Raw genomic sequence first — 72,089 nt, 5'->3', positions numbered from 1 at the left:
AATTGTTTTTATTTTTTAATAATTTAAGAAATATTGATGTTTATTTATAGGCCTAATGAAACCAGTTTTATCTACTGTTATGAGGGGAAAAATTCAGATTCACAATTTAAAAAAATGTGGCTTTTGGTTTTTAATAGGACAAAACCTCCTTTTTCAGGCCCTCTTTGCCAGAGCTAGCTGGACCCCATAAAGCATGACTGAGCTTAATTGTTTTATGCGCCTTTATCCTCAAGACTAGAAAATTACTGGAAGCACCCTAAAGGTGGAGAGGTCTGGGAACTTTTATGAAACAGAACATACGAGATCACAACTACTGAACCACCTGACTCTTTGCACCCAAAGATAACATCACAACAAGCTGCAGCTCAACTGAAACATGCTGCTCTACAACCACCTCATTACCCAATAAAAGCCCAAAGCCTTGACCCCTTGGGGCTGGGGTTGGTGCTGATGCATTTCTCCACACCTAGCACCTTCTCTCTTTAGGAAAAATAAAAAATAAAAACTTTTATGCTCTGCACTTTTCTTTGTAAATTCTTTCACAGCCCACATCACCAGCCACCCTAACACTTTTTACCAACTTATTTATTCGACAGCTAGATTACTTTTTTTCTCATAGTGGTTTACTTAAAGATAACATGGGGACAAAGTTTGAGCACATAAACACAGCAGTTTGTTTTATGTATACACAAAATGAAAGAAAGACAAGTGATAACAAACACCGAATTGATTATAGTATAAGTCTTTCCATTTACAAGTCTTGCTTCTTAGAATTTCTCAGAGACCTTGTGATTTTTTTTGTTCTGGAACATATTAATTATTACAAATGAGAGGGTAGAGAAGCTGGAATCTATGCAGAAAGAAATGAAGAAAGGGTAAAAAGAACGTTATGAAAGTTCTGTAAGTTCAGAAAAAAATTTGGATGTAAGATTTTCAGTTGCATGCTAATTTTGTCCAAATTCTTTGTACAGCACTCTATATTAAGTTAGGTGTATGTGTATATGTGTAAGATAAGACCTCTGAATGTACAGTCTTTTCTATCCTAAGTATTACTTAGTTCCTACCAGACCAAATTTATGAGGTACTGAATTTCAGAGACAAACACATCTAAAAATACCTCCATCTCAAGTGAATTCTATCACTGAGAAAATAGTCTCTATAACTGCATTTGAATCATCCAAAATGAGTGAATACAAATGGGGTCAGTTCCAGTCACCAATTATAAGCCTTTTATTTTAAATATAGTATATAACAAGAACTCATTTTCTCTCCAGAAATGTGATGCTAAATATTGACCATTTACAACCTAATAAGATACTGACTGGAGTAAATTAATCAATCAAAGTCATTAACATTGCAAATGCCTTTAAATTTTACAGGTTACCATCACAGTGCTGATTTTATTTGACTCCATGGCACCATTATACAACCTTCTGCTCTAAATTTAGCTCACTGAATGCCTGATGAAATGTCATGTACTGCGAGTCCCTCTGCAATTTGCAAGTTTAGACAGTGATTCTTTGAAAGAACTTCTAACTGGCTTTAGCATTTGATAAATTGCGAACTATTTCACCTAAGACAATGTTCCCCCGGTGAAAACAGGTACATTTCCTCTTCTAATTGAAAGATTACAACAAATTCAAATAAACCAGTGTTAGAGTTGTATATTTATTGTATATTTATAAGCATCTCAGGTAGAGAATCCATAAAAAGATAAGGTCTATGCTATTTATTTAAAAAATAAAAACACAAAACTATAAGCATTTACCTTAAGATCAGGAACAAGACAGGGATGCCTGCTTTCACCTCTCTTATTCAGCATAGTGCTGGATGTCCTAGCCACAGCAGTCAGATAAGAAATAACAGAATCAAGACAGTGGAGGAGTGAGTGGGAGTCACACTGACCTCTGCTCAGGACCAACCTGAAATTACAACTAATTTGTGGAGAAATCACCTGGAACAAACAACTGAACAAGAGTGAGAGAGGAGGCTTATAACCTCGGATAGACAGAAGAATCAGCTTTAGGACAACCTAACTGGTAAGAAGTGTAGTAGAGACTTGAGAAGGTAGGGGTGGTGCCCACGGGTGGCAGTAGCACCAGAAGGAAATTGAAACAGCCAGTTGGATCCCCCTGAGAAGGATGGGGTCTAAACAATAAGTGAGGATCTCCAACCTACAGCACCAGAGCCCAAAAAGTACACAGATAATAGCCAACTACAAAAAGCAGCAGGGTTGCTCTCTGCCAAGACAGGCAGCTGGAGAGGCAAAGAGCCAATTAAAGGACCAACACATACATTTTTATTTGCAGCCACTTACCCTGGACTCTGACAAAGGTGGGTGCAGAGTGGGCTAGAGATGCCATAGGAGAGACTAGGGAAGGAGGCTTTAGGGAGAGAACTGAGAGAGTAGGCAGTGGGATCCCAGTGCTGACTCATCCCCCATGTGGCAGCAACCATTTTGCTCAGGCAGACCACTCCCCTGAGCAGCAGCAGCGTGAGAGGACACAATAGCCCTGCTCCAGGAGGGACTCTGCCCCACTGTGTGGTGTCTCTAAGCTAGCCTACTGAGTGCAGACTGACTAGATTAACTGCTGAAGGAGAGAGCCGCAGACAATAGATTCCTGAAAGTCTCGAACAGACTGCCTAAGGAAAGACAGGGTCAACAGCTGACATCATCAGAGGCAGAGCTAGAAAGAAAAAAAAAAAAAAAGTGGTTGCCTACCATAGAAGTTCACACTGCAAAGTCAGGAGATCAAGACAGATGAATTTAAGAAGCAGAAGCAAAAAAGAAGAGTCTCACAAATAATGAGAAGACAAAGAAACACCCTGCAGTTAAAGGAAAAGGAGGAATCCCCACAAAGAGAACTAAATGAAATGGAGGAAACTCAATTATCAGATATTGAGTTCAAAACAATGGTTATAAGGTAGCTCAATGAACTCAGTGAGCTCAGAGAGAATTACCAAAAACTACAGGGAAACTATGAGGAACTTACTGCAAACAATATCAGCATGAAAAAGGACATAGAAAGTGTCAACAAGAGGCAAGAAGAAATGGAGAATACAATTTCTGAGTTGAAGAACACAGTAGAAGGAATGAAAAACAGGCCAAATGAAGCTGAAGATTGAATCAGTGAGCTGGAGGACAAGATAGAAAAAAGCTCGCAGAAAGAGCAAGAAAATGAAAAAAACACTAAAAAAGAATGAAGAAACGTTGAGGGAAATGCAGGACAACCTGAAATATAATAATATCCGTGTAATAAGGATATCAGAAGGAGAAGAAGAAGAGAAAGGAATAGAGAATCTGCTTGAAAAAGTAATGCTGGAAAATCTTCTCTAATTTTAGGAGAGAAAAAGTCACACAAGTCCAGGAAGCACAGAGGATACCATTCAAGAGGAACCCAATGAGGCCCACTCCAAGACACATCATCATTAAAATGGCAAATACTAAAGACAAGCAGAGTCCTAAAGGAAGCAAGGGAGAAAGAGGTAGTAACATATAAGGGAGCCCCAATACGGCTAGCAGCCGACTTCTCAACAGAAACACCACACACCAGAAGGGAATGGCAAGAAATATTCCAAGTCATATAAAGCAAGAGTCTGCAACCAAGACTGATCTACCCAGCAAGGCTCTCAATTAAAATGAAAGGTGAAATAAAGAGTTTCCCAGAGAAAAGAAGGCTAAAAGAATAAACCTCCACCAAACCAACATTGCAAAATATGCTAAAGGGACTGCTTTAAGAAGATGAAGAAAAAGAGTCTATGAATACCTAGTTCCTTGCACAGTCACCAATACTTGATATTACTAATAGCTTAATATTTATTAATCTGAATGTTACAATGATTTGCTATTGTAATTGTTACTTTACCATTTGTTGAAGCTAAACCCATTTATTATTTTGTGCCTATTTCTATTATTTTTTAAAAAAAGATTTAAAAGACTTTTTGGTATTCTTTATCCATTTATTGATTAAATGTTTGTAGACCTTTTTCCCTAAAAAAAATAAGAAAAAGAAACTATTAACTATTTTTTAGATGTGTTGCAAATACTTTCCTATTCTATTACTTGTCCTTTACCCTTTTTTATATGTATATTACTATATATCTTCAATGTTTAACATAGTCGTATTGTCAATATTTTACTTTATAGCTTCTGGGTTTGAATGTTTTACTTCAGGGTTAGAAGAATATTATTTTGAAATTTCTCCTAAAACTCCTTTGATTTTACATACTGATTTTTAACTCACCTGAATATTGTTTGTATAATGTGTGAAAAAGTTCTCTATATTTGTTTTATTTCAAGTAATAGTGGCCCATGCACCTTATTTGTTGAATCAGCCTTATTTCTCCCATTGATTTGAAATAACAATTTCATTATACAGTACATTGTTAGACAGATATATATGTTTGTTTCTAGAATGCTCATTTTACTCCATTGATCTACTTGATTATTTCTGTGCTGGTGTCATATTATTTTAATTGCTGAGACTTTATAATAGAATTAAATTTTTTAAATATTTTATAATGGATCTTTACATTTAAAAAAATAAAATCATCTGCATTTTAAGAAAGAAAGAAAGAAAGAAAGAAAGAAAGAAAGAAAGAAAGAAAGAAAGAAAGAAAGAAAGAAAGAAAGAAACTCCTACCTTTTGCAACATCATGGATGGAACTGGAGAGTATTATGTTATGTGGGATAAACCAGTTGGTGAAAGACAAATACTATATGACCTCACCTATAAGTGGAAGCTAGTCAACAAAATAAAGGAACAAACAAAATAAACCACAGGCTAGGAAACATGGAGTAGACTGAAAGTGACCAGAGGGGGTGAGGAAGGAGGACAATGGTGGAAAAAAGGAGAAGGAACTAAACAAAGAACATGTATGAAAGAACCATGGACATAGATAACATAGTGAGAATTGATTGTGGGAGAAGGGGGCAGGGTGGGATGAGTGGAAGGAGGGCAAAGGGAGGAAAATTGAGAAAATTGTAATAGAATAAACATGACTTAAAAATAAAACTGAAAAAAAAAGAAGAAATGAAAGGCATCTATATTGGAAAGGAAGAAGTAAAACTGTATTTATTTGCAGAGTACATGATCCTGTTCATAGAAAACCCCAAAGATTCCACAGTGAACTACCAGAACTGATAAATTAATTCAGCAAAATAGCACAATACAAAATAATATCCAGAAATCAGTTGCATTTTTATGCCAATAACAAACAGGGAAATTAAGAAATTGCTTCAAAATTGCTTCAAAAATAATAAAATACCTAAGAATAACTTAACCAAGGATACAAGAAGTCTATAATCTAAAAATTATAAGACTGAAGAAAGAAGTTGAAGAAGACACAAATAAGTGGAAGCACGTGCCATGTTCATGGATCGGAAGAATTGACATCATCAAAATGTCCATACTACCCAAAAGAAGTTATAGATTCAATGAAATTCCAATGACGTTTTCACAGAACTATAACATATATTTCAAAAATTTATATGGAATCACAAAAGGCCCCACATAGCAACAGTAATCTTGAGAAAAAAGAACAAGTTTGAGGAATCATGCTACCTAATATGAAACTATACTTACAGCCATAATCATCATAACAGCCTGGTACTGGTGTAAAAACAGATACATAGATCAATGGAACAGAATAGAGACCCCACAAATAAATCCACACCTTTATAGTCAATTAATATTTGACAGAAGAAGCAAGCACATAAAGTGAGTTAAAGATAGTTTATTCAATAAATGGTGTTGGGAAAAAATTGGATAGATACATGCAGAAAAAAATGAAAATAGGCCACCTTCTTACACCACATACAAGAATAAATTCAAAATGGATTAAAGACTTAATTGTTAGATCCAAAACCATAAGATAGAAGAAAATATAGGCAGCAAAATCTCGGACGCTGCTCATAGTAATATTTTATCAGATATATCTCCCCAGGCAAGGGAAACAAAAGAAAAAAAAATGGGACCACATCAAAGTAAAAAGCTTTTGCATAGCAAAGGAAATCATCGACAACATAATAATACAACCTTCATATTGAGAGAATATATTTGCTGATATATCTGATAAGAGTTTATATCCAAAAATTATAAAGAATTTATAAACATCACCAAAAAGACCCAACAACCCAATTAAAAATAGGCAAATGATCAGAAGGGGCACTTCTCCAAGGTGGACATATAGATGACCAATAGAGATATGAAAAGATGCTTAACATCACTAATCATAAGAGAATACAAATTGAAACCACAATAAGATATCATCTCACACTTGTCAGAATAGCTATCATCGATAAATCAACAAACAATAAGTTCTAGTAACAATGTGAAGAAAGGAGAACCCTTTTGTACTGTTGGTGGGAGTGCAAATTGGTACAGCCACTGTGGAAAGCAGTATGGAGTTATCTCAAAAAATTAAAAATGGAACAGCCTTTTGAAATTTGTGCAGCATTATACACAGTCACCAAGATTTGAAATAGTGATTCCACTATTGGGAGATTATCTGAAGAAACCCGAAACAGTAATTTGAAAGATTATAAGCATGCTTATGTTCATTGCAGCATTATACACAGTCACCAAGATTTGAAAGCAAGCCAAGTGTCCATCAGTAGATGAGTGGATGAAACATCTTTGGGACATTTACATAATGGAATACTATTTGGCCATAAAGAAGACTATTTTAACCATTTGCAACAGTATGGGTGAACATGGAGAACATTATGCTAAGTGAAGTAAGTCAGCTAGAGAAATACAAATACCATATGATTTCATGCATATGTAGAATCTAATGAACAAACTGAACTAACAAGCAAAATAAAACAAACTCATAGAGAGCAGGATGGCAGCTAAGGAGAGGAGGGTTAGGGAGTGGAGATATTGAGCCAAAAGGAAAAAGGACTCATGGACATGGACAACAGTGTGGTGATAGCAGGAGAAGTATAAGGGGACTAAATGTTAATTGAAAAAATACAATTAAAATATTTTAAAAAGAAAATAAATATTAAAATTATACAGTAATAAAAAGTTAAAAAATAGAAAAAACTCTAATAATAAACAATAATGGTAACAGATTTCTTTATGAAATGCTTAGGTTAAATTAAGAACTGCTATACATAATGATATGAAACCTCACAACAACTCTTCATGTAGGTGTTATTTTCCTTTTTTGCAATTGAAGACACAGAATTTCAGAGACATTAATTATTTTTGCCAAACACAGAGTTAATGAAATCAAATTCTCATTTGGAGTCTTGAAATAAGTATTACCAAAGTCCTTCTAAATGAAAGTCATTCTAAAAGAAATACATAGTTATTCTTTTATACTCTCCTAACCTCAGGTTTCATCTGTTGTAGTCCATAATTTAGGCTGTGAAAATAACATTTGATTTAGGTAAGACTGCCAGCTTTGCATTAATTACTGCCTTGATGTGTTGACACCATGAACATGATCATGTGGTAACTTCCCATAGTACAGCAGCTCCACACTCAGGAAAATGGTTTGTTATGCTAAAGGAAGAGTGAGAGAAAATAAAGAAACACAGATTTTAACCTATTGTTTTGCTCTCAGTTCATTCTCATGGAGGTAGTTTCCCAAGGGAAATTGGTTCATTTATGCTATCAATTGCCAAAATAATGAAGTGTGTTCAATAACTTACTAAATTAACATAACCTCCTAATCAGTGCAAGCTCTATTTTATGATACATTAACTCTAAAAACCATATAGTTAATTATAACTAAATTTCAGATTTAATCTTTAGATCCAATTCTTTGGTACTTTGAGACCACGTGTTCATGTGTTCTGTTAGTTATAAATATCTGGAATGCACGGCCAAGTTTTCCTTCTTCATTTAACCAAATAAATGTGAATGATTTGACCATCAGTCTATGCCCTCAAGTTGAAGATTTTATAATATATCTTTGGCATATTAACTCTTTTTTGGGGGGGTAGGCCCAAGAAAGCATATCTGGGCAGATTTAAGCAGAGGCAGATGTTCCCCTATCCTAGGCACCACAAAGGGTGAGCTTTTTCACCATTCTCCCTGATCTTCCCTGTGAATACTTGGTGTAAAATCTGCAAGAGGGTTCTAACCTCCCTAGGTCAGCAGTCTTCATTTGCTTCATCCTCTCTTACTAGCTCATAGTTGGCTTTTGCAATAGATTATAAATATCTAGCTGAATCTTACCAGCTTTTGTAGTGGTTCAGGAATCTCTTTCTGAGATAAACAAATGCTCAGATTCTGTTTCTTCCTAAAAGAACATGTCTCTCCGAATTTGGGGATATTTGATTGCCCTGAGCTCTTCATTCTTTGTTGGTTCTAAGGTAAGTTTCTGACTTACAGTTTGTCATCCATTTTTTGTTGTTGCTCTTGTTATTGTAAGAAGAGAAGCAATACATTTCTGCTCTTTACATAGTCAAACTTTCTGGTTGTGGCAAGAAAAGGTACATCATTGCAATATAATGTTTTAATAGCCATAACAGACTTAATGTGATGTTAACACAAACAAGGAGCACTTACCTCAGTCTCTAGCAGTAAGAGAAAACTCTCTAGAACTTTATTTTAAAAGGGAATAATTGGGATTCTAGGACAAGGGGAATTCCTAGGAAAATGATAGAATATGGGAGAAAGTCTGCCCATGAAAACAGTATTTTGTGACCAAGGTAATCAAAAACAGGATTATTAACAGCTTAAAATCTGAGAGAAAAAGTGCAAGAAATAATACTTAAGGGAGGTAGTTTCAAATACCACATGCCATCCTAAGAATCTTAAGCTATGTTCTCTTGATTATGAGAAGTTGTAGAAAGGATATCCAGGCAAGTAATGTGGTAAGATTTATAGTTTACATAGATCTTGCATATATGTGCAAGTGGTTAACGAGACTTCTCAAGGAATGTGGGATGGCCTTTTATCACTTCATAATAGTAACACTGAAATAAAATAATAAGAGAGTATGCTACAGCTACCACTAATAAGGACAGAAAATAAGGCCAATTCATTAGACCTCAGGAAGCAATAGAAAATTCAGATTTTGACTGGATTTGGGAGGTAAAATGATACATGCTTTCATGTTCTTGACTGGATATAGGTGGAGAAAAAGTCGGTTTACAGTTGTTAGGATATAAAATAATACAATAATAAATAAAATAATAAACTGTGTTATACATACTCATAACTGTAAACCTTCTTTTGCCCCATGCTGTATATGAGACACACAAAAAAGAAGAGGAGCAGGTTTATCCATAAAGAGAATGCGTTTTGATTTTGATATATGAAACCTGAAGTGTTAATGACTAAGTTCAGCAGGAAGCTGGGTTCATGATTCAGAAACATGCACAAGATTCTAGGGCTTGGAGACAGAGCTCTATCAGCCTTTAGTACAAATGCAGTGGCTTGGTGCATGTAAATAGGTGGGATGATCTAGGGATAGCAGGTCAAAGGGGAAAAGTGTAAGACGGAGGACACCACCTTGTAAATTCATAAAAGAACTAAGTGGGAAGAACTCAGGAATGAACCTGGGGGAAATGGCTATAATGCCTTAAACATTGCCAGAATGCTTTTACACACAAGTTTACAAAACTGAAAAAAATGATGACAGGGAAGTTCAGCAAGGGGTAGAGAAACAAGAAAGAAAAAGAGAAGAAATAAAGGAAGAAAGAAAGAAAGGAAGGAAGGAAGGAAGGAAGGAAGGAAAAGGGGAAAGAAGGAAGGAAAGAAGGAAGGAAAGAAGGAAAGAAGGAAGGGCTTTTGTACGTAATAATTAGGGGACCACATTACAAAGGGCAGTTTCAGTAGCATACTGTGGGCAGAAATCACATTTCAAAGTGTAGAATAAAAACAGAAAATATATTTTAAAAATGCACAGAAGAAAGTGAGCACGTAGGGATAGACTATATTTATGAGAAATTTTGAATAAGATGATGAGACTAGAAAAGAAACCCTACTGTTCTAACAGAATATTGCAAATGATGATGTGATAAAGAATCCAAGTTAGAAGTGTCAAAGACTAAAATTTCACTTGTCTCCACATGCATAAAGATGCCATCTTGAATTAGATCCTGGATTAATCTGAAAGCAAGATGATGTCTCTATCCTATAATTTATCTCTTCCCATAAGTCCTTCTCTTTATGATTCATTTTTCTTCTCTCTTTCTCCGTTTTCTTTTCTATCCTCCTTCCTGCCTACATTTTTATTATTTTTTTCTTAAATTTTATTATTGTTTTACCTTTTTCCATTATCTACATGTAAAATTGACATAAATTTAATGATAAATTCTAAAAATATGAGAAAACTCAAGGCAAAGAAAGACTAATTAAGGGAATTGGTTAGTAAAATAGTTAATTGTAAAACAGGGAGCTAAGGAACTGAGAAAGTGCTCTTTGAGGCCAAGGGATATCAATCATGTGTAATGTTTCCTTCTCTTGGAAACATATGGGTTTGATAAATTATCATTTTTTCTTGAAGGTCAGTAGTGCAAGACTCTAATATTCAATCCTCATATACCCAAAGGTATCCAGCAATGTAATATTAAAAACAGAAACATTTATTGAAGAAAATACAAGACACGGAAACACTTTATACAGGACAGTGACACCTTAGTCCCCTTCAAATTAGGCATCTTGGAGCCTCACACAGTTCTGTCTATTGTCATCAGATGTCCTGCCATATCATCCTGAATCTCATTGAAGAGCTAAAATATTTTTCTTTTCAAAGGTGATTTTAGTTTTGGGAAAAGCCAGAAGTTGAGGGACATCATATCTGGGCTGTAGAGGGGCTAAGTCACCTGGGTGATTTGATGTTTCACCAAAATCTCTGCAGGAGATGTGATTCATGAGCAAGCATATTCTCGTGACAAAGCTGCTTATCACCAGTTGCCCATAGCTGTGGCCACTTTTGTCATATTGCATCTCTCAACTGATGAAGAACATTGAGGTAGTACTCATTATTAATTGTTTGGCTTGGAGTGGCGTACTTGTAATGGACAACACCTTCCCAATCAAAAAATACAATTAACATGGTCTTGATATTGCCATGACTTTGCCACACCTTCTTTAGGTGTGGAGAACCAGGTAACTCCTTTTGGGATGACCAAGCCTTCATTTGTGGGTCATTGCCATAGACCCATAATTCAACTCCAGTTATGGTATGCTTGAAAAAATCTGGTTCATTGCTAGTGATTTGAATCAAATCATTTGCAACTGCAGCGCAATGTTCCTTCTGCTCTGGTAGCAGAAGCCATGGAATGAATTTTGCCATGACACACTTCATGCCAAGATCTTGCATGAAAAACTCAGACACAGTAATTTTTATAATCCTCAGATAAGCTTCTAGTTCTCGTACTATCAGTCACCAATATTTGTTGATAGCAACCTGTACATGTTCAGCATTCTCAGGTGTTCTGCTTATTGCAGGCCTTTCAAAACATGGATCACTTTTAACAGATCCTCAACCATCTTTGAAGCATTTGTCCACACTTTTACTCTCTCTGTATTCATTGCATCATCCCCAAAAGCCTTCTGAATCACCTAAATAGTTTCCACTGAGGAATGTTCAGGCTTAACACAAACTTTGATGCAGATTCATTGGTCTACTTGCTCAGTCAATTTGAATGTGGTGACCACACGGTACACATGCTCACTCAGGCTTCTACTGCCCCCACTGACTAGTATACAGTGAAGTCATCATTGTTCATGTATGTGCATTCCAGTGCACTCTCCTTGTCTGACAAGTTATATTGATGTTGCACAAACCATTCTCATTATATTAAGAAAAGCTGGACTTTTTCCAGACAGACCTTGTACATCTAAATAAAGTTGTCTAGAAGTTACTTGTATAATCAGATCAGGAGCTCATTATCCAATTTAGGAAAAAAATATATTTTGAATTATAATATAGGGTAATTGTTAAAAATGTAAGAAAGGGTTAAAAGTACATATGAATAGAATGTAGAGTAAGAAGAGAAGAGAACAGGGTATTGTGGATTGGCACTGGAGGAAAAGTAAAGAAAAAAATCCTATAAGGAGAATTGTAGATATATTCAGAGAATAGAAGTAGAACTCAGAAAGAAAGAAAAGTGAATAAATGGGAGGGACGATTTAGAAGAGTTGGTCTGTGACCTATTCATTTTTTTATCAGAGAGTAAAATCTAGAAAAAGAAAAGGAGACAAATGGGCAGGTGGCCTGGCCCAAACTTTTTGTCACCTGGTTGTCTGATATTTGCCATGAGAAAAATAATTTATCTTTGAATTATTCTTAGCAAGATATCTCTAGTTAAGGAAAACCTATACAAAATTGGATCTAATATCCATGAGGAATGGTTCCCTGGAGAATGTCATATAACCTATACAACTCTTTACTGGGTATAAAATACAGATATTCATAATTTAACCCTACTCTTTTAAGTGAACATAAACCTCATTAGAGACCTCTTCTATTTTTATGAACCAGAGGTGTATGAATGATGCAGGAAGACATGACCCTGAGGAGCAATCCTTGATGTCCCAGACCTCTCTTTACTTCAACTGGGCACTGAAATTATTAATAAAAAATAGCAACTAGATGTTGTACATACATACAATGGAATACTACTCAGCCATAAAAAATGAATTACTGCCATTTGCAACAACATGGATGGACCATGAGAATATTATGTTAAGAGATAAAAGTCAAAACAAGCTAAGAACCATCTGATTTCGCTCATATGTGGGATATAAAACTGAAACTCATAGACACAGCCAACAGTATTGTGGTTGCCAGAGAGAAAGGGGATGTGGGGGTAGTAAAGTGAAAAGTGCTCCTAATATATGGTGACTAAAGATGATTTGACTTCAGGTGGTGGGTACACAATGCAATATACAGATCATGCATCATAGAAATGCACACCTGAAACCAATATGATCATATTAATCAGTGTCACCTCAGTTAATTTAATAAAAATAAATAAAGATTAAAAATAACAAACATTTTCTGTCTCTAAACTTCTGGCATGTCAGTTCTCATGGTGCCTCTTCAAAGCCTTATTTTCAATAATGTCTGAACTCTGTTTTTCTGTGACTGGCTTAAAGTATCTAAAAAATATTTTATTAATTGCACTGTTACATCCTGGGAGTTTTTATTATTTTGTATTTTAGATTAAAAAAGTGACATTTGTATTTTATATGAAATAGAAGAAACAAAACCCTGTTCTTTTTGCCACATTTTACAATATCCACTTCCATTACCAATGAAAGTTCCTTTTCCCATTCTCCACAACCAAGAATATAGAACATCATATAAAGAGATACAAAAGCAGGCAACCATCTGTAAGGAACCCTGAAACATTGCACCAATGAATTGGTGAAATATAAGTCAACTCCAAATAAAAACACTCAACTCTCATATACAAATTTAAATCTTGGAAATACTTTTCCATAAACATAATGGAGTCTCAATGGTTTAAAATTCTGAAACAGAGGAACACAGAGACTAATGATATTTTCACAGAATAATTTATATTTAATTTAAATTTCAAATGCTTCATATATCTCACAATAAGTTGCCTATTTTAATGAAAAAAATCAGAAGGAAACTGAAAAGAGAATTACAACTAGATAAAAATAAAGGAAGTTTTATCAGTTTTTTAATAATTTTTTGTTGTCAGTAAAATAAATTGGCAAAGGGTTTTGTTTCTATTTTGTAATAAGATAGAACATATTATGTAATAAGTCATATATAAATAGAAAATAATATAATGATTGAGATATAAAGCAGAAAATATATGTATTAGTATATAATGAATTTCTTTTCATTACCCTTATTGATTTTAAAAAAGAACAATTTATTAGACTATCTCTGTGCTTTAAGGTGTCAGATATTTATCTTAGGATATTTCTTCAATTTCTCTAAGTGTTTGCTCACCTTTATGAAATATCCACTTTAGCTAAATATTTAGGACTTAGATTTCATCCACCTCTGAAAACTACCAAACCTTCCCCCAAGACCATCATTAATTGCACAGAAGAATACCAATTTATATTCATTCCTCCTGCAAAATGGTAGAAGAGGAGATAAATCATTGTAAAAAAAATAGGATCACAAAGTATTATCTTATAATTCTGTTTGGTGGATAGAAGAAAATATAGAAGAGAAATATTATACTAGAATTGGGAACAATAGATAATAATAGTACATTGATTTTAGACCTTGTAAAGTAAAAAGATAACTGAAGTTTTCCGACCAATGTTGGTAGCCCTATTTACACTGTTCAGTTTTATTGACCCCTCAAATGCACCACAGTGTCTGAATAAGAACATTTTCAATGTGTAGCAATGCAATCCAACATGCAGTTTTTCCACTTATTTTAGGCAGCCCTATGTTATTGATAATCCAGGATCAATATTAAACATAATCCTTACTCTCCATGACATTCTTTTTATATTATGAATGTGCCTATGAAGGCCATGGAAATGAATCTCTTATAATCTCTTTGCATGTTTAATCTCTTCTTGGTGTGGTCTTCTCACAGAACCTAAACACAGGTGATACAAAGATTGAGAAGGTAGGAAATAAATGTGATTTGGTGACTGGCACACTCATCACTTTGTCACATAGACAGCAGGACAATATGTTGAGTGATATGCAAGAAGAGATATTCCTTAGCACAGATGGCAGCCTTATTAATAAAGATCTCTCTGGTAGTGACCTAGGAAATACTCTGGTGGAAATAAGTACATAATTTCAGGCCTTTGAAATATACGCAGAAAAAAATGTGCATCAAAAATTGTCTGGTTACTGAAAAATTGCATTTACTTCCTATCTTAGTCAGCTTGATCTTCCATTACAAAGTACCATAGACTGGGTGGCATAAACAACAGAAATTTATATCTCACAGTTTTAGATGCTGGAAAGTCAAGATTGAGGTGCCAGCTGACATTGTTCCTGATGAAAATTCTCTTTCTGTCTTGCAAATGACCATCTTCTTGCCGTATCTTCACAGGGTAGAGAAAGCAGTCAGGTGTTTCTTCTGCTTCTTAGAAGGGCACCAGCCCTATTAAACAGGGTCCCACTGTTATGACCTCACTTAGAATTTATCATTTCCTCATAGATCTTTTTTGCCAAAAATTAGAGCTTCAACATATGAATTTGGAAGGGATACAGTCCATTACACTCTCTAAACAGAAATGATGAAAAACAGAGTGTCATTATCAAGTACTTAAGACTAATAGACAGAGAGCAGGGTGACAGTTATGGAAGTTGGAGGGTTTAGGGTTGGAGGGGTCAAGCAAAAAAGAAAAAGGACTCATGGGCATGGATAACAATGTGGTGATTGTTGAGGGGGACAGGGGGTTATATGGAAGATAAACTGTAATGGGAAAATACAATAATAATAATTTTAAAAACTCTAACCATGAAAACTACAAGTCCTCTGGAAGTTTATTATGAAGCCCTTATCTCTTATAGTGAGACAGAGAGGAAGCTGAAGAGAAGACTCAGAACCTGAGAGTTATCTCCAGAGATGTTTAAATATTCAACCAAAGACAGTGTTTTAGGCTAAGTTTAGGATCCTGCTTAGACAAATCAGATGACTTAGAACTTGGAGTTGTACATGTGGATGGATGTCAAAATGGATTTTGTCTTTGCAGACCATAATCCATGAGTTGAGCACTCATTGCTTACAGAAGTTGCCCACCCTCCTTAATAAAGATAAACTTTTCCTTATAATAAAAGATAATGCACAAGGTCTAATAACTATGGTTTTAGGATAGTGTAACCTGGCTAGAGATCTTCAGGGACTGATAAAGGAGAAATAAGATTATATAATAAAGGAGCTATAAGAATTAAGAGTATAGTGGTAGGATCTCAGGAAATATTCCTAGATGTACATTTTGAGTGTGCCTGGTAAAGAGGGCTGGAATTAAAAATTGGGTAAGCAAGAATCCTTGACTGGTAGTACTTTCTAAGGACACAGGGATTTACACTCTGACAAAGAAGGATAAGACAAATACATTGGTATTATGGCTGTTAGCTTGGGGAGAGTATAAGGCAATGCTCTGTGGAGTAAACTTACCAGAGTTGCTATAGTAGGTAGTACAGAAAAGCATAAAAAGGATGATGGAGGTGAACATCCTAGAATAGCTATAACATGTTATACTAGAGGCCCTACTCAAGAATTATGTTCCTAGGACCACACAGAGAGTGCACCATTCATTAAGGCCATCAGCAATGCTCTGGTGAGAGAGCTACTTAATTTCAGAGACTGTCTTTCTTTGTAAGCTATGGCTAATGTTAAAATGCTTTTAAAATGATAGGATCAAAATTCTTGTTAAGATATGTTTGAATAATTGTTATAGATTTTGATTTTGCAAATTAGTAAAATTTAAAATATATAGGACAGTGGTAATTGGGTTGGCAATATTTATTTATTTATTTATTTATAATATAAAAACACCAGAGCAAAATTAGATCCTATAGTCCAGAGTAGAATTTTTCATCACTGTCATTTCATGAAGGGAAAGATATTTCAATACCAAAAATTAGAAAAAAATAATAATCTCAACTCTTAAAGTCAATAAATAATTTGGCCTTTGGGAATTTTTTCCTGAAATCACCTTGCTTTTTTATTTTTGTTTTCCCAATTTGACATGGACCAATAAAACACTATTATGGAAAGACATTGGTTTGCTGATCAGCACTTAAAAATAACTAAATTAGATTTGGTTCCAAAACAAACCTTATGTACCAGGGATAGAGAGCAGCTCAGTGCCAAGTGCTTAGATCTGGTTGAGAAGATTCAAATTAGAAGGTCTGAAACTTAATAATAATGTATTTATTCCCTATTAAGAACTCTCTTACATCTGTTGGGGGAAAGCTGCCTCTCAGCCCTTACTTGAGCTGGTTAAGCAAAATTTCACTGGGCACAAGTGACTGGAAATTCAAATCGGATTAGCTGACAACAGATCAAACTAAAGACAAGTTAAATTGTCAGTAGATCTTGAGGACATAATCTGACTCTTCCTCATATGTAAATCCAGGGTTTCTTTTTCATTGCTAATTACAGTAGTATGCTGAAGGAATAACACTGTACTATTTATAGGGGAATAGACTGTTACTCATCAACATCAATTAAATATAGGTTACTCATGAAAAAGGGAAAGACAATAAGATAGTGATAGGATGGATTAGGTGGAATTAAGCCTGGTACAGGACTCATCTGTTAGAATTTCCTGTGGTCAAGGAAATCTAAAGAATTTTTTAGCCATATTCTTTTTCTATTATTCTGTACATTACATTCCCTTGGAATTCCTAATTTTTATATACGCATTTGTATTTTATGTGCTTTAGAAACTTCAGCCCTGTAGATGTGTTCGGAATTTATGTTCCAGTTCATTAATCTGAGGTTTAGCTCTGATCCTCTTCCATTAATTTGCTCTCTTGGCTCCTTCAATATCTGTGGTTTTCAGTAATTATAGTAGCAAATGCCATACACTTGCATGGAGTGTATGTGTATCAGGAAGGTATAATATGATGAATCCCATTTCTGCTTGCTAGAATTACAGAACCTTTTGTGGCAAGGCCAAAATTGGGGTTCAAGAACAAGGATGCTATGGTGAGATAAGAAAAAAATCTTGACTCCATGCTAATAAGTTTGAATTTTATCTAGTAATGAGCCAACAAGGGAATATGGTGATTAAATTAATTTAAAACAGCAACCTTGGTGACAAGGTAGGTGATAAATTGGAATGAATTAAAATATGTGCGAAGTCAGAAAAATAGTAGTCCTTAAGTAAGGGATTCAGAAAGACTGAGATAGAAAAATTTAATTGAGGATAAAGAGGAAAGAATGTACTAAAGAGATATTTTGAGGTAGAATGGACTTACTATAGAAAGTGACAAAGATGGTTGGGGGAGAATATTGGCTAAACTAAATGACAGCCATCATGAAGGTAACCAGAAAATATAATAAAAGATATTAGGTGAAACAACATTAGAAATAAAATATCATGTTTTGGATGGATAAGGTATCAATAGGATATTTAGGTTCATTTAAAATGAACACCAGGTCATCATACTTCAGAAAAACCATTGGTAATCTTTCCATTGTTCTAAGAGTAAAGTCCAGCTTTTAATATGCTTTACCATATCCTCTGAAACACGATTCTTCTCCCTTATCTCTCTGTGAGCATTGACCAGCTACCTTCATGAATCTCCGTTAATGATATCTAAAGGCTATGCTTCTCCAAACACACCTATTGTTTATTCCATATCTTCTTTCCACAGTTGCTTCATCTGAAAGAAAAGTACTCACTTCAGTTAGGATGAATTCTAATGTATCAAGACTTCCCCCAATACAGTCACTCTGTCTTTGAAGATATTTTTTCCTTTCCTTTGATTTCTCCCTATGTCAAATTTTCAAATTACTTTTACATGCCCTGAATGTATTCTGCAAATATTTTTTTCTCATAACAGACTTCATTAAATTCAATGTTTATAAACATTTCCTTCAATACAGGACAAATACTCTATTGTATTTGGTTTTCTAGTCAAATAGCCAATGTAAAGGGCAGATTAATGTTTGTTGAATGAATGAATACATGATTAATTAAACCAGCATTGCCCATTAGGTACTTGTTATTATAAATCAAGTGCCCCCAAAATAAGTTGCTTATTAAAGAGATATCTGAGTAACACCCAGATAATCAGAAGATAATTTCAGCGGGAAAGGAATTGGTTAAGGACTGCAGAAGTTAAGAAGAGATTTAGAGGATGAAGACTGAGAAGAAACTGTTTGTAATTAAAGAAACAAGAACAGAAATCATTGTTGGGAGATAATAATTAGCATAAGCATAATACTGGATAGTTCTGTAACAAGAATACAAAATCACAAAATTTTGCTCTTTATCTACTATCATCTATATATTTATCTTCCTATTATCTATCTAGTTAGTTTTGTGCTCCTTGCTTTTTTTAATGAAGTGATAATAAAATATACACATAGACAAAGCCAATTACAATAAACAAAACTACTGAGAATAAATGTTGTTTGCAGTTAAGGTTCTGAGAAAGAAAAATAATCACATCATATACACTTTGGACATTTGTGAAGACATATTAGACAGACTAGTTCCTCAATTACATATCTTAATTAAATATATTATTTGCAAAAGGTATTAATATATCATTTCCCCTAAGTTTTTGCATTACACTTACACTTTCACATAGTCCATATCAGAACTACTTGAGTAAGGATTGATGTTGCTATGGAAAGAGTTAGAACAATGAAGATATTTTAGTGCAATAAAAATATTGTTTACAAATAAATCGGTTTACTTATGGTTTAAATTTTGAACAGCTCAATTAATCTATATAATAAGACTAACCTTTTATTTATTACTTAAAACCAAAACCAACATATAGCCTCATGCAATGTAATATGATACAGATATCTACATGAAATAACTACATTTAAAAAGTTCATATAAACTGATTATGAATTATTGAAATGTTAAATTTAATGCATTACGTTAATTGACCTATTCAATTGTATTTCTCTTAACATTTATATTCATTAAAAGAGAATACTCTTTTCTCTTTTTAGTATTAATTTTCTAATTTTAGTATTAAGCAGATTCACCATTATAAATCCTCTTTTCTTATAATTAATTTCATTTATAATATAAAAAAGTCAACTTTCTAAGCATAAATATGATATAACATACAACAGTTGAATTTTTTAAAAAATACTTTAGATGACCTGTTATTCACACTGCAAAAAACTTAAAGAATTTACACAGTAGGTCAGATCATTATGGTAATATTAAAATTTTCAACTGAGAATAATTAGATTTCATTTCCAGTGTTTACTGACTTAGCTTGCAATTTAATGTAATATGATACAAGAATAGATTAGCTACGTTTGGCCTTATTTAGCAGCAAGTTCATTAATCTGTCCTATTAAAATTATCATCTATGAAACTTTGATCACATCTGCATTGTCAACATTTTGCCACAACTTAAAAATCTGAAGTGATCATTGACCAAATAAAAGAAAGTTATTGTTATTTTCTCCAAAATAAAAGTTGACTATTAAATTATTTTAGCTTCAGTGCCATGGTACATCGTGTTACCGTTTCTGTAAGAAACTGACTTCAAAATAATCATGGTAGCATTGAGCATTGTTGCATTATAAACTCTAGTTTAATATTTCATGCAATATTAAGAAAAATAAACAAGTTTTCTTAGGCTGATTTCTATTTTATTAGATGATATAAGAAAAAAAGATATATCAGTTCAAATAAATTCTTTTTATATATAAGGACATGTTAGATGCAGTTAAACTATATGCCACAATAGTTACTGCAGCAATGTACCATCTGTTTTCATTCTGAATATGTTTTCATAGGTGTGAAGGCAGCCTGCTACCTCATGTCAGCATCCATTAGAAGGCACCATGCAACATGACATGATACAATATGACAGATGCAACCCAACTCAATATGGCAGCCGTTAAGTTGCCACAGACCACGGACTGCAGTGCTTGTGCCTTCACATCTTAGCGGAGAAATAAGGGAGAAATGCTCAGGTGGTTTGTTTTCATTATCCCTATTAACCTAATTTTTGGAAAGAAACAAAATAGGTTCAATTAATTTTCCTCAAAATTTGCAAAGCAGAATTTGTATGGTTAAGAAGAACAAGAAATCTTAATTTAGACTGCCATTTCTTCCCATAAAATGTTTTAAAGGGAAATGATAAAATTATTCAAAATAAAATGATAATAAAATCACATGTTTTTATATTCTGAAGATGTTTACAAGTAAATGCATTTTTTTTACTACATTTAAACCTCTTAAATAGCATGAAGTACAACACCCTCAACATTTAAACATGCTCTGTGGTGAGAGTTTTGCTATTTATGTATAAAACTTTGTAGTGGTTCTTTTTTTGTACTATATGTGCACTTTCTTTTTCTAAATATGCTGTAATCTTATTGAAGAGATCTGTTACGACTTACACCTTTCAGTGAGAGAGAGAGAATTAAAAAACCTACATTAACTAAGATATAGAACTTAATGTACTTATGAAGGTATTTTCAACCTCATGATAATAAATGTCAGTATTTATAAATCTTGACAAGGTGAAATAATGCAAAAAGATTCAAAAATAAATAAAAGCTCAAATTCATTATGCAGTACAATATTTTTAAGAAAATGTAAAATTTAAATTGGTCTTTCAAAAATATATTTTAATAGTTTGGTTAACATAATGTAAAAAAGCATTTTGTAAAAGATTTTGATTTCAAAGTCACAAAGTAATATCTTATTTTTATGTATCAATGACACAATAAACAATAGAATATGGTATTTTCATTTTTAGGAATACATATATAAATGGGTTAATATTTTTGGCCATTATAAAGCAGAAAGATATCTCATCTGAAAATCAGAATACCTAGATCTTGTCCCCATACCTCTCTAATGATATGGTTTTTGGCAAGTTACTTAGACTCTTGGTCATCTACTGGCTTCCTGATTTTTATCACATCTTTGTACAAGGAGAATTTATGAATTTATTTAATTTCTAAGTAAATGCTATAAACAATTGTATCAATACCACATGAGAATCTTAAAGCATTTCCACATATACAAATGAAAATATTTCTCTCTTTTCTCCAGAAACTATTTCTCTGTCTCTCTGTCTCACTCTCTCTAAATGCATACATGGATATACTTGCTTATGCATACACATGTACTTGGATAAGATATTTGGGAGAAAGAAAAAAATTAAATATGATTTAAATATAATCAATGTAATATTTTCAAACTTGTTATGGGATCATTCCCTAGACATTCACTCCTTATATGCATTGATTAACCCTTAAATAATTAAATATCTATGTCGTTAATATATACATGTACAGATACTGCACATATTTGGGTATGTTTTTTGGGGTGGTGATCAATGTGTTTTGTGTCAGTAATATAAATGTGAGCATATGCACAACTGATGAAGAAATATCCACCTTCCCCTTGACAATTGTTGAAATGGATATAGATAAATGAAATCTTCGCAACTCTCCACTCTTCCTAAATTAAATTTTTAATATTACTACAGTACTATCTATGGCATTATTGTCCTTTTAATGTGCCAAGCAGGCTGAGTTACATTTTATTTCCCTTTATTTTTTTTGATGTTAATACTTAGTCTTGTACAGAATCAACTATTTTCCCCTGGATTTCTACCATTTCTAGACTAGCCTCATCATGATGTAATGAAATGTAATGGAACAACTTCTCTCGAATCTGCCTGTCTCAAGCACTTAATCTTTCTATAAGAAAATAAGGTTAAACATAATTTTCATCCTATCTCTCCCTTGTTCCAAAGAAGAAAAATGTTCACATTTTTTAGTTTCATCCAAACTGTTAGAATAAAGTTTCATATTCTCTGTTGAATAATGCTCAAGTAATACAATTTTTTCTGTTGCTGAGATTTCGTGGTCATAGTCCTAGGAGATCAGACTATATGCTAATCTTACAAAGTTAGAGCTCATTCATGCTAAATTTGGCTCTTTATCAGAATGTTTCATATTATGTATATAGTTTCAGTATTCAGGTCATTTATGCTTCTTTAAATAACTTTCAAGAAGTGAAGGGATTTGCCAAAGATTTCACCCAGCTAGAAAAAGACAGCCAGGCATTTCAGATTCTCCATTAACAAAGTGTCTCTCATACTCTTTATTTAAATATAACTTACTACACAAATAAATTTATTGACATTTAGAAAGGTTTTACTTTTTCTTTTTGTATTTGGTTCTTGGCTACTAAGAAACAACCTTTTATATCTTGTTTCTTTTTGAAAGGAAATGTGATGGTTTATATTATGGATCTATGTTTACATTAATAAGTAAGTTTATTTTCTCAAGTAACTTTAGTAAGTTCAGCAATACCTCATCTTCTGTTATCCTATCAGTAAAATAAAAGTGATTAAGCCTAAATCTTTTTTCATATTTGAATATGACGCTATTCATGAAGAATAGCTCAGTGAGTGAAATATAGTAGATTTTCAAAAAATTAACAATTATTAAATAACAAAAGTATTTCATTGACAAATGACATTAAGAACTACAATAATACTTAATAAAGCAAACCAATAAATATTGAATAGAAATGAAATAAAAAACAAATTCTAATTAATACTTTATGAAATACTATAATTGATAGAAAAAGGCTAATTCTTTCATCCGTTCCTGCTTTCCTCTTCCTCTTGTCAATCTCTTCTTAATTCTCCTCCTTCGATTCCTTTTCTACTTTCTTTTCCTTCACTTTCCTTTCAATTTACAAATGCTTCTAGGCTTCAGATATTTGTATTCAAATTGTTAATTTGCATACATCTTATGGCTATTTAAATTTTCATAGTTTCAAAATATTTTTCACTTTATAGTATATACTTATGTTTGATGAGGAGTTAAAATACTTGATTATCTCTTCTCAGTCAGTCATCAGGATCAGTATGTATCAGCCCACATTACGCATCACAGTAATAATCAAGTCTTATCATTCTGACTTCACAGAACAGTCAATAGATGCAGCTTAGTAGGTGATGGGAAAAGGATCCAGTTTTGTCAAACCCCAAAGCCAATATATTTTTCCTATCAGCATTTTTAATAAAATCTCCAAATAGTTTAGGTCAGGTAACCACAGGTTTTCAAAAATATGTATTTTAATATTTAAAAGGGAAATTTAGATTTTAAATGCCATGTGTAATAAAGGTTTTTATGAGAAAAATTAATAAAAATGTCTTTCCTTAAATTTTGAGGTGATAAAGTACTCAAATCTAAAGCTATATATATTAATGTCAGAAATATAAAAATTTATCTCGGTGTTTATTTCTACAATCTTCATACAAATGTTTTTCTAAATGCAGTGCTTAATAACATAAATGTTGTGTCTATAGTTTTAATAGTTTTCAATAAGCAATTCAATTTTAAAACTATATTACTCTCAAATAGTCACTCATAAATTTAGGTGTTCAGATCAGGTAGTAGGCCATTTTCACCTGCTTATGAGCACATACAAATTGTCAACAAAAGACTAAAGAACTATAGACTATTCTGACCCATTGCATTATGAACTTAATTTAATCTATAAAGTATCACTTAACATGATTTTGTAGCATTAATTAATCAGGCTACACAGAGTTATGTAGTTTTTCATGAACTATTGTGAAATAATACAAGTCCCTATGCTTGCATTCTCCATCAATTAGTTTTTAATCTTTTGGAGAACAAATATTTATGTATAATAATTTATAACTAATAAGGTAAATTAAAGATGTTATTAACTAACTATTAGAATTTTTAAAACAGAAAATTAGTAATGAAAACCCAGGCCACGTATCATGCAGTACACCTTTACATGGTCAATTTCTTAATAAATATCTTACTAATGTCACTGAAGTTCCAGGATGGAAAGCCTAGGTGGATAGGAGTGCTAGATGGTTCATTCTTTTGAGTAGACAAATTAAATGGCTTTAGGAATACATTTTCTTCCCTAAGCACTGCATTTCATCTAAACTAGAAACACATGTCCCATCAATTTATCAGCTGTAAAATCAAGACACACCTAAAAATTGATGGTATGATGGTATCTTTCAATCTCTGTAGAAAAATTTTAGCCAGTTGGGGAATGACTGCAATTCTATTTTCTCGCAGAGCAAAAGCAAGGTGTTTTATTCTGCCTAATAATTTTTAAAAAACCAACAAATAGGTCACATGGTGTTATACTTTGCAGCTGAGATATGTGCAAAATGATTGTTTATCACCTACAAACAATGTAAGGGAAAAAAGAGACATGTCGCCAGTAATATACTAAATACATTTCAAAATCTCCAAAAGCTAGTGTGAACATTAAACCTTCTGTGTAATTTGTTCTTAAGCATTCATTAAAACTTACATTTTTTTTTATTTCTGAGTGGTGCATAAACAATGGTATATTTAGTAATCAAAAATTTTCTAGATTTAAAAGAAAATATTATCTCCTTTACATCTATAGCAGAGCCTACAATTCCATTATTGAGATTTTTAAGCTTTGTTTAAATGCACCTTAAAGAGATAACACTTTAAATTTTATTAGACACTACTTCACTAGATTGATAAAATGGCATCTAAGAGCAAGGTTCTGTAGGTAGTACACACATGTAATTCTTGGAACATCAGAAGGAAGAGGCATAAATACTAAGAGCAAATAACCCAGAGGTCACTGCAAAAAAAAAAAAAAAAAGGAAGGAAAGTCCAACAATTTTGACTGATGTATCAGTAAATTGAAATAAGACATTTATGCCACAAGCAAGCAAATTTATGTCAATATGTTTATTTAAAATTAATTTTAATTAATAAATCTTTGCCATTTATCCACAATATTGAAGATAAAAAAACTAATATAATTATTTGTAAAGGTTATTTTTTAAGAAGTGTTAATACATACTATGTACTTCATGATGAATTGAAGAGATTAAAACATTTTCATCACCTAGGTGCTTCTGAAACATTTTAAGCTAATGACTTTATTCATCTATTTTTCTCATCAGCTTTTTCCAGCATGTATATTATTCTACAATATTTAAGTAATTTTAAGAGGCTTAGTAAATCTTCCAGGAAACTACGATACTGTTTAACAAATTATTCCAGCCAGAGTAGTAACATGGTAATACACTTCCCATATTATACTGTTTTGTTTTGTTTTGTTTTTCAGAAAATATGAATGAATGCAGAGCATGCAAATAGAAACACACACTTGGGCTAGCTTTCCCATTAATGATTTCATTAAATCAAACAGTCCTGCTTCATTCTTCATAAACCTTCACCTGGGGAGGTGATTTTGTAAGTCATAACTTGCTCCTAAAGTTATGTTTACCAGAAAACATTTCACAATATTCCTAGACCTGTGGGGATAACACTACAAGTAACCATCACACCCTCCTTGAGTGGACATATGTATCACTCCTCTTAGTCACTACTATTTGTAGACATGTTTATCAATTTCTGTTTGCCAAATTCTTACAATAAACCATCCATTCCTCAGACTCCACTCACTTAATATTCTGCTTACAATTATTCTTGTATTAGACAGCAAACTTTTTGTCTGTTTTCTCCTTCCATAACTTAGATTTTCAATTCCTTTTACTGAAGTCAACACACCAGATTTAAAGCACATTCAAAGATAAGACATTAGCTCTCCCTATGGGAAATGTTTATTTTAGGGTTGTGACTAATTTGGCCATATATATTTATATATGTGTTGCTGGTATCTTTTATCAAAAAAAACTTTAATTTTTAAGCCCAGAACACTAGGATTTTTTGATAGCTCCTTCATATCTTCATTTATATTATTTTTGCAGCATTTTACTTAATCAGGTGAATAATTAGTGTTACCAGGGCCTCCCTTAACACCCACACATACTTGCTGACATAATAACACTGACAAGGATATAAATGCTAAAAAAACTGCAGTCTGGGAGTGAACTTTATATGCCCTTAACCATTTAGCTAGACTTAAGTAGCAAAGCACTGAAAAGCAAATCTGTCAGTTAGGCTTTGTAAGTGAAACAGAAATAATGCAACAATGCTTAGTTCAACTTGTTAGCTATAGAAGTATAACTCATTCAGAATAAAGATTATTTTTTCCCTGAAGGACAAGATGAAAATCTGATGTTTTGTTTAGAATTGTGGCTTCCAAAAGTTAGCTAAATGTTGCTATTGGCATGCATCTTTTTCCAATATCCCTTCACAGTGAAGAGATTCATTTCAGTTGCAAATAAATATACTACATTCCAACAGTTGGCTTTATAACCCATTGTCCTGAACTTGACATTTTCCTATGGAAAGAGTTGGAAGTATGGGTTGGTTTCTGAGTCAAATCCATAAAAGCAACTTAATGCATAATGAACACGAGTATGGTTTCAAATCCATGAAGATATCAACCCCCTTTCCCTTGTATCAGTATTGTTTCCATGGGAAAACTTCTTAAGTAGAGAGTGCAGAAGCACATTCAAATATAGGAAATAAAAGCTTCTCTTTCCTGCTCTTCTTATGACTCTGAGGGGGAAGCACGTCTTTATCAAAGGGATCAGCCCTGTGACTCTAAGAACAGGACTATACCAATATTGTAGGTCAGGATTGATTTTCTCAGACCGTTTCTCAAGGATCAAAGCCTCTCATCAGACCTTCTTTAGAAACAAGATTTGGTTGGTTACCTAATCACCACCTTTATTACTTATCACATGAACCCTATGTCTCACCAGCTCTTTTTCCCTGTTACCACCATTTATAACTTCTGCTCTGATTTTCTAGCTTTTAATTTCTGCCTGTCCCTTAAATGGGTCCCCCATCTTCAGAAAAATGATAAGCCATATTAACAGTGGCAATGATGGTAGAATTGAGCAGGAGTAAAGCACTCTGCTGCCCAATTCTATTTTGACTAAATGAGAAACTAAATACAAATTTCATAATTCAACAGAATATTGAATGGCTCCAGACTGAATATTTCTATCTTCCTCATTTTCATATGTGGACATTGTAACCCCAAAATGATGGTATGAGGAGGCAAGGCTTCTGAGGGATGATTAGGTCATGATGGTGGAACCCTCATGAATAATATATGTTATCTTATATATAAAAAAAAGGTTTTGGACAATGTTTTCATCCTTTCCACCATGTGAGGACACATTTACAAATGTCCATCTATGAACCAGGAAACAAGTCCTCACCATGTGCTGGATCTGTTAGTGTCTCTACTTAAACTTTCAGCATCCAGAAATATGAAATTTCTCTTGTTCATAAGTCACCCAACCTATGATGTTTATTTAATAGAAATCCAAATGGACCGATTCAGAAACTTCTGGTTATTTTGATAGCCTTGGAGGGGTTAGTAATGCTCTAAGGGACTTTCAGAATAGGGCCTCTGGGAAACACATTGGAGATGCAGACAAAAGGGGACTTCTGGGTAAGCACTGAAAGCAAAACAAAGAGCATTAAAGTTAGCCCTTTTCTTCCTTTCATCTATAAGCTTATCAGGAAAGAACACAACTGCACTGACTTAAGGTGAAAAACAAGGGTACAAAGAAGGTCAAAGTCTCAGGAGGCAGATAATAGCAGGGGAAGAGATCATAAAAAGCAGAAAAATTCAAAGCTATACCTCTTGAGTAGAAATGAATTCATTTATTTAGTACCTAACATGCGCTATATGACAAGGCAATGTTCATTTGTAAGACAAGTGGAAAGTAAAGAGACTGCATGTACGTCATGCAGCAAGGATCTATGGACAATTTTTGAGTGAATTGAATTAAAAAATAAAAAAAATAAACATAGGAGAACACACATATTAAACTATTTGTGTTAATAAGAATATGAAATCTTATGATAACTAAATTAAGAAACAAAAAAAAAATCAAAATAAATTGAGTGCTCAAAGGATGGTTCACTCTATCTAAACTTGTTCAGCTCCCAGGATTAGGAGAGAGTGAGGTGAGTTTGTGTAGTGTAGGTGGAGGTTGCCTGGCTCCTTCACCCAGATGCATGGGTAACTGGAGGAAGCAGCTCCTCACAAACTTGAAGGAGTCCAATAAAACAGTGTCCCCACAGCCTTGAGCTCGGGTCTCATGGCCTTGAGCCCAGATGCAATAAACTGCCCCATAGCCTTGAGTAGGCTCTCATGCTCAGCTCATGATAGTTACTTCACTTTATGGCCTATAGTCTACTTTGTTTAGAGCTAGTATTTAAGGGATAGGAGCTTTGGATGAGGTGGAGAGTTGGGCGCCAACTTGGACAAGGGCTTTGAGATTTGTGTTACTCCTTCCACTGACTTGTGGTCTGTGTGAGGTGCAAACATGGGCTCTGTGGCCTGTGTGATTTCCCCTGACACAGGATTGTGCCTGTGTGACTCTCCCGAATAAAAACATGTCAAGCATCCCCAGGGCTCCACGCATCTTCTTCTATCTACCTGAGCCCTGAGTGAACCTGCCCAGCCTAGAGAGGCCACAACACAGTCTGCCTTTAATTGACAATTTTATTAATTTATTTGTTAATATTTTCCACACTAAATCAATTCAGAAGTATTATTTCACCCTCTAAAAGTTTATAGTAAAAATCTGGTCAAAAATCAGACCCAACAGAAAAAGAGATCATCAAGATGGCAGAGGAGTGAATGGAAGTCACACTGACCTCCACTTAGGACCAATCTGGAATTACAGCTAAATTGTGGAGAAATCACCTGGAACAAATAACTGAACAATAGTGAGAGAGGAGCCTTATAATCTCGGACAGATAGAAGAATCAGCTGTAGCACAACCTACCTGATAAGGAGTTCGATAGAGACTCGAGAAGGCGGGCAGGGCACCCACTGTCAGCAGCACCAGAAGGATATTGAAAGGGCCAGTTGGAACCCCCTGAGAAGAGTGAGGTCTAAACTAAAAGCGGGGATCTCCAGCCTAAAGCACTAGAGCCCAAAAAGTACACAGATAAAAAAAGCTGTGGAAAGTGGCACAGTTGCTCTCTGCCAGAGACAGGTGGCTGGAGACGCAAAGAGCCATTAAAAGGGCCAACACATAAATTTTTATTTGTAGCCATTTGCCCTGGTCTCCAGCAAAGGTGGGAGCAGAGTGGGCTAGAGATGCCTGAAGAGAGATTGGGGAAAGAGGCTTTGGAGAGAAAACAGAGAGAGTAGCCTGTGGGATCTCAGTGCTAACTCCTCTCTTATATGGCAGCAGCTATCTGGCTCAGGCAGACCACTCCCCTCAGTGGCAGCAGTGTTAGTGGACACAATAGCCTCACCCCCAGGAGGGACTCAGCCCTGGCCCAGTGGTGCTAAAGCCTGACTGCTGAACACAGAGCAGCAGCCACAGAACAGTGGATCTCTGGCTAAAGGGGATGCAGAGTGGTCTAGGGACACTCGAGGAAAGCCTGGAGATGGAGGTTTTGGGGAGAGAACTTGAGAGAGCAGCCAGAGGGATCCCAGTGCTGACTCCTCCTCCATACAGCAACAGTCAGCCTGCTCAGGTAGACCATTCCCCTGAGCAGCAGCAGCATGAGAGGACACAATAACCATGCACACAGGAGAGACTCTGCCCCACCCTGTGGTGCCTAAGCCTGGCTGTAGAGTGACTAGATTACCAAATGAAAGAGACAGCCACAGCCAGCTGATTCCTGGAAGTCTCGAACAGACTGCTTAGGTTGAGACAAAGTCAACATCTGACATCATCACAGATAGTAAAAACAACAGTCTCCTACAAAAGAAGTTCACACCACAAAGTTAGGAAATCCAGACAGATCAATTTTAGAAGCAGAAGCCAAAAAGAAGAGTCTCACAAATAATGGGAAGACAAAGAAACACCCCTCAATCAAAAAGAAAGGAGGAATCTCTAGAAAGAGTGCTAAATGAAATAGAGTCAAGTAATCTATCAGATATTGAGTTCAAAACAATTGTTCTAAGGAAGTTCAATGAGTTCAGTGAGCTCAGAGAAAATTACAAAAAACAGTAAGGAAACTACAAAGAACAGAGGGCCCAGAAACATATGAAAGGATGCTCAGCATCACTAACCATCAGAGAACTGCAAATTAAAACCACAATGAGATACTACTTCACACCAGTCAGAATGGCCATCATAAACAAATCAACAAACAAGTGCTGGCGAGGTTGCAGAGAAATGGGAACCCTAGTATACTGTTGGTGGGAATGCAGACTGGTACAGCCACTGTGGAAAACAGTTTGGAATTCCCTCAAAAAGTGAAAAATGGAACTATCTTTTGACCCAGTAATTCCACTGCTGGGATTATACCCTAAAAATTCCAAAACACCAGTTCAAAAGAAGCTTTGCACCCCTTTGTTCATAGCACAACAATTCACAATAGCCAAGTGCTAGAAGCAACCTACGTGCCCATCAGTAAATGAGTGGATCCAAAAATTATGGTACATTTACACAACGGGGTACTACGTAGCAAAAAAAAAGAAAGAGCTACTACCCTTCATGACAGCATGGATGGAATTGGAGGGCATTATGCTAAGTGGAATAAGCCAGGGGGTGAAAGACAAATACCATATGATCTACCTATAAGTGGAATATAATCAACAAAATGGACAAGCATGGAAATTATATTCAGTAACATTGAAAGTAAAAAGAAACCGACAATAATGAGAGGGAAGGAGGGATGGGGGTAACGGGGAAAGGAAGGGGAATTGTCAAATCAAGGAAAATGTATAAAAGATCCATGGACAAAGCCAAAGTGGGGAAGGATTGAGGGTTGGAGGTAGGTGTGGGTGGGTCAGGCGAACTTGGTGGCAGGAAAAAGGAGACAAATGTAATTGAACAATTAGAAAAAAAAAACAGTCAGATCCATATTATTCAGGGTAGTGGAGATCCATGCAGATTTTCCAGACTCCTAAAATTTACTCCTGGTCATAGCAACTGTCTCCTAACTTTGCATTTCTTCTGTGTGTGTGCATGAATTTTGACTTCTTTTTGATTAACTGGCCTATCCTTGTTTATGTATACTTATATTTTATCTTCCTGAAGTTAGTGAACATTAATTCAGGAAAGAGTGGAAGAAGCTGAGATTGTTTGTTTTTGTTTTTTTTTAATCTTTTGTCTCATGTTTAGCACCAGACCCTCCACATTAATGAAAAATGTAGAGTGAAGGCAACATGCTCCAGCCCAACAGAGTTGCTTACATATTACAAACTAATTATATTTCTTATTTGTCTTAATATTACCGTATCAATAATAATAATAGAATTAGCAAAAGCAATATGACTGTCATTTATTGCAGTGATTCAATTTTTGAAGTTTTCAATACAGCATTCTAATTGCTGAAACTCATACACAGAGAAATGAACCCTGATATAGCTTATCTCTAAGGAAGATTTTGCAAGATACCATGACTAATTAATGGAATATCTAGAATGTGCCCAATATTCCAGACTCATGACTGAGTGCCCTTTGCACTCTGCCTTCTATCTTTCTAAAAGCAGCTGCTAAATCTCTATCACATTTAGAAAATGTAAAAAGCACACAGTATTTTCTGTATAAAATGTTCACTTTATATATTAATATCAAAAGCAATAGTATGTAAACATTCTGAAATGTCACTAATAATAATGATTTAAAATATGCACTGGAAAAAATGTGTAATTTGTGATTTCAAATTTAATATTTTGCTTGATGGATAATTTAATTTTGTTCCAACTTTTTTCAAATGCAAGTTATGTATTTTCCAATTTGAAAGAAAAATACTGGGGACTAAAATGGAATATAAATGTTAGCAAGTATTTCCTAAAATAGTAAGTTACCTTCTGATCCTTTGGTCTTTATACATAATGAGTGAATGTAGAAAGTTGTGACCTGAAAACACTAATAAAAAAAGACTGCCTGTGTCTAGATGTGTAATATCTACAAGTATAACTTAAGTTTTAAGCAGGAAAAATGACTAATAATACATATATATGCATTCTTACAAATTATGGAGTGACTGTTTAAAAAACCAAACAAAAGTTTTTAAGTGAATTTTATGCTTGCTTTTACCAACTGTTAGTTTATTTTCTTTTTTTTTTATTTTTTAATTAATTTATTTACTTTTTAAATACATTTGTCTCTGCCTTCCCCCCACCTCTTTCCCTTGCCCCCTCCCACATTCCCTCCCTCAGCTCTTCCCCTTTGGTTTTGTCCATGAGTCCTTGCTATATGTTCCTTGACTTTCCCCTTCCCTTCCCTTTCCCTGCCCCCTCCTTCCCTATTGTCTCTGTTGATTTCTTTTCCTTTCAGTGTTGCTGGTCATATTTGCCTTGCTTCTTTGCATTGTTGGTTAGGTTCCGCTTATAGGTGAGATCATATGGTATTTGTCTTTTGCCCCCTGGCTTATTTCGCTTAGCATGATGCTCTCCAGTTCCATCCATGCTGTCGCAAAGTTTAGTACTTCTTTTTTTCTTTCTGCTGTGTAGTATTCCATTGTGTATATGTACCATAATTTTTTGATCCAGTCATCTACTGATGGGCATTTAGGTTGCTTCCAACACTTGGCTATTGTAAATTGTGCTGCTATGAACATTGGGGTGCATAGGTTCTTTTGTATTGGCGTTTTGGTGTTCTCAGGGTATAGTCCCAGCAGGGGCATCACTGGATCAAAAGGCAGTTCCATTTTCAGCTTTCTGAGGAAATTCCACACTGCTTTCCAGAGTGGCTGCACCAGTCTGCATTCCCACCAACAGTGGACTAGAGTTCCCTTTTATCCACAGCCTCGCCAGCACCTGTTGTTTGTGGATCTGTTTATGATGGCCATTCTGACCGGTGTGAGGTGGTACCTCATGGTGGTTTTGATCTGCATTTCTCTGATGGCTAGTGATGCAGAGCATCCTTTCAAATGCCTCTGGGCCCTCTGTATCTCCTCCTTAGAAAAGCATCTGCCCAGGTCCTTTGCCCATTTTTTGACTGGATCATTTGTCTTCTTGGAGTAAAGTCGAGTGAGTTCTTTGTATATCTTGGAGCTCAAACCTCTATCTGATGTATCATTAGCAAATATATTTTCCCAAATGGTTGGCTCCCTTTTCATTTTGCTGATGTTTTCTTTCGCCGTGCAGAAGCTTCTTATTTGGATGAGGTCCCACTTGTTTATTCTTTCCTTTATGTCCCTTGCTATAGGAGACATATCAGTGAGAAAATTGCTGCGTGGGATATCTGAGAGTTTCCTGCCAATGTTCTCCTCTAGGACTTTGATGGTGTTGTGACTTATATTTAAGTCTTTTATCCATCTTGAGTTTATTTTTGTGTATGGTGTCAGCTGATGATCCAATTTCAATTTTTTGCATGTAGCCATCCAGCTCTCCCAACACCATTTGTTGAAGAGGCTGTTATTGCCCCATTTTATGCTTCTGCCCCCTTTGTCAAATATTAGATGTCCATAGAGACCTGGGCTTATTTCTGGGCTTTCTATTCTGATCCACTGGTCTATGGGTCTGTTCTTGTGCCAGTACCAGATTGTTTTGAGTATAGTGGCTTTGTAGTAGAGTTTGATGTCCGGTATTGTGATCCCTCCTACTTTGTGTTTCTTTCTCAAAATTGCTGCGGCTATTCGAGGTCGTTTATGGTTCCATATAAATTTTTGAAATGTCTGTTCTATTTCTGTGAAATACGTTATTGGTATCTTAATAGGGATTGCGTTGAATCTATAAATTGCTTTTGGTAGTATGGACATTTTAAGGATATTAATTCTTCCAATCCATGTGCACGGTATATGCTTCCATTTATTTGTGTCTTCCTTAATTTCTTTTTTCAATGTTGCATAGTTTTCTGCATACAGGTCTTTTGTGTCTTTGGTTAAATTTATCCCTAGGTACTATATCTTTTTTCGTGCTATATCGAATGGTATATTTTTCCTGATTTCTTCTTCTTCTATTGCATTGCTGGTGTACAAAAATGCCTTTGATTTCTGAATGTTGACTTTGTATCCTGCTGTTTTGCCAAATTCACTTATTAGGTTGAGGAGTTTTTTGGTAGAGTCTACAGGGTTCTCTATGTACACTATCGTGTCATCTGCAAACAATGATAGTTTTACTTCCTCCTTTCCTATTTGGATGCCTTTTATCTCTTTCTCTTGTCTGACCGCTGTGGCTAGGACTTCCAATACGATGTTGAAAAGAAGCGGTGAGAGCGGACATCCTTGGCGTGTTCCCGATCTTAGTGGGAAAGCTTTCAGTTTTTGCCCGTTGAGTATGATATTGGCTGTAGGTTTTTCATATATGGCCTTTATTACGTTGAGGAATGCCCCACTTATTCCCATTTTGCTGAGTGTTTTGATCATAAATGGGTGCTGTATTTGTCAAATGCTTTTTCTGCATCTATCGAGATGATCATATGGTTTTTGTCTTTTCTTTGATTTATGTGGTGTATCACGTTTACTGATTTGCGTATATTGAACCATCCCTGCATCCCTGGGATGAATCCCACTTGATCGTGATGGATAATCTTTTGAATGTATTGCTGGATGCGGTTTGCCAATATTTTGTTGAGGATTTTAGCATCTATGTTCATCAGCGAAATTGGCCTGTAGTTTTCTTTCTTTGTAGGGTCTTTATCTGGTTTTGGGATCAGGGTGATGCTGGCCTCATAGAAGGAGTCTGGCAATCTTCCCTCCTCTTGGATTTTTTGGAATAGTCTGAGAAGGACAGGGGTTAGCTCTTCCTTAAATGTTTTGTAAAATTCTCCTGGGAAACCGTCTGGCCCTGGGCTTTTGTGTGCTGGGAGTTTCTTGATTACTGCTTCAATTTCCACAACTGTTATCGGTCTGTTCAAGCTTTCTGTTTCTTCCTCCTTCAGTATCGGAAGATTATACTTTTCTAAAAATTTGTCCATTTCATCGAGATTTTCAAATTTCTTGGCATATAATTGTTCATAATAGTTTCTGATAATCATTTGTATTTCTGTGGTATCCGTTGTTATTTCTCCTCTTTCATTTCTGATATTATTAATTTGGGTCCTCTCCCTTTTTTTCTTGATGAGTCTGCTTAAAGGTTTGTCCACTTTATGAATCTTTTCAAAGAACCAGCTTCTGGATTGGTTGATCCTCTGAATTGTTCTTTTTGTCTCTATGTCATTCAGTTCTGTTCTAATCTTGACTATTTCCTTCCTTCTACTTGCTTTGGGATTTATTTGTTGTTGTTTCTCCAGTTCTTGAAGTTGTAGTGTTAGATCTTTTATTTGAAATGTTTCTATCTTTTTAAGGTAAGCCTGTATTGCTATGAACTTCCCTCTCAGGACCGCCTTTGCTGTGTCCCATAGGTTTTGGACAGTTGTCTGTTCATTTTCATTTGTTTCCAGAAATTTTTTGATTTCTTCTCTTATCTCATTATTGACCCATTCATTGTTTAATAGTGTACTGTTCAGTCTCCATGAGTTTCCAAGTTTTTGAAGTTTCTCTTTGAGTTTGATTTCGAGTTTCAAGGCCTTGTGGTCTGAGAAAAAGTTTGGTATTATTTCAATTTTCCTGAATTTACTGAGGCATGCTTTGTGTCCTATCATGTGGTCTATCTTTGAAAAACTGCCATGAGCATTTGAAAAGAATGTGTATTTTTCTTCTTTGGGATGTAAGATTCTATATATGTCAGTTAAGTCTCTTTGATTCAGTGTTTCATTCAGCGCCACGATATGTTTCTTAATGTTTTGTTTGGAAGATCTGTCCATTTTTGACAGTGGGGTGTTGAAATCCCCTACTATCAGTGTGTTGCTATCTATGTCTTTTTTGAAGTCATCCAACAATTTCCTTATAAACTTGGGGGCTCCTATATTGGGAGCATATAAGTTTACAATGTTGATGTCTTCTTGATAGATTCTTCCTTTAAGTATGATAAAGTGCCCCTCTGGGTCTCTCTTTATGGCCTTTGCTTTGAAATCTACTTTGTCTGATACAAGTATGGCAACGCCAGCCTTTTTCTCATGTCCATTTGCTTGGAATATTATTTTCCATCCCTTTACTTTCAATCTGTGTAGGTCTTTTGCTCTGAGGTGGGTCTCTTGTAGGCAGCATATGTGTGGGTCATGTTTTCTTATCCATTCAGCTCCCCTGTGTCTTTTGATTGGGGCATTTAGTCCATTCACATTGAGGGATATTACTGGTAGAAACTTACTCATCTTTTCTCTTTGTACTTGTGTTCCTCTCTGTCTCATTCTTTTCCTTCATCTGCTTAAACCAGTCCCCTTAGCATATCTTGGAGTGCTGGTTTGGTAGAGATGTATTCTTTTAGCTTTCTTTTGTCTGGGAAACTCCGTATTTCTCCTTCTATTTTAATGGAGAGCCTAGCTGGGTAGAGCAACCTTGGCTGTAGGCCCTTGCTTTTCATGGCTTGGAATATTTGTTGCCATTCCCTTCTGGCTTGGAGTGTTTCTGTTGAGAAGTCAGCTCCTAGGCGTATTGGGGCCCCCTTGTATGTTACTTTCTCCTTCTCCCTTGCTGCCTTCAGGATTCTCTCTTTGTCTTTGACATTTGCCATTTTAATGATGATGTGTCTTGGAGTGGACCTCCTTGGGTCCTTCTTGAGTGGGGTCCTCTGTGCCTCCTGGATCCATGAGAGCCTTTCTCTCCTCAAATTAGGGAAATTTTCCATCATTACTTTTTCGAGGAGGTTCTCTATTCCTTGCTCCTCTTCTTCTCCTTCTGGTATCCCTATTATAGGGATATTATTGCGTTTCATGTTGTCCTGCATTTCCCTAAATGCTTCTTCATTCTTTTTGAGCCTTTTTTCCATTTCTTGTTCTTTCTGGGAGCTTTTTTCTACCTTGTCCTCCATCTCACTGATTCGATCCTCAGCTTCATCCAGCCTGCTTTGGATTCCTTCTACTGTGTTCTTCAATTCAGAAATGGTATTCTTCATATCCTCTTGTGTCTTCTTGATAGTTTCTATGTCCTTTTCCAGGCTGATATAGTTTGCTGTAAGATCCTGATAGTTTCTCTGCAGTTTCTCCTAGTTCTCTTTGAGCTGGCTGAGCTCATTGAGCTTCCTTAGAACCATTGTTTTAAATTCCATATCTGATAGTTCCCTTGCCTCTATTTCATTTAGCTCTCTCTGTGGGGAGTCCCCTTTTCCACTCATTTGGGGGGAACTTCTTTTTCTTCCCATTTTTGTGAGAGTCTATTACGTATTTTTGTCCTTTTCTTTCTGGGCTTGCCTCTGATGCTGTCAGTTGTTGACCCTATAGGGCCTTGGGTTGTTTGTTTGAGCCTTTCAGGAGTCTAATGCCTGTGTCTGACTCCTGCTTGGAGCAGCTCTGTGACCCCTTCGGTCAGGGCTGGGCTATTTTTTGGGATCTCTCTGTGCTCTCACGAGAGCTCCTTGAGCGCGTTCCCAGCGTGGCAGGGTCCCCCACCTGCCTGGGCTCGCATGTGTTTGCCCCAGACCAGGGGGCTTATTTGCGACCTCCCGTGCTCATCTGGCCTCCCTGGCACGCGAGCTTCGCGGCACTGGTCCCTTTAGGGTCTTCTATTGTGTGTTTTCCCCGCTTTTGGCTCTTTGGGTGCGTTGCTTGCCCTCGCCAAATGGGGACTACGGAAATGGGAGGAAATCAGCTCTAGGATTCTCTGGTTAATCCTGTTTCTGGTCTCTCCTCCAGGGACTTTGGGCAGCTCTACTTATTTTGTGGGCTGCTCCGCAATCGCGGTGGGTAGGTCAATTTACGCCTGCCCTTGCCCCTCTGTGCAATCCCTCGCAGGCCGTATGGGTGCCAGTCTGTGTGAGGCCTTGCCGGCAGGTGCAAGCGTTCGCCAGCCCGCGTGGGTCACACACACGCTCGCCAACTCTCGCCAGTCACTCGGCGCAAGTGTGCGCGCCTGCTCTGGGTGTTTTGGGGGTTTCTATGTTTGCTTTTCGGCTTTTGGCTCTTTGGGGGTGTGGCCTCTTCCCGCGCAATGGAGACTTCGGCAAGGAGAAGGAGTCAGGACTCCCCGGTTCCTCCTCCCGTTCTTTCCCCAGTGCCTCCGTTTCTAGTCTCCCCTTAGGGGCCTCTGGGCAGTTCTGTGACCCCTTCGGCTAGGGATCCAAGCCCTGTGCGGACTGCGTTTCAATCGCAGGCAGTCTGGTTCATGTGCGCCCCGCTTCTGCCTCTTTGGGGTCGCGCCTTTCCAGCCCACAACGGAGACTACCGAACGGGGAGGGAGTCGGCACTCCCCGGTTCCTCCTCCCGTTCTTTCCCCAATGCCTCCGTCTCCAGTCTCTCCTCAAGGCTCTCCCAGCCAGTCTGCACTCAGCCCCGTAGCTCACAGGCGTACAAGCTGTGTGAGGAGCGCACAAAAGGCAGGTTAATTGATTCCCTTATGCCTGAGCGAGATGGTAGCTGCAGAGTGGGAGGTGCGTTATCACCCGGGCTCCACCAGCCGCAGTGTCAGTTCTCTTCACAAAGTTTTCCTCTCCAGTCTTTTCCCAGGCACCAGCCCACCCTGCTGCCGCCTGTACCCAGCGATCAAGGAGCGTGGCTGCCGCTGCAACTTTTGCGTTTGCCCTTTAAATGTCTTTTTGCATCCCCAGCCCCCTGTCTCTGGCAGAGAGCGCCCCTAAGCTTTTTGGGGTTGCGTTTTGTCTGTATTTTCTCGGCTTTAGCTGCTGTAGTTTAGGGGTTCCTGTTTTTGATTCAGACCCCGTTCTTCTCGGGGGGAGCTAACTGGCCGTTTCAATGTCCCTTTGGTGCCAGTACCCGTGCGCACCCAGCCCACCCTCTCGAGCCTCCACCGCAATTCTCACCCGTTGGGATATGTGAGAGTCGAATCCACTGTCCGCGGCACCAAGGCTCCTCTCCCACTATCGCTCCACTGCTTTCCAGGTGATTACTCCATTATTTAGTTGCAATTCCAGTTTGGTTTTGGGAGGAGGTCAGCGTGACTCCCTTTCACTCCTCCGCCATCTTTTCCTCTCCACCAACTGTTAGTTTAAATGAATCAGTTTACTTCTGAAGATGAGAAACTAAACTTCAAGAATACATTCTAGCTTCAAGTGTAAAGGAAAATATTTTTCATCAAATCCATGAGGTAGGAAGACGAAACTAATGGCATTAAAACATTTTACTGAAGTTAGACCAAACTAATAGCATTAAAACATTTTTGAAGTTTTTTAATTACCTTAAAATAATTTCAAAACTGAATTAAAGCTCCCATTTGTTAGAAGAAAGTATTAATATACAGCTTATCTGCTAAATGAAGATATATGAACAATTGAACATATAGTATGGACACATAACAATAGAAATACCAGTAAACAACTCCCTTGAATCCAACTTCAGCATTACTGTCACAAGATGAGATTTTTTACTTGACGGAATAAATGTTTACACTTCCATTAAAGTACATGAACAGTCAAGGCAGAGGTGCCCTGGCATAGAATAGAATGTTGAAGTACAGGCAGGAAAGGGACAAGGGATGACAAGTCCCAACGCTGAGCCTATGTGTGACAGACATTACAGTTCCTGGACTCACCAATATCCTCTACATTGTTTTGCAAGACAGGAGTCTCAACTCTAACATTAAATTCATCTGAATTTGTTTAGATTAATCAAACATGTTACCTAGAAATTGAACATTTGTTCATAGCTGGAAATATCTGATATGTGGGGTGTTTGTTTGTTTGCTTTTTGCTCGTAACTTGTAAGTACCCATACTCACCTACTTCAAGACTTCGAAGAATTCACTAGCATACATTCCCTGCCCAGCTTGGAAGGAGCTAATTCTTTTGTCCCTGTTCAAAGTTTTCCACTGGAGCCAATTTCTCACTTGGCTACACTTAGAGGCTAATATGCCTGCTCCTCAAAGTCACAGTGTCTTTTACCAGTATTCTGGGATCAAAAAGTGGTGTCCAGGTCTGTAGCATGACAGACACCTGCTCTCATGACAGTTGGGGGACAGTGAAAGGACAGGATCAAAGCCCAGTAACTTTCTTATTTTAACAACTTGACCCCTAACTGCTGGACCTAAGAATAAATAAGATGGAGTGGACTAGGGAATTATTTATTGTTGGGTTACATTTGTTTTTTTTATTTTTTGTCGCCCTTATTCGTTTGTGGAAATTTAAATTTATTTTCTCTCAAAGATCTGATCTACTGATCCTATGTGTATGTGTGTATATATATATAATATTTTAATCTGCATTGATATATATCTGTGTCTATACATTTGTGTCTGCCTCTCTATATGTATACATAGATAGAGAAAATCAGTAAGAAAATCTGTCAGTATCTATTAATACAAGATTTAAATCTTGTTGTTAGAGTAGTAATATAAAAAAATAGAAACCTAAAGCATTCAATTTAACACAATCTAGAAGCTACCCTAAAAAGCCCGTAATCTAATTGGACAGAGCTAAAGTAAACTAAGCATCAAGTTCATGAGTAAACAGGTGCAAAACAGCCCCACCATTAGGAACATATATTAATAAACAATAAAGCTTAAATTGACATAATAAAAAATAAAAATTATAAACATTAAAGGTCACTTTGAAAAAATATAATAGTTTACTAAAGAACAATCAAAACCAAGTTTACATGTGGTGTAAAATAAGAGCATACGCTCCATAATGGTGGGGGGGCGCTTCAGTACTGTAACCCTCACACTTATAAAAGTGATTAGGGCATGGTGAGCACTCTGTTTTTTATTGTTGTATTTTTTAACTGATATAGTAGCTTGTGGGAAAATGATCTTTACAGACTTAATTTTCTACATAGATAAGCCACAGGAATAAAATTAATGTGTACTAAGACTCATATAAATCAATTCAAAATTTTCCAAAATCCAGTAATAATAATTAAACGTATGGATTCAGATATTTCATTTCTACTTACCATAAAAATGTACATGACATAAAATTTAATATTATGTGTATATATATTTATTTATATATAGATAGGATTTTTATATAATGGCATAAAATAACCTAAAAATATTTTTAAAATGTAACCTAAAAATATATTTGCCCTAAGTCAAATGTAAATGTAAATAAAACAAATTTGGGGGGTTACTTAGCAAGAGAGTGATAAATGGTTTGGAAGTGTTAATGGAAGAGAATCTGTCAAGATTTAAAGAAAATAAAAGTGCTGAGAACACCAGCTGTACCAAATATTAAAATATACTTTAAAGATCTCTATGATTTAGATGCTGTATTGCTGAATTGGAGAGAAAGAATTTAATGGAACAGAATCCAATGCAGAAATAGACATTAGTGTATAGATTTTAGTGTATGCTAAGGGACACAATATGAATAAAATTAAAGATACATTATTTAATAAATAGTTCTGCAGTAACTTTTTATTAAAAAATAAACTAAAATTAGTATTTCTATCTTATCATATATCCAAACATAATACATGTACATATCATAGGTAACATTAATAAAATAGTCATAGATTGATATTTCCATTATTTAAAGAAACACTTTGTAAACACTTATACAGCGATGTAAATTAGAGTAAAATGTCACATTTAATCATAAACATTTGAAATTATATGTACAAAAGTAAATATATGTACTAAATTAACATACAAAATATATGTACAAAAGTAAACCTCCTAAACTCACTAAACTATAAAAGAAAATATTGCTAATACAGGAATGATTATATAAACACTATATAAAATTTTAATATTAACTAGATAAAACATACAATATATACTTATATATACTTATACTTAAAAACATTCAATAACATGAATTTATACTAGTTAATCTTAGAATAGTCCAAAAATGTAATTCAAAACTAAATATTTTTATAATATAAATTTTTAAAGAAATTTTAATTAGATGCATTAGGACAGTTTAAAAATTACCATAGATCTATTTTTTAATGAAAATTAAACAGCATGTGGTTGTTTTTAACATGGGGACAAAAGAAATAACTGATATGCTCAAAAAATGATTAATCAGCCAAATTGTGCTATGTCTGCAAGACTGACAATTACAAAGCTAACAAAATTCCTATTCCCAAAGAATACTTGTTAATGTGATAAACATTTAGTATATAATATTTTGTGGAAGCATAAAACAGATTTATAAAAATAAATATCAAAATCTCGTTTTTGTATTTGTCTCTATTCATATAACTATGTCTCTGTAGATTGAGTGAGAGCAGTCTGGCTAGGGAAGCTTTAATGTACCAAAGTGTGAGGATCTCTAAGTATCATGATTCAGAGTTAATTTATTTTGTTTTTATTTTTGGATAGTGTTGAATTTGTCTAAAATTATTGTGTTGTTTAACAATTAAAAATCATAGATCATTAAAAGTAAAAATCATTTAAAATATTTTTACTACATGTATAAATTTGAAGATTTATAAAATTGTTATTTTATAATTACCTAACAATAATTATCCCGATCAATCAAAATCACTCATTTTTGTCAAACAATGGGCTTACATTCTCTTAAATGTTTGCATCATTATATGTTACTTTTCTCAAGACAAATGGTTTATTTTAATAGCAGATTCCCCTGAGACAGCAAGATAAAGTTTCAAAATTGCAATGTTTTCTGAGGCCTTTACTCACAATTAGGTCATCTCAGTTTGTTTTAATTAATTTTCTTTTCCAATTTCTGTTTCTAAAAATCAAGAAAAAAAGAAGAATTCTTCTATAAATTAATAAACCTGAAAAAAGAAGTGTCCCAGAAGTACATTTCTGGACAGTGGATTAGGGCAGGGGACACATTTAAAATAACTCACATTTTTATCTTAACAGGTTAAACAATGGAAATTACATGACATATAGATATGACTTCTTAAAATGAGAATCTTTCACACATCCAATAGGAATCTGTGCATATGCAAATATAAAATTATGAAACATTAAGTACAGGATATATAGACTTCTTCAAAATATTATACATGGTTTATACTCTCCAAATGACAAAGTTTCATTGCTTCTTGACTTGATTATGCATCTTTCATGGTCCTAATCATATCTTTTTTTTGATCTTCTCTTTTAAGTAACAAAGAATCTGAGCAAGTCTGAACTAGGACATACTTTTCTCCTTGCTCACTTTATTTGAAATATCCCTGATTAATAAGATTTATGGATGGGAGGTTTGTTCCTAAGGGCTTCGAGGCTGTTTTATTTTACTGTAGTCAATCTAGCTTTCTGTTGTCTCTGTTCTTCCTCATGAATTGAACTTTTTACCTCCAAGAATCCATATGTTCATAAGACTACAGAAAACACCAAATGCTTCCAAATTGTATCTGTACCTCAAAAATAGCAACAATTATTTTCATTTCAAATTATACTGCCAATGAAAAAGTTCAGGAAAGGAAAGAGGCACTTCATGCTGAGTTAAACATACAAGTCTCAATAATTTAAACATAAATAGAAAAAGTTGAATGGGGTGTTTCAAACTTTAAGTGCACTATTTTTTTTCCTTTTTTCTGCATCTTTCTAAGTTTTATTTTAAAAAAATATCCTCTGGATTTATATAAATCTAAGACCAAATAGACTTGTCATTTTGTTAGTGTAACATCCTTACAAAGGATGCCCAAAGATATCAATGAACATGAACTCAAGGTACTACATTTATTGTGAAGCTTTTATAGCACAGTATTTCAAAAGTAAATCCACTGAGGATAATACTAGATTCCCAGATTGCTCTGTTCTTCATTTGTTCACATTCTGTCCAATGTTAAGTACCCAGTTTAAGAAAACTATGAATGAAAATATTTACTGCCCTGTGTTAGATTCTTTCATGGGATATTGTGATATATGTTGGCACTGACTTGCTAGATTGTTAATAAAAACCTGACCTGTCATTTTTGACCCCAATATTTATAAATATTACGCTTCTGGGATTATTCCTGTGGGTGAACAGAGCAAATCCAGAGCAAGAAGAACTCAAACCCAGAAGCAAGCCTTTGGTGGAAGTCATTCCACTACCTTATCAGCAAAGCAACAATTTTACCAGAGTTTTCCTCATTTTTCCATTTTTAGTGCTTTTTAAGTAAATGATGATTTTGAATTTGCTGATTTGCAGCATTTCCTAGGATATGGTGCCTTTTAAAAGCTGTCTTTGAAAACTTTTATGGTAACAGAAGGGGAAAATTTCCCTATCTCTATAGATGTATACTTACACAAATAAAATTCCCTCAGAAAATGTACAGTATGCTTAATCCTAAATTAAAGTAGTTGCCGAAATGCTATTACTTAACCCCAAGGCATATGGGATGTTTGAAGAAACAAATTCAGCATTTAATAAACTCTGAAATCCTCCTGTAAATGGAGCCGATATGTGTGTGCAAAGTTCAAGGCAGGATGCATTTAGAGAAGAAAACTGCTCTGAGGGCTTGCTGTTCTACAGCAGCCAGCCTGCCCTATCTGAGGCAGACAGATTCCTCACATGGCTATGTGTTCCAAATTAGGGAGTGTGGAGGTTCATCTAGAGTGCACAGATTAAAATTTTCAATAGACCAAAAAATGTCTCGAAGGCATGAATGGGCCTGTCACTTTTCCTCTGCCTCTCCAGCAAATGATGGATTCACTTTATCCTGTTGTGTAACCGTGAGATCTGCCTGGTTATGTCCATTATTCTTGGTCCTCAGTCATGCTGAAACAGAGGTTGCAGTTAAACAAATCTGTTTTTATGGAGCAAAGCTCTGCGAAACAGAGCTGATTAGGGCCTGACACTTTGAATTAGACCAGGCTGTATAATCGCTGATGACTCTATTGTTTCAGGGACCTGGTTCTGGCTTTGCTATTCTTTCATTTGAAGGAATACTTAGTTACTAAGTCTTATTTTAATTTAGAAGAGAATTCTTTTGCTAGAGTGAAGTGTTTTCACTACAATCTTATGTATTTAATTCTAACATTACTAAGCATCTAATTTTTTTCTTACATATCAAAACCCAGGTTCTTTCTAATTAGACTCTAAATTAACCAATCAGTTAACAAGTATAAGAATTTACCAATGAAGGAATAATGTTTTAAAAAAATATTGTGTGAGAAATAGCCAGAAAAATGACTGACAAAGTAAACAATAAAATGTTTAAAATATCCTATTGTGTTTTTTTTAATAAAACCACCTCTGTAAATATAACTGGGACTATTCTATAGAGTATAGCATAATAATTCTACCTAATTTGAAAATTGTTACAAAAATTCCCCTACTAGTCATCGTATAAGATGACGATGGTTGAAGTATTAGAATGTTATATTTTGTATGCTCTTATATATCCTCTGGATACAGTTCATATGTGTATATATATTAACCCACAAAGATAAATCCAGGGCATCTATCAGTAATTTACTTTGTTTCTGAGCAAAGATGCGTACCTCTAAACAAGATGACAATTGCCATTTATACAAATTATTATATATATATATATATTTTTTCATCCAGTACTACATAATTTTGTTTTCATGATTTTATTTAGAAATTCTGAAGCTAAAACCATTTCAGTCATCAAATAAACAAGGGAGAAAATTTCAGTCATGAAATAAGCAAGGGAGAAAATAATACTAAATATATTTAGGAAGTCAGAAATAATGAATTTTTGAGTCAACAATTGAATGTGCTTTCTTTTCACATCTCAGTTCAACATACTGAAGTTTAGATCATAGAAAGGGACAGATCTGATATGTGAGACCAAGGTTTAGAAATAAATGATAAAACTGAGTTCAGTGGATCTGAAACTTCCCTCAAATTACCTGTGTTAATCTTACTGTTTCATGTGTAGCCACCCGGGGTTAGTCTGTGATGTACTCAATAGGAGGACCAATTTACTTATTTTTCAGACATTTGAGGGATATGATAATGCCAAAACAGAATATAACACAAAAACAATTGTTCTTGACATTTTTATTTTTCTGTGACATTCTTTTACAACTTTTCAAGTTCAGTCTCATCAGGGAGGGTTTGGAATTGTTCCAGATTTCTAAAATTTGGAAAAAAATTGAGCAGAATCTGTGTTTTATTGTTAATATTTATATATTCTTACATTGAAAACTTTGTCATAAACTAGCCTGAAGGTTACTGAGAAATGTAAATGTATAGAATAACAACCTTAAAAACCAGATTGGCCTTTTTATTACTTACATGGCACAGACAACATGTGAGTGTGGGGTTGTTTGGGGTTTACCGCTGAGACATAATGTCTGACATTTCTTGAAAAAAAATATTGTTTTTTCTTAGCACTTTTAGACATGGTAACAACACTCAGGGCCACCCACAATCTTTATATGGTGCAAGAGGATGAAAAGAAACAATATCTCATAACCTGTTATGATTCCATTGTTTTTGTTGTTATATTTTTAATAGAAACTATGAGTTGAAACCTACAGGGGCTTTCCAGAGGGTTGGGCTTCAATAATGTGTTTCCTGAGTTGGGCGTTCAGAGGATTCTAGGGCTCAGGGGCTCTAGCTTATTTCAGGAACCATCCATGTGATAACTGCATCAGCTTGTCCAATTTCTCTATCATGAGAGACAAAGAGGCTTTTCTGGAACCTTATATTTGTATTCAAATTTGTTTTTTCATGATGCATTTAAAAATTACTCCACACATGATCATACATATGAATGACTACCCACACATACATATCTCAGAACTGAAAATTCAATCAGTGGTAACACAACAGTAGATGACAATTATGAAACATGTTTACAAATGTGAAGTCTATTTTGGTAAACTGAGATTATATAAAACTAATTTTGAACTAAAACTTCAAATAATTTACTAAGGTCATTTTCACTCAGTATGTTAATAAAAATTATGGTCTTCTCCTAACATATTCCAATTAAACAAAATACATGGAATAAAAGTATTATATGAGAAAATACATTTGAATTGCATTATCTGGTAGTGCTGAGAGTCTATTTGAGATCAGCGATTATAAATGTGGAGTGAATCCATTCAGCAAGCTTGTGGCATTTTTCTACAATACCATTCAGTGCCTTGGTTGTGTATAGCCCTTGAAGATGGTTGGGCTTCTGAAACAGTTGCATTTCAATAGGTGAGTATGCCAAAAAACAGAAGGATATGGTAGTTAATGATATTTGCAAGAGAACGATTATAGTGCTAAGTAAAGAAAAAAAGTGTGGACAACAAGGAGTGTCAAGATAGAGTAAAAATGAGGTAGGTCGATACAATCAATTTAGGTTATGGGTGGTAAGTCCACTTGAAAATCAAAGATTATTAAGAAACAAATATTTGAAATCAAGATTAAAAGTGACATATATTGGTCATGGGGAGATGTGCAGTAGGATGAATCTGGGAAAAAGATAGAGCAAAGAAAGTCCAGGACATAATAAGGTAGTGGTAAGTGTTGGGTGGATCATCCTCATGAATGTTGTATTTTAGCTTCCAAGAATGATGCATGAACTGTGAGGAAAATGGAAGGAAGAAAGTGTACCTCCTGCTAAAGTTAACAGTATGAGAATGAGTACCTAGAAGGTCATTATATAATTACCCCACCGGGAGTAATGGTGAAAATGATTCCATGGAATAGAGTTTAATGTCATTGCAGCTTGTGAAGAAGGAAGTAAACCAGTGCTTTAGAGCACCAATGAGAGAGTTTCAAAGGAAGGGGCATCTTCAGGTGACCATAGTATTTAGGTATCAGGACCTAGGAAATAAGAGTTAAATTGTAATTTATACCATAGTTTATAGTGTATAGTTTATATCATGAATAGCTTAGAAGTGCAAACAACATGTGAAATTCTTAAGAGGCATATAACCCTGGAAAGAGAGGAGCAAGGAGAGGGCACACTTGTTAAGGATGCTGAAACTGAGTTTTGTAGATGATGAAAACATTATCTAGATTCAAAGATTTTAATTAAAGCAATTATTGTAGATCTACACATTAAAAGCAGAAAAATGGAAAAGAAAATATTAAATACATAATTCAAAACACATCTCTATTGTAAAAAATAAAGGAAAAGGAACTATACAGATACATACTGATATGAATGAATGTCTAAATTTTACTCTTAAGGGTTAGTTTCAGTTTGGAGTGTGTGTGTGTTTAGTATTCAGGTATGCATTGAATGACATTATATTTAAGGCTCCGGAGACTTGTTTGTATGAAAAAATTCAGTAATAAAATAGATGTTATTATAAAGAAAACATAACAAAGTTACTTGCTATAAAATTAAATATGTCTTTTACTCTAAGGGTTATTGAATTGATTTTTTTTTATAAAACCTATGCTGTTTCACTACAGATGTGTGTACAGGAATGCTAGAGGTCATAGTTCACAATAAAGTCATCATAAGGTTTGATACAGGTGTCATCATTAATACGTTTTCTGGATAGAGACCTTACAACAAGAAATCTGGACTGAGGCACAATCTTTAGAAATAAAATAACAGTTTAGAAATTTACATTATACTTAACAAAATTGTCTTAGTCTATGTACACTTATCTTTCATTTGACATATAATCTAGTTTACTTCATATTTTGTTAAATATAAAATTAGTGGTATTCAAACAAATTCAGTAAAAATGCCATATTTATACGATCTAATAAAAATATCAATTTGTGTTAAGTGAAATAAGCCAGTCAGAGAAAGACAAGTGCCATACGATTTCACTCATATGTGGAATCTAACAAACAAAATAAATAAACAAGCAAGCAAAATAGAAACAGACTCATGGATATAGAGAACAGAATGAAGACTGTCAGAGGGAAGGGGGGTTGGAAATGGAAAGCTGTGTGAAAAAAAGTGAAAGGATTAAGCAAAAAACAAAAAAACAAAAACCCCAAAACCCTCATAGACACAGGCAAGAATATGCTGATTACCAGAGGGAAAGTGAGACGGCGTAGGAAGAGTTAGAAAACTGTAAAGAAAGGATAAATGGTGATAGAAGGATAGTTGGGGTGGTGAACACACAATACAATATACAGATGACTGTATTATAAAATTGTACACCTGAAATTTATATAGTTTTATTAACCAGTGTCACCCCAATAAATTCAATAAAAATTAAATATATATATATATATATATATATATTTGACATGGGTTGGCCATATTTGTTCATGATTATTGTGTGGTCATAAAACATATTAAGTATGCCATGACTTTATATATGTTACATTTTGTTGAAAATATGGATAAAATAATTGAAATTAAAACATTGTGTTGGTTCTTAAGATGGTTTAATGAAATACTAAGTTAGGAAGCAAAAGTAAGCATATTTATTAAATCTTTGTGATTAATTTTTATGCTAGGCATCCAGATTGAAGAATGTTAGTTACTAATATCTTTTAAGTCAAATATTATTATTAGATTGCTGAGTATAAATTTTACTATTAGAATATCTATGTTGTTAGATCATTGTTAGAGGTTGATAGATAATGAATTTGGGTGACTTTTCTTCCTTGAGAAGGAAATAGTCCAGTATGGGATTTGAAAGTATGATTATGTAAATCCAAGAAGAATAGACATTGGATCTATTCCTCCATGCAATTATTAACATATATAAATTTGGGGCAATGAATCTATTCATGTAACATAGCCTCATTATATGAAGACTCACATTTATCTATCCACCCACGTACCCAACTCTTTTTGTATTTATCCTCTGAAATCAGTCCAGAGAGAAAGAACACACAAAGCAAATGTGGTGTTTCTTCTTTGATTACCTGACAGGGCTAATTCAATGAAATATTAATGCTAAAAGGGAACACAGTACTTCATTTAACAAAGAATGCAAGAACTTTAGAGTTAATGTCTTGGGAAAAATCTCAGAAGTTGTTTCATATATAATGAAAAGAAGCTATATTAATAACTAATAATTAAAATGCATTAAGCAATTACTATATGGAGGAACTATGTTAAACATTGTACATGTATTAACTCATTTAATTTTCCCTTCAACCTGAAAGGATGAAGTATACCAGTTTCCCATTCCTTAGAAAATGTTACTGTTAAGTAATAAGAAACTTGCTTACAACTGAAGTTTGGAACCAGGTTGCAAACCTGGGTTCACTTAATTCAAGTTGCTTGTATGTTTTACAGGTCTATTGGATATTTCATAGAAAAAAATTTAAAACAATGAGTATCTTCATGAACTTTAAAATTTGGGAAACCACGTTTTGTTTAATAGATACATCTTCTGAGGAGCCAACCCATATTAGTGTATTAATATATTCAAGAGGAAAAAATTAAAAGGTCCATGATGAAGAAAGGAAAAACACTTTGTAAGGGTTTGTCCTTTGGCATTCAACTTTTAGCACACTAGTGAAATTGGTGAAGGATAGCTGGCTTAAAATAATGAAGTCTGAAGTGTATACGTGATAAGAACTCTTGAATGGGCACAGGTATCTGATAGGCAAGAAAGACCTACAAAGATAGTGTAGATGTGTTCCTGTGGGTGTGTATTTTTATGCAAGACAAAGAGATCATAAAACTGTTTTCCACTGAAGAGCAGTATGTTATCCATAGTTCTTAAGTCTACCTTTTTTGTTAGGCCACTGGAACTAACTTTTGAACAGGAGTCAAACTGCATTTAATTCTAAAGCTTAATTATACCATATTTTACACCAAAATAAAAAGTTAGAACAAAAATATCTCTCATATTGTGCCAGATTAACAATGTCTGAAAAACTAATTTAATGATTAACAACATACTTTCCTTTCAATCAGATAAACTAAGAAAATGTAAGAAGTTGTGATATTCATAAGATATTGTACTAAAGTATAGTTCACCATTGTAGGTAGATAGACTCTATCTTTGAGCAGAATAAAATAGCAACAAAATTGGAGGGGGGGACAAGGGAAAAGGAAGGGAATGGGAGGGTCGGGGAATGTGTAGCAAGGTCTCATGGACAAAACCAAAAGAGAAGGATTGAGGGAGGGAGGGAGGAGGGGGCAGGGGAAGGTGGAGGGGGGAAGGCAGAGACAAATGTATTTGAAAAAATAAATAAAATAAATAAATAAATAAATAAATAAATAAATATTTTCATATTGAATTGAAAAAAAATTGAATGTAAAAGGAAAGTTTGAATAAAATGTATAATAGATTAAAATATCACAAATAACAGGGTTTTTAAAAATACAACATCAATAACATGATTTTTTAAATGCTATCTCTTACACTCACTTCATGCATAAATCTTATCTGTCATGTTATTTTGGTTTGCAGTATATTCGGTATAATGTAACATTTTACTGCTTGTCTAATTGTTTATACATCAAATGCTGCAATGATAATGCTACTTTTTATTCTGTGCTTTGTGGCTTTTTTAATTGAACTCAAACAATTGTTTTAAAATTTTAAAAAGTCTGTAGGCTAAAGCTGATTATTCTGGATCATATAAATAATAAGTAAACTATAGTAAATAATATAAAACTTGTTTTATTTAAGTTAAATATTTTTACCAAACTTAACTATGGAAACTCACATATATAAATAACCATCTTAGCAATAAAGGGCTTTTATTATATGTCTCTTTATTAGGAGAGAAATTTATAAGGGGAATGTTGTTAACCTTTACTGAGCACCTGCTATTTTAAAACTGGACAGCCCAATAGAAACTCTCATTGACTTTCCTTGACTTCAGTGAATTACACAACATTTACTGGAGGAATGTTAACTCTAGATATGGCGCGGGGGGACTGTTATGTTTCAGCAAAGAAGTGTTATAATCATTCTGATTTTATTATTGTGCATCCTCGTGATCTTAGAAGGGTCTGCTATGAACAAAGGTGTGGGTGTGAATGATCATTAATGACCAGTTAACTTATGGATAGACCACAGCACCAGAACTAAAAGCCAGAAAAGGAGCAAGTGTGGCAAGTTAAAGTGAGTAAGAAACACTTTCAAACAGTGAGTCAGGTTGAAAGTTCAAGGGGTAAATGGGAGGCAAGGAAGGGCATTTGGCTATGGAGCAATGTCCCATTCAAAAGACACTGGACTTTTAAATGTATTATCCCATGTCCTTCCATGAACTCTGCAGTATTAATAGCACACTTTATAGGAAAATTTCCTTGAGGGTGAGATCATTTATACAGGTTATCCAAGGTTCCCCTGATAGTAAATAGTGAAACCAGAGTCCCAAATATAATCAAACTCACTCAATAATCCATGGTTTGTGAATTATTAATTTTTTTCTAAATGAAGAGATCTATGACAGGTGACCAGTAGCATCTTCATCTTGGAAGCAGAATCTGCATTTTAAAAAGCTTTCTAGGTAAATCATAACCGCATTAAGGTTTGAGAAACACAAATTAATATCCTCTCATGGGGCAATACTGGAGGATAAGCGGAGCCAGTGACAGAGACTCCAGAGGCAAAATGAGCCAGAGGAGATTGAAATCAATGAGACTTAACTTCACAAATGCAGAGGAACTGCTGGCGGCTGTTAGGGAAAGGGGGACCTGCTACCTCAGGCAGAGGCAGAGGATTAAGTGGTACAGTCATGGACAGACCCTGGACAATCTAAGAATAAAATGAACACATATTAAAATGTGAACTGAAAATAACTTTATAAGCTGTTTTTATTCCCAATCCCCCAAAAGTGGTAGGTCGAAACCAGAATCAAATGTTCTACTTCCCAGCCCCGAAATCAGAACTTTAGGAAAAAAAAGTGCTAGACTTCCAAACATGAAAAGGCATTACCTGAATTTTGGGTGATTATTTTAATTTCAAATGTGTTATTATTAGACCAAATAATATTTTTTTACATTTTTATTTTTTTTTTAATTTTTGAATCATGTTTATTCTATTACAATTGTCTCAATTTTTACCCCTCTACTCCCTTCCACACATACCACCTTCACCCCCTGCTCCCACAGTCAATTCCCATTCTGTTTTCCATGTCCATGGGTCATTCATACATGTTCTTTGTCTAGTCCCTTCCTCTTCTTTCCACCATTGTCCTCTTTCCCCATTCCCTTTGGTCACTTTCAGTCTACTCCATGTTTCCATGCCTGTGGTTTATTTTGTTCATTATTTTATTTGGTTGAACAGAGTGCACTTACAGGTGAGATCATATGGTATTTGTCTTTCATCAACTGGCTTATTTCACTTAGCTTAATATTCTCCAGTTCCATCCATGTTGTCACAAAAGGTAGGAGTTCCATCTCTCTCTTTCTTTCTTTCGTTCTTTCTTAAATGCAGATTGATTTTATTTATTTTTTTAGAAGTCAAAGTTAATTATAAAATATTTAAAAAATTAAAACCATTATCAAGTGTCAGCAATTAAATGAAACACCAGCACAGAAATAATCAAGTAGATCAATGAAATATAATGAACATTCTAGAGACAAATGAATATATCTCTCTAAAAATATAATATATGATTAAGTTGATATTTCAAATCAATGGGTAAAATAAGGCTTATTTTAAAAAAGGTGCATACCACTATTACTCAAAATAAAACAAATATAGAACCTTATTTCACATACTATTCAGGTGAAAAAATATTCAGGTGAGTTAAAAATTAATATGTAGAATCGAAGAAGTTTTAGAAGAAAATAGAACTAATATTTTTCATGACCTAAAGTAAAATATTCAACCCCAGAAACTATAAACTAAATATTGACAATATGGCTCTATTAAACATTTAAGACTATATAGTAATATACATATACAAAAATTAAAGGACAAGGAATAGAATAGGAAAGTATTTGCAACACATCTAAAACATGGTTAATAGGTTTCTTTTGTTTGTTTTTTCCAGGGAAAAAAGTTGTACAAACCTTTAATCAATAAATGGATAAAGAATACCAAAAAGTCATTTAAAATTTTTTTAATAATAGAAATAAGCAAGAAATATACAAAAACAGGTTTAATTCCAATGAATAGTAAAGGAACAACTAAAATAACATCATTGTCAGAATCAGATTAATGAGTATTAAAAATATTGGTAATATCAAGTATTGGCAACTCTGAAAGGAACTAGGTATTCATAGAAACTTTTTCTCAATCTTAAAGCAGTCCCTTTAGCATATTTTGCAGTGCTGGTTTGGTGGAGGTGTATTCTTTTAGCCTTCTTTTGTCTGGAAAGCTCCTTATTTCATCTTCCATTTTAATTGAGAGCCTTGCTGGGTAGAGCAGTCATGATTGCAGGCCTTTGCTTTTCAGGACTTGAAATATTTCTTGCCATCCCCTTTTGATTTGCAGTGTTCCTGTTGAGAAGTCAGCTGCTAGCCGTATTGGGGCTCCCTCCTATGTTACTACCTCTTTCTCCCTTGCTTCCTTAAGGATTCTGTTTGTTTTTGATATTTGCCATTTGCATGATGATATGTCTTGGAGTGGGCCTCCTTGGGTTCCTCTTGAATGGGACCCTCTGTGCTTTCTGGATTTGTGTGATTTTTTCTCCCCTCAAATTAGGGAAGTTTTCCATCATGATTTTTTCAAACAGGTTCTCTATCCTTTCTACATCCTCTTCTCCTTCTAGTTTCCCTATTATGTGGATATTATTACATTTCAGGTTGTCCTGCATTTCCCTAAATGCCTCTTCATTCTTTTTGAGTCTTTTTTCATTTTCTTGCTCTTTCTGGGAGCTTTTTGCTACCTATCCTCCAGCTGGCTGATTGGGTCCTCAGCTTCATCTAGCCTGCTTTGCATTCCTTCTACTGTGTTTTTCAATTCAGAAATGGTATTCTTCATTTCCTCTTGTCTCTTATTGATAGTGTCTATGTCCTTTTTCATGCTGATAGTTTGTAGCAAGTTGCTCATAGTTTCCCTGTTATTTTTGGTAATTCTCTCTGAGCTCACTGAGTTCATTGAGCTTCCTTCGAACTATTGTTTGGAAGTCAATATCTGATCATTTACTTGCCTCTATTTCATTTAGTTCTCTTTGTGGAGAGTCCTCCTTTCCCTTTGAATGAGGCCTATTTCTTTGTCTTCCCATTATTTGTGAGACTCTTCTCTTTTGCGTATGCTTCAGTTGATCTGTCTTGATTTCCTGACTTTGTGGTGTGAACTTCTATGGTTGGAGACCGCTGTTTTTACATTCTGGATCTGCCTCTGATGATGTCAAATGTTGTCCCTGTCTGACTTTAGGCAGTCTGTTCAAGACTTCCAGGAATCTACTGTTTGTGGCTGTCTCCTTCAACTGTTAATCTAATCACTCTACACTCAGCAGGTCACCTTAGACGGCTCAGGGAGGGGTGGAGTCCCTCCTGGGGACAGGGTTATTGGGTCCTTTCATGCTGCTGCCATGAAGGGGAGGAGTACACACTGGGATCCTGCTAGCTACTTTTTCTGTTCTCTCCCCTAAGCCTCCATCCCCAGCCTCTCCTCAAGTGTTGTCAGACCTCTCTGTGCTCCCTTTAGCCAGGGATCTACTGTCTGTGGCTGCCACTCTGCACTCAGCAGGCAGCTTAGACAGCACAGGGAGGGGTGGAATCCCACCTGGGGGTGGGCTATTGGGTCCTTTGATGCTGGTGCCACTCTTGGGGAGTGCTCTCTGCCTGAGCAAGATGGCTGCTGCCATCTGGGGGATGAGTCAGCACCAGGATCCCACCGGCTACTCTCTCAGTTCTCTCCCCAAATCCTCCTTCCCCAGTCTCTCCTGAGGCGTCTCTAGCCCACTCTGTCCTGGCCTTTGCCGGAAACCAAGTAAGTGGCTGCAAATACAAATTTATACATTGGCTCTTTTAAACAGTTCTTTGCATCTCCAGCTGCCTGTCTCTTGAAGAGAGCAACCCTGCTGTTTTTCGCAGCTGCATGTTTTCTGTGTATCTTTTGGGCTCTGTTGCTGTGGACTAGAGATCCCCACTTTTGGTTTAGACCCCTCTCTTCTCAGGGGGATCCAACTAACCATTTCAATATCTTTTCGGTGCTGTTGCCTGTGGGTGCCCCGCCCGCCTTCTCAGGTCTGTATCACACTCCTTACCGGTTAGATTGCACTAAAGCCAATTCGTCTGTGTCCAAGGTTACAAGGCTCCTCTCTCGCTATTGTTCAGTTGTTTGTTCCAGGCGATTTCTCCCCAATTTAGTTGTAATTCCAGGTTGGTCCTGGGAGGAGGTCAGTGTAACTTCCACTTACTCCTCCACCATCTTGAAAATCTCCAGACCAAATAACATTTATAGATAATAGTCTAAATTTAGACACACATGTGATGGACGTTTATTATATTGATGAAATTAAATAACTTCTTATATAAAAGGTTAGGTTTTGTAAGTGCTCATTTACTGGAAACTTTGAAAAATCTAGGCAGAATGCTCTAATACCCAGCATTATGATGCCATATAAATTCAAAATTGGTACAAAGCAAGAATCTATTGTTTTTAGTGAATAGTGTATGAGCGCTTTTAAATTAATGTTCAAGTGTAGTGTGTCATAGTTTTTCATATTAACCATCTTGAATTTAGACACTTTCAAACTATTGCTAAACTTTAAAGTCATTCATTCATTTACTGTATCAATTGCTTAATATGTACAAGTTATTATTTAAATGATTAGGTTAAAAATCTGTCTAATTTGGTTCATAAAACAGAGGTATGTGGATAAGAAATAAACATGAATGTGTCTAGCTACCTTTTAGAAGCATAGATGATTCAATAGACAAAAACAGAAAGAGTATCAATTCAATATGTGATGAGATTAAATCCTTCAAAAAAGATATGAAGCTTGAGAGGAGATGGGATGAGTTTTAGGGGAATAAGCTGCAGTAAGCTAAGCTGTTGGGGATCGGGGGTAAGCACGAACACTTATGGAAAATAAACACATAGTCCATAATGACTATTATGTTAGATGTGAAATGGATTTTGTTGAGACATAAGTCTGTATGTGTGGACAAAAATCTGTTGTACAGGAGGCTAAAATTTGTTGTTTAGATGATGGAGATCCCTTATAAAAGGGAATAAAATTATTATTGTGACAATTTAGAAAGATCATTCTGGTGTTCATGTTCGGTGGATAGAGTAGAGCAAGAGAAACTTTTATGAAAGGAGAGAATCAATGAGAGCTGGAATTAAGACAGCAATAGGATGATTGATTTAATGTATTTTTACCTCAGTATGCCACTCGAGATTAGTTTAGAATATGTTTAAGTAGTGGACTGGGGAAAAAATTTAAAATGTGCATCAATATTCCTCCTTGGGGAAAAAATGGGTTTAGGGAAAAAAAAAACAAAAAACTTTAGTAAGATCCTTGAATAAAAAGTAAGACCCTGATGTCATGGATCAAAGAAAAGGAAACAATTGCTTTGTTTAAGAAATGGTGAGGAAAATCTAGTGAGATGGTTCAAAGAAGAAGTGAGCCAGGAAAATTGAGTAAAGGTGCAGAAATATAGAAGACTGGATGACAGCTGGCTAAAATTTGAAACCATTTGTAGAAACATAGTTTTCTAAGGTTTATATTTTTGTTAAGCCTGCTTTACATGCAAAGGCAGATGCATAAATATTACTATGTCAAGGATTTGTATGTGAAGAATAAATGAAAGAGTTAAGTTTAATAATGAGTCTATATAATAGCTAGGTAGGAGGATTAAGTATTGGATAGCAAACTGTGGAAACCATCATCAGGGTATAAATAGGAACTTGTACAAAACAGAGAGATAAAATCTCTTGTAAATTAGAGGATCAGCAAAAATAATAAATGACATATATGAGACATGGGAAGGGTGACATTCAAAATATCAAGAGTGATATTCAAAAAGAGTCAAGTCATTAGTATGCCCAATATTTGTTCAGAATCTGGATCTCAAATTTTCTTACTGAGACTTCTGTGCTAGGGTTTTCAAGTTACAGGGCTCTTTTAGGGACTAATGGCCATTGTAAAGACCAAAATCCAGAAAGAGGAAGGAAAAAGGGAAGAGAAGGAAGGAAGGAAGAAAAGAGGAAGAGAAGAGAAGGAAAAGAAGAAAAGAAAAAGGAAAAAAGGTAGGTACATTTCTACCAAACTTTTGACCATTCTGAAATATCCACTATTGGTTTTGCAACAATCCTTCCATGTGTATCTTGGAGGAACATGGCAATATATCATACATGTACTTTCATTGCAGACAGAGTTTAGAGTGTTTTTATTTGTTGTGTTGTTTTATTTTGTGTTTACTTACCTTTCATCCCCTTGTCCTTTCCTAAACTTGAGGCTCATCAACTAATGAAAATAACCCGGTTGAATTTTTTTTTTTTACTGTGATTTTTAAGACTTAATTCTTTTTTTTTTAATTTTTTCAAATACATTTGTCCCTGCCTTACCCCCACCACTTTCCCTTGCCCCCACCACCTCTCCCTCCCTCAGTCTTTCCCCTTTGGTTGTGTCCATGAGTCCTTGCTATATGTTCCTTGACTTTCCCCTTCCTTTCCTTTTCCCCAGCCCAACCCTCCTTCCTTCCCTCTTCTCTGTTGGTTTCTATTTCTTTCAGCGTTGCTGGTCTTATTTTCCTTGCATCTTTCTTTGTTGGTTAGGTTATACTTATAGGTGAGATCATATGGTATTTGCCTTTTGCCCCCTGGCTTATTTCGCTTAGCATAATGCTCCTGAGTTCCATCCATGCTGTCACAAAGATGAGTAGTTCTTTTTTCTTTATGCTGTGTAGTATTCCATTAGTAAACGTACCATACTTTTGTGATCCAATCATCTACTGATGGGCATTTAGGTTGCTTCCAACACTTGGCTATTGTAAATTGTACTGCTATGAACATTGTGCTGCATAGATTATTTTGAAGTGGCGTTTTGGGATTCTTAGGGTATAGTCCCAGCAGGGGAATCACTGGATCAAAAGGCAGTTCCATTTTCAGCTTGTTGAAGAAATTCCACACTGCTTTCCACAATGGCTGCACCACTCTGCATTCCCACCAGCAGTGTACTAGTGTTCCCCTTTCTCCTCAGCCTCACCAGCACCTGTTGTTTGTTGATCCATTTATGATGGCCATTGTAACCGGTGTGAGATGGTACCTCATTGTGGTTTTCATCTGCATGTCTCAGATGGCTAGGAATGTTGAGCATCCTTTCATATGTCTCTGGTCCCTCTATCTCTTCCTTGGAAAAGTGTCTGCCTGGGTCCTTTGCCCATTTTTGATTGGATCATTTGTCTTCTTGGAGTGGAGTCAAGTGAGTTCTTTATATATCTTGGAGATCAAACCTCTATCTGATGTATCATTAGTAAATATATTTTCCCATACAGTTGGGTCCCTTTTCATTTTGCTGATGTTTTCTTTAGCCATGCAGAAGCTTCTTATTTTGATGAAGTCCCACTTGTTTATTCTTTCCTTTATGTCCCTTGCTTTAGGGGACATATAAGTGAAAAAATTGCTGCGTGGGATATCTGAGAGTTTCCTGCCAATGTTCTCCTCTAGGACTTTGATGGTGGTGCGACTTATATTTAAGTCTTTTATCCATCTTGAGTTTATTTTTGTGTATGGTGTCAGCTGATGATCCAATTTCAATTTTCTGCATGTAGCCTTTGAGCTCTCCCAACACCATTTGTTGAAGAGGCTATTATTACTCCATTTTATGCGTCTGCCCCCTTTGTCAAATATCAGTTACCAATATAGACTGGGCTTATTTCTGGGCTCTCTATTCTGTTCCACTGGTCTATGGGTCTGTTCTTGTGCCAGTACCAGATTGTTTTGAGTATAGTGGCTTTGTAGTATAGTTTGATGTCCGGTATTGTGATCCCTCCTACTTTGTTATTCTTTCTCAAAATTGCTGCAGCTATTCGAGGTCATTTATGGTTCCATATATATTTTTGAAATGTCTGTTCTATTTCTATGAAATATGTCTTTGGTATCTTAATAAGGATTGCTTTGAATCTATAAATTGATTTGGGTAGTGGGGCCATTTTGAGGATATTAATTCTTGCAATCCATGAGCATGGTGTATGCTTCCACTTATTTGTGTGTTCCTTATCCTTTCTTCAATGTTGTATAGTTTTCTGCATACAGGTCTTTTACCTCCTTGGTTAAATTTATTCCTAGGTACTCTATTTTTCTTGTTGCTATATCGATTTTTCTGATTTCTTCTTCTTCTATTTCATTGGTGGTGTACAAAAATGCCTTTGATTTCTGAATATTGGCTTTGTATCCTGCTGTTTTCCTAAATTAATTTATTAGGTTGAGTAATTTTTTGGTGAAGCCTACAGTGTTTTCTATGTACACTATCATGTCATCTGCAAACAATGATAGTTTTACTTCCTCTTTTCCAATTTGGATTCTTTTTATTTCTTTTTCTTGTCTGACTGCTCTGGCTAGGATTTCCAATACCATGTTGAATGGAAGTAGGAAGGCAGGCATCCTTGTCATGTTCCCAATCTTAGTGGGAAAGCTTTTAGTTTTTGCCCATTGACTATGATGCTGGCTGTAGGTTTCTCATACATGGCCTTTATTATGTTGAGGAATGCCCCATTTATTCCCATTTTGTTGAGTGTTTTGATCATAAATGTGGGCTGTACCTTATGGAATGCTTTTTCTGCATCTATCAACATATTCATGTGGTTTTTGTCTTTCCTTTTGAATATGTGATGTACTATGTTTATTGATTTGCATATATTGAACCATCCCTGCATCCCTGGGATGAATCCCACTTGCTCATGGTGGAATGTCTTTTTAATGTATTGCTGGAAGTGATTTGCCAATATTTTGTTGAGGATTTTAGCATCTATGTTCATCAGCGAAATTGGCCTGTAGTTGTCTTTCTTTCTATGGTCTTTATCTGGTTTTGGGACTAGGGTGATGCTGGCCTCATAAAGGTGTCTGGGAGTCTTCCCTCCTCTTCAATGTTTTGGAATACCCTGAAAAGGACAGGGGTTAGCTCTTCCTTAAATGTTTTGTAAAATTCTGCTGTGAAACCATCCGGCTCAAGGATTTTATGTGCCGGGCGTTTCTTGATTACTGCTCGAATTTCCCCAGCTGTTAACGATCTGTTCAGGCTTTCTATTTCTTCTCCCTTCAGTGTTGGCAGATTATACTTTTCTAGAAATTTGTCCATTTCATCAAGGTTTCCAAATTTCTTGGTATATAATTGTTCATAGTAGATTCTTACAATCCTTTGTATTTCTGTGGTATCAGTTGATATTTCTCCTCCTTTATTTCTGATATTATTTACATGAGTTCTCTCCCTTTTTTCTTGATGAGTCTGCTTAAAGGCTTGTCAATTTTATTTCTTTTCAAAGAATCAGCTCCTGGATTGGTTGATCCTTTGAATTGTTCTTTTTGTCTATGTCATTCAGTTCTGCTCTAATCTTGACAATTTCCTTCTTTCTACTTGTTCTGGGATTTATTTGTTGTTGTTTTAACAGTTCTTGAAGTTGTAGTTTTACGTCATTTTTTTGAAATATTTCTCTTTTTTAGGTAACCCTGTATTGCTATGAACTTCCCTCTCAGGACTGCTTTTGCTATGTCCCATAGGTTTGGACTGTTGTCTGTTCATTTACATTTGTTTCCAGAAATTTTTTGATTTCTTCTCTTACCTCATTATTGACCTATTCATTGTTTAATAGTCTACTGTTCAGTCTCCATGAGTTTGCAAGTTTTTGAAGTTTCTCTTTGAAGTTGATTTCCAGTTTCAAGCCTTTGTGGCCTGAGAAAAAGTTTGGTACTATTTAAATTTTCCTGATTTTGCTGAGGATTGCTCTGTGTCCTATGATGTGGTCTATCTTTGAAAAACTACATGAGCATTTGAAAAGAATGTGTATTTTGCTTCTTTGGGATATAAGGTTCTACATATGTCAATTAAGTCTATTTGAGTCAGTGTGTCATTCAGCTCCACAATATCCTTATTGATGTTTTGTTTGGAAGATCTGTCCATTTTTGACAGTCGGTGTTGAAATCCCCTACTATCAGTGTGTTGCTGTCTATATCTTTTTTAAGTCATCCAAGATTTTCCTTATTTGAGTGCTCCTATGTTGGGTGCATATAAGTTTATAATGTTTATGTCTTTTTGATAGATTCTTCCTTTAAGTATTATAAAGTGCCCCTCTGGGTCTCTCTTTATGGCCTTTGTTTTGAAATCTACTTTGTCTGATACAAGTATGGCAACCCTGGCCTTTTTCTCATCCCCATTTGCTTGGAATATTTTTTTTTCTATCCCTTTACTTTCAATCTGTGTAGGTCTCTTGCTCTGAGGTGGGTCTCTTGTAGGCAGCATATGTGTGGGTCATGTTTTCTTATCCATTCAGCTACCCTGTGTCTTTTGATTGGGGCATTTAGTCCATTTACATTGAGAGATATTACTGATAGTAACCTATTCATTTCTTCTCTTTGTACCTGTGTTTTTCTCTTTCTCACTCTTTTCCTTCATCTTCTTAAACAAGTCCCTTTAGCATATTTGGAGTGATGGTTTGGTAGAGACGTATTCTTTTAGCCATCTTTTGTCTGGGAAACTCCTTATTTCCCCTTCTATTTTAGTTGAAAGCCTTGCTGGGTAGTGCAGCCTTAATTGTAAGCCCTTGCTTTTCATTATTTAGAATATCTCTTGCCATTCCCTTCTAGCTTGTAGTGTTTCTGTTGAAAATTCAGTTCCTAGCCTATCTGGGCCCCCTTGTATGTTACTTTCTCCTTCTCCCTTGCTGCCTTGAGGATTCTCTCTTTGTCTTTGACATTACCATTTTAATGATAATGTGTCTTGGAATGGACCTCCTTGAGTCTCTCTTGAGTGGGGTCCTCTGTGCCTCCTGGAATCATGAGACCCTTTCTCTCCTCAAATTAGGGAAATTTTCCATTATTACTTTTTTGAGGATGTTCTCTTTCCCTTGATCCTCTTATTCTCCTTCTGGTATCCCTATTATACGGATATTATTGCGTTTCAGGTTATCCTGCATTTCCCTAAAGGCCTCTTCATTCTTTTTTAGTCTTTTTTCCACTTCTTGTTCTTTCTGGGAGCTTTTTTCTACCTTGTCCTCCATCTCACTGATTCGATCCTCGGCTTCATCCAGCCTGCTTTGGATTCCTTCTACTGTGTTCTTCAATTCAGAAATGGTATTCTTCATATCCTCTTGTGTCTTCGTGATAGTTTCTATGTCTTTTTCCAGGTTGATATATTTTCCTGTCATATCATGATATTTTCTGTGTGGTTTCTCATAGTTTTTTCTGAGCTGGCTGAGCTCATTGAGCTTCCTTAAAGCCATTGTTTTGAATTCAACATATGATAGTTCCCTTGCCTCTATTTCATTTAACTCTCTCTGTGGGTATACCCCTTGTCCACTCATTTGGGGGGGATTTCTTTTTCTTTCCATTTTTGAGAGTCTATTAATTAATTAATTTATTTATTTTTGCTTCTGCTTCAATTGATTCGTCTAGTTTTCCTAACTTTGTGGATTAAACGTCTATAGTAGTAGCCTGGCCTTTTTATTTATTTAATTATTTTTTTTTTGTTTACTTATTTATTTTTTCTTTACTTTTTTTTCTGGGTCTGCCTCTGATGATGTCAGTTGTTGACCCTATCTGACCTTGGGTTGTTTATTTGAGCCTTCCAGAATACTACTGTCTGTGTCTGACTCTTGCTTTGGGCAGTTCTGTTACCCCTTTGGCCAGGGATTCACTATTTCTGTGGATTGCTCTGCTCTCTCATGCAGGTTCTTTGAGTGCGCTCACCCTGGCCCTGATCAGCATACTCACCCGACCTCACTCCGGCCTGTCTCCTGGTGCCCGGAGCCTGCCACTCACTGGTCAGTTTAGGGTTTTCTATTGTGTGATTTCCTCACTTTTGGCTCTTCGGGGACATGGCCTGCCCTCGCAAACTCGAGACTACGGAAATGGGAAGAAGTCAGCTCCGGGACTGTCTAGTTAATCCTGTCTCCAGTCTTTCCTCAAGCGTCTCTGGGAAGTTCTATGACCCCTTTGGCTAGGGATCCCCTGTTTCTGCTAAGTGTAATTGCGAGGCTTCTGGCTCCCATGCCGCTTCTGCCTCTTTGGGGGTGCGGCCCACCTGAGCAAATGTGGACTACGGAATGGGGAGGGACTCTGCTCTGGGGATCTCAGATAATCCTCCAGTGTTTTCCCCAACCCCTCCGTCTCCAGTCTCTCCTCAATGGTATATGCACCTGTGTGTCCCCTTTGACCAGGGATCCTATATTTCTTCCAGCCAGTCTGCACTCAGCCCCTAGTCCACATGCCCACAAGCTGTGCACAGAACATGCAAAAGGCTGGTTAATTGATTTTCTTATGCCTGGGTGAGGCGGTAGCTGCAGAGTGGGAGGTGAGTTGTGACCGGGGCTCCACTGGCCACTGTCTCTGTTCTCTTCACAAAGTTTTCCTCACTGATCTTTCCTCAGGCACCAGCCCACTCTTCTGCTGTCTCTACCCAGAGATAAGGAAGTTGGCTGCCACTGCAAATTTTTGTGTTGGACATTTAAATGTCTCCTGTGCATTTTCCTAATTTCAGCTGCTCTAGTCTAGGGGTCCCTGTTTATGATTCAGACCCTGTTCTTCTCAGGGGGAGCTAACTGGCCATTTCAATGTCCCTCTGGTGCTGGTGCCCGTGGGCGCCCAGCTCCCCCTCTTGAGCCTGTGCCGCACTTCTCACCTATTGGGATGTTTGAGAGTTGAATCCACTGTCTGTCCGCGGCTCCATGGCTCCTCTCCCTCTATTGTTCCATTGTTTTCCAGGTGATTTCTCCACTATTTAGTCACAATTCCAGTTTCGTCTTGGGAGGAGGTCAGCATGACTCCCATTCACTCCTCTGCCATCTTTTCTATGAATTTTTTTAAGAAGTTTGTTTTAACTGTCCTCTTTTATTTATTTTTTTTAATTTTTTTAATTTTTATTGTTCAAATACATTTGTCTCCATTTACTGGTCACCACTTTCCTCTGCCCCTCCCTCTCCCACCTCCCTCCCTCAATCCCTCCCAACCTTGGCTTTGTCTATGTGTCCTTCATACATATTCATTGATTTGACCCTTCTCCTTCTTTTCCCCGCTACCCACCTCCCTCCTTCCTTCTTGTTTCATTTTCCTTTCAATGTTGCTGGTTATTTTTTCCTGGCTTGTTAGTTTTGTTGATTAGCTTTCACTTATAGGTGAGATCATATGGTATTTGTCTTCACTGCCTGGTTTATTTCACTTAGCATAAGGCTCTCCAGTTCCATCCATGCTGTCTTGAAGGGGATTGGCTCTCTCTTTCTTTCTGCTGTGTACTATTTCTCAAAGAAGTTTTGAATTGGAAATTTAAAATGTTATTTGAATCAGTTGGATTTTCAGGCCAAAGTTTTACTTTTATAATATAAATATAACAAAAATAAAATGACAATAACATGGGACACACACTATTTAATTATGTTTGAAAATATACTTAAATGCATTAGTGTGACAGTATGTTGGAGTGGCTCTGAGGGCTGGCTCCAGGGATAAATTTCTTGTATTTGTATCCTGATTATTCTTTTTTTCCCCCAGCTGTGTGTTACTGGGCAGTTACTTAACCACTCTGTCTTCCAGTTTCATTATAAAATAGGGTAAAATAAAACCTTATGGAATAAAATTGGTTACTACATGTAAAGAAATTTAAATTATGCTCAGCACATAATAGATACTCAATGCAAAATGATTCCTTTTTGTTTATTGCTATTATTGTAATTACCAGGGTTATTACTATTCCATTTCCAGCTCTAGAAACATGTGTGACTCTCACTTGAACTTGTCCAATGTTTGTATTTCTCTGAAGTGCCCATATATCTCTTTTCTGATGTACTATACACATTCGGGGGGTAGGGTGAGGAGGGAGTGTTATCTTTTCCATTAAAGTTCTATTTGAATAATTGTGGCCCCATGGGATGATGTTTTAGGGTCAGTGTTTCATTTCATAAGAAGCCACCTGTCTCAGTTATAGGCATTTTGCACAGTATCTCCCTTGACCCTGATTCCTCTTTCTAATTTACCCAGAAGAACCTCTGCAGAATCTTTATGAGGGCTTCAGTCCTGCTCCTTGCCTCCTCCCAACAGCATGGATGACAAGAAGGGAAGAAAGCAGTCCCATTGTGGATATCTCCTGGAAAAATCACTGTAACATTAATGAAAACAACAATGAAGGTCAGAGAGATTTAGCAACAAGACAGCTACATGAGGCATTGACAGGCAAGCCCACAAAATGCAGTGTTCAAGTTGTCTTCCCTTACAATTTATTGACTGGTTTTAATTAGTGCACAGCAACCATGATTTACTCTATTTCCAATATTATCAGTATTTCTTCAAGAGCTTTCATCCTGATAATTATTTGAACTCACAATAAGAATGTTGCATTTCAATTCAACCCTCTCATAATCACATTTATTATTATTCCATATATTTAAAAAAATCTCATCTGAATTTTAGTAAAAGTTAGTGTACAGTATATGTTATAAAATGTCTCAAGTTCTGTTGATGGGATTACTATATCTATAATTTTTAAGGATAATATAACCTGAATATTTGGTTACTTTTCACATGAAAGTCATCACTTCCAAGGATATTTGGGACAATATTTGAAGTGACCAAGTCATGATTTGATGGTAAATAATATTTATTTTCACTGATTATAATCCAGAGGAAAGTGATTAATTTGTAATTCAGTTTTGATGATTTTTGATTTTATTAAGTGTATCAATTACTAAAGGCTAACCAAATCCAAGAAAACAATGATAAATTAAAAGTACTTACTGAGGAGTTTTACTTATCCTCTTGATTTAGTTAGTGATTTATCTCCCTAGGGTCTTACAAACTTATGTAGTCAGTAAGCCAATGGGTTTTAATCATTTGTATCAGTTGCAAAAGACATATCTTTTGAAGGAATCTGATTAGGAAATTCACTAAAACTTGAATCCAGTATAGGGAGTTAGAATTACAAATTACAAATATGATCTCAATTTTACAAAAGAAAGAGCATGATAAAAATTGTAACTAGAACAACATAAATATCAAATATGATTATTTTTTTAAAAAATTGTATTCATTTATTTTTAGACAAAGGGGAAAGGAGAAAGAAGGAGAGAAACATGGATGTGCAAGAGAAACCATGATCAATTCAGGAGTGTGTGAGAGGCAAGCTAGGCATGCTCACTGACTGGTCCATAGGCTAGTGCTCAAACCACTGAGCCACACCAGCCAGGGCTAATTTATTATTTTTTTAAATTATTAAATAGTAGCCAAAAATTCATGCTGCTTTTAGCCTTCTCAACAAAGGTTAAATCAATTTAAAAAACTATTTTCTTTGAATTCAAATTACTAAGCATTTTAATTACTATGTGAATATTTTTTTACATATACTGAAGAAACACATTCAGAGTTATTAATAATAATATTTAGAGGAAGGTATTAAAGGCTAACATACTCTTGGAAAAATCACTTTATCAACCTATTAAACTATAAATGATTACTGTAATTTGTAACCACATAACTTTAGCAATATTAAATAATCTTGGTGTTATTACCACTTATAACAATAAGCTAACATGAGAAACTTAATTGCAAATGCATATTCATTAACTTTACTTAATGGCTAAAAATATTTTTTAAATAATATTTTTAAATGGGTGAAAATTATTCAATTAATTTGCCCTTATGATGTTACAGGATGTAGGAAAAGATTCCTCAGCCAACATGAATGCAATATTTAATGTACAGTCAGGAAATATAAGTGCTGCTGGCCCTTGGTAGCTAACCCAGAAACTTCCGGGTGCTGAACTAGAAAAAATGAAGTCTGATTTTGATTTCATGGTATGAACAAAATGTCATCCACACATCAAATTCCACCCACAGTGAACTACTGGCATGGTTAATGATTATAATCTTCACATTTAATCACATGAACTCAGTGACAGGCAAACAAAGTTTAGCTAAACTGACAGTTCAGATGGTTTCAACAGAAAACACCATAAGTTTTATTTGTAATTGTGCATGTACAGTTCCAACAGCATTTTTGCAAAATGCAGTTAAATTTGTACAAAGCATACATACTGACACAAAAAAACTGGCCATTTGCTTACCATTTATGTGGTAAAAATTATGCAGAAGTTTGTTAGGTTCCTTCTAAGTGTCTGCTTTTCCAATGCTGCTTTCCCTGTTGACTTAAGTTGTAGGTCTCTAAATCTGAAACAGATCTGGATTTAAAGTGAATTCTTTTAACTGAAACTATACTTATGTTCTCATCTTTTTTTGAATCATTTGAAGTAGTTTCCCTAAATCATCTCTTTTCAATATGTTTTATTCCTTCACAGAATATGCAACCAAAACACTTATAACCTAATAAAATAAGTGAATTTGGTATATGTTCAATAATAACATGTATTTAGAAACTCAGAAATAATTTCAAATTTTTTAGAACCTTACACAAATGCACATGAAAATAAAATTAATTAAATATATTTAATTGGTTAATCAGAACAATTCAATGAATAAATATTTAATAATTAATAAATACTATCAACCAAATAAAAAATTAGGTACACAAAGATTATTTATATTTAATAAAAGTTTTATAAAATTTGTGTTATACTAAATAGTGTACACCTTTATATACCAGTGAAAATTTTATTATTATAACTTTGGTAACTTCAGTATTGTTTCCCTGTGAATGATAAGATATACTTCAAAATGTGTTAAAGGTCAATTATTTCACCTGGTATTTATTAGTTATTATTAAAAATATTACACTAATTCTCTTTATAAAATATTAAATAATTTGTAAAATATAAAATTATGTAACTTAATGATAATTTTATTAAATATTTTTAATTATAAAATGATATTTAACAATATTATAGTATTTAATCCATTTTTGTCTTAAAGTAGGATTTATTAGTTACTTTGCATTATTATTTTTCAAAAAAGTAAAAACTTGTTGTCCTTATTCATTATGCCAACACACCTTCAGATCACCAAGGATTTTTTGTTTAACTTCATCAAGGTTTGTTTAATTTTTGTTTTCTCATTTTTTATGGAGATTGACTTTAATAAATATAAAATTTAGAAAGTGACAAGGATTTTTCTTATGATTTTATAATTCTATTTGTGGGGTGGGGGGAAACAAACCACAAACTTGTTCTCAAAATAACATTGCCTTTCCCTGATTAATGGCAAGGCTGAGGTTATTTTCATGTGTTTATTGTCCATTTATAGCTTTAACCAAGGAATATTTGTCCATATCCTTTACCTGCTTTCCAATTGAGTTATGTGTGGATATATGTTGTTTTCCTTTGTTCAGTATCTCTCCGTATCTTTTGGTAACAGAACTCTTATTTATTATGGGAATGCATTGCTTGTGGCTTAGTTGAGTACCTCATCAGGAAGGCCTTCCTTAGTTCTGCAATTCCCTAGCCACAGTGTAAGTCAAGCCAGGCTAAAGACAGCCCTCAACAGAATTTCAGTGGAAACTATTGGAAAGAAGGCTCTGTGGAGACCCTGCAAACTAAGAATTATGTAAGCCTGAATTTGTGCCATGTAGAGAGAGTTTGAGGAGACATTTGGAGGCTAGCAGAAAGAGAACTGAGTTCTGATATTTTCCTGGAAGACCTAGCCCAGCTGTGCTTAAAGCCTACCCTACCTCCAGACTTTCAATGTTCTGTGAGCCAGTAAAGTCCCTTTCTTGTTTAATATTTTTAAAAAATAGATTTTAAAATAAAACAACACACTCACACATACACATGCATGGTCACTATGAGGTGATGGATGTTATTTAGCTTGATTTTAGTGATCATTTAACAAAATATTATATTTTTTGCAGAAATAGGAAAAAATCAGTCTTTTAACTTGTCAAATCAAAATCTGATTTCCATTATTGATAGTTTATAAAATTTCCTTTCAGCTTTACAATCACAGGACTTTTATCCATTTTTGGAGACTCTCAGTCAGATTTTTCCAAATCTGAGATGTTTCAAGCCATTCCTTTTTTCCTTTTTTTTTTTTTTTTTGGTGTTACTATAGGTTGTGTGTTGCAAACATAAGAATTTTAATTAATTACATTTTGCATGATGTTCATCAAAAGAATAAAGTGTAAGATAAATTTACAATTTTTTACAATTATTATTAAGAATATTCCTGACAGGAAAGAACTTCTACTTACTAAGGTAGCCATGTGAATAATTATTATTGTCTATTCATAAGGTTTTGAGACTGTTTACACAGATTAGATTCTGGCTCCATATCTTGTGGACCTTATTTTCCCTACATGACCTATATACCTTGAAGGTATGTGGTGTAGAATACTTTCATAGTACAATATGACTACAGGCTATGGACCTTTGAGTTGAAATACAGAATGTCATGGATAGGGACAATAGAGTTAATACTGAAAACCATTTTCACCCCAGGTCAGCTGACAATAAATGAGCTATATACTGAAGTGATACGAACAAAGCTATATCCAGTGAATGTATCCTCAGTCAGCTTCCTCTTAACAAGACCCATAAAGGCCTACTGCACTCAGAGCTACTCCAGTCCTTCAAGGGAAATGGTAATGAAGGGGAAATTTGAATGAAAAGGAAAAGTGATCCTATTAATGTATCTTGCTTTTGGAGATTTTATAAACATGTGACCATGTGAACACATTGCTAGTCCTAGGCTTTGGACTAGCAATGTGCAAGTGAGGATGATACCTGAAGCTTAAGTTCCTTTAGGTTCATGGGAAATTTCCCTGTGGTTCATTATAGACATTACAGTTTGCATTCAGTAAGCATGTGTGAGGATCTTTGATAGCAAAAGGGTTTTTATTTTTTTTTTCATGGTTTACACTAAAAATGTAATGGTGTTGAATTATATCACCACAAAATATATAGATTTGTTTTCATAAAGTTTCTCTCTTACCCTCTTAACCCTCTTCATGAACATATGCTCACAAGGCTCAGGTTAATGTATGTACATACCCCACATTTAAAATCTTAGAAGCAATAGATAGCTGTAATGGAGATTTGCTGTCTCCAACAAATTTCTGCATTAGTAACGTAAAGAAGTGATTGAGAAAAACAGACTTTAAGATAAGTGTCATTTTAATTCTTCCAGATTTTATTATCTATGATTAAACCAAGCAAAAAGTAATTAGTCTAACTAGTAATTCCCCAGAACTGTCACACAAACAACCCTGTATTATATCCTATAGCCTGAAATGATAAAATGATAGCAACAAAACAGAGTAGAAGTGTTGTTTATTTTCACATGATCGATTCTGGTCTGTAGACATTTAAATGGATTCAACAAACATGCTGAGAATGAATGTATAACCCAAGTAACTTTTCCAATTTTATAGCCATAGAAGCAGGGAGCAGTGACTTACAGTGCTGAAACATCTGCTGTTTACCTAATGGGGTGGGGTGACATTGAGGAACAGACTGACCGACTTTCTAGAATATGCAGGAACTAAAGATCCATGGGTACTGAGACATAAAAGAAACAAACAAGAACATGAAATTTGAGCTCCACAATCAATGTCTGTGTGGGTATATCTAGCAGAGGGAAAAAAGCTACTATGTTTTAATGAAAAGAAGTTAGAATCACAATTTAGCTAATATGAAATGTGAGCCTTAAGTGAGGTTCTTTAGGCAAGTTAGTGTATTTTATAAATTTTTAAATATAGGGCTAATAACACATGTAGGTCACATGCAAATTAAATAAGAGGTTCTATGTGGCAATACTTACAAATTATCATGTCTTATAAATAAATACCAGATATGTAAGCCCTGCAGAGAAGCATGAGATGGTGAGAGGAAATATTTGTTTGCTCCCCTCTCAGACAGACTGCTTCTCACAGTGATTGCTCAGTTCACTGGTTCTG

Source organism: Pteronotus mesoamericanus, unplaced genomic scaffold (assembly GCF_021234165.1).
Source record: "Pteronotus mesoamericanus isolate MK-2021 breed Mesoamerican mustached bat unplaced genomic scaffold, CSHL_Meso_final contig_26, whole genome shotgun sequence".
NCBI lineage: Eukaryota > Metazoa > Chordata > Mammalia > Chiroptera > Mormoopidae > Pteronotus > Pteronotus mesoamericanus.
The sequence above is the reverse complement of the archived record's forward strand: the minus strand, read 5'-3'. Positions refer to the sequence as shown.